The following is a 55473-nucleotide window of genomic DNA, read 5'->3' as shown; positions in this document are numbered from 1 at the left end:
CAAACCCCAAAAAAAACAAAGCGGTGAGCCCTGAGTCCGAGCGGGTGACCCCTTTGTCCGACCCCAGCCCTCGCCCAAACGCTCCCATAACGCCGCAAAAATACTTTTTACAGACATATGGCACCGTCTTCCACCCTATTGGCCCACCCAAACTCACTGTTTGGCATTTAAAGGGTTAAAAAATCAAAAACCGCCAGCATTTAAAGGGTTAATAACAAAATCCGCACTAAATTCCCGGTTCGGGCACACTTTTGGCTAAAGGAAAACCAAAGGGCTTGACTGCCATCTAGTGTGTCTGCTCCGTATTGCAGATCCGGCCCCGTGGCCCGCTTGACCCCCACCTGGCACTCTTTGAGAACTACCCGGATGGCAAAGCGGACCTTCCTGCCAACTCGGACGCCAGCGGGCAACTTGGCAAGAGAAAAAAAGGGACAAAAAGGACCTGATTTTCCTGGCCCCTAACCCTAACCCTAACCCCTAACCCTAACCTAACCCTAACCCTAACCCTAACCCTCAGCAGGGTTCTGGAGGGTGCATGGGAGTTTGCCCAACCAGTTTACATGTGTTTTGTGGATCTGGAGAAGGCATTCGACGGTGTCCAAAGGGGGGGTCCTGTGGGGGGTACTCTAGAAGTATGGAGTACTTGGCCCTTTAATAGGGGCTGTTAGGTCTCTGTGTGACCTGTGTCAGAGCCTGGTCCGCATTGCCGGCTGTAAGTCAGACTCATTTCCAGTGAGGGTTGGACTCCACCAATGTTGACCTTTGTCACCAATTCTGCGGCCAGGATGAGGATCAGTGCCTCCAAATCCAAGACCATGGTCCAAACCCGGAGAGTGCCTCCTTCGGTTTGGGGAGGATGTACTGCCCCTAGTGGAGGAGTTTAAGTATCTTGGGGTCTTGTTCACGAATGAGGGGAAGATGGAGCGGGAGATTGATAGGCAGATTGGTGCGGCATCTGCTCTGAAGCGTGCGCTGTACCGGTCTGTTGTGGTAAACAAAGAGCTGAGCCAAAAAGCAAAGCTCTCGATTTACCGGTTGATCTACGTTCCTACCCTCATCTATGGTCAGGAGCTTTGGGTCATGACTGAAAGAACGAGATCCTGCTTACAAGCGGCTGAAATGAGTTTTCTCCGTAGTGTGTCTGGGCTCTTCCTTAGAGATAGGGTGAGAAGCTCAGTCATCCGGGGAGGACTCAAAGTAGAGCAGCTGCTCCTCCACATCAAGAGGAGCTAGTTGAGGTGGCTCGGGCATCTGGTTAGGATGCCTCCTGGACATCTCCCCACTGCATGAAAAGTGGGATTTTCTTCAATATGCGGCACTGTAGATTGTCGTGGAACTTCAGGTTAGCGGCAGTTTACGACAATTTGCAGGCTTCGCCGAAAACTCCCGTAAATTGTCAGAAATTGACGTGGACTCTCTTAGGCAGTGTTCCCCCCATGCCTCCCCCCATGGAATTCTAGGGGAGGCTTTAACATGTAAATGAACATGCTGTGAGCTATACAAATGCAAATCAGGGTTGCAGGGGGAGTTTTACACCAAGTGACATTTTTCTGAAACGTAAGAATACAAAGAGATCAGGCTCAGTATAGCCTCTTACATTTTAGCTTGAATTGATTTATTTAATTAAAGTATAGAGACCAAAACAGATCTTTAGCTGACAGAGCAATACATTTAGAGCAGTAATTATTTTTAAAAAAATTTGCATTTAAGATAAAAAATAAAATGTTGTCTGTCAATATGCTCAATTCACAATTACTTAAGTGGAAAAGTTTCAAGAAATGAGTCTGAGATGATTCACTTTATAACATGGCGCATTATGCTGTTGGAAGTAGCCATGAGAAGATTGGTACACTGTGGTCATAAGGTCCGGCCAGGTCAAGATCCGCAATTGCAATCGCACCAAACAGGAAAAAGAACATCGACAAATTCTGATTCGTCAAATTAAAATATAGCAGCAACAGATCGGTGACTAGAAATTATAGCACAATTCTTATATATATATATAAAAAAAAAAAAAACTAACACCGTTTATTTCAATGATTGGATCCAAACTATTGGTTATTCACCAACGAGGAAGCAGATTTCTCATCTCCATCAAAATATTTATTTTATACCGAGGGACTTAAACTTTAATCAAATCCATTCAAAAGAAACTTCTTATTACAGGAATGAAAAGAGATGCGGAGTTTGGAAGTAGTGAACAAGTTCATTCAAAAAAAAAAGCAGTTTTGAATTATCCTTATCCCCGTAACAAAAATCTACAAAAATATATATATATATTTGGGCAGAAACTGAACATGTGCTGGATGATGGTGGGATTTTTTTAATATGTCATATTAAATTAAGCGCTCACAGGGTTCATACAGGAATGAGTGACTCTAATTTAATGCTATTTTAATGCTATTTGAAATGATTTTAATGCCATCAACAAGAACCATGTACACAAGTTATTAGTGTACATGAAATATGAAGGAGCTGTAAGCAGAGTTCCATGACTCCTGTATGTATGTAAACACACACACACACACACATATACGTATATATATATCCTCTAGCTTTTTCTCCGCCTGGAGCGATATAATATATCTGACGAAATTGTTTTTATAAGCATTTTTTCTTAAAGAATTATAAATACTTCGATAAACATATTTAAATAATTTTAGTGCCAATTAAGGCCTTGATTTAAAAAAAAAAAAAGAATGATTATTTAATTATTTTTATTGATCCGCGGAAACTCTGGTTCATCTCGCGCATGCTCTCTACGATCTCGAAGAAACTCAGAGCGGCGGGGCTGGATCCACAGTGGAGGATGGATGCTTTGCTTTGTGCAGGCGGTCTGGAGCGGAGAATCGGGGATTTCGGGGTAAAACTCTTGGACGCGATGGCGACTCTGCATCGAACAAGACGAACTCAAAGAAGAGATGCTAGCGGTAAATATATGTTCGATTACTGCCTGATAAGCTAAAAGCAGCCTAGCCTAAGCTACGGCTAATAGCGGCTAATAGTAGCCTTGCAAGAACAAGCTTTATTAAAGTGTATTTTTTGTGATTCACAGGAAGCAGCACGCCGTCTTAACAACTCGGAGACTAATTGCAGGCGCTATGAACCGGAGCAAGGGTAAGATTTAAAGAATATGCTTTCATTCTGCGGTAAAAGGCAATGGATATGGATGGATACCGATCATAGCTTTACATTTTGTTTTCACAGACCTCCTATTTGCTCGGAGCCATACAGCAAGTCCAGATTTGCACGATGTTGATAAAGACGACATTGTGTGTAAGTGACTTGTTTTAATGTTTTCTCCTTCCTTGTTACTGTGACTTGCGTTTGATTTTTTATTCATACCACTCTCATTTAATTGTTTTCCAGCTGCCTGTAAGACGTATTTTCAGACGGTACGCAGGAGCTTCAGATATACGCAGCCAGCCAACACGCTGCGTGCGGAGGCCATCTGCTCTGAGTCGGGCCAGAAGAAAGAGGGTAAGACTTTATTTGGTGACTATTTTTCAGGTGCATTAATAGATGTGTTGTGTCCATACGCAGTGCGCTGATTCATTGTTTTGTTTTTTTCAGCTGCTGAAAGCGAGGCAGAGTGTGCTAGCAGATGAGGAAGTGGAACTCTGGAAGTCCGCCTTCCTCGGCGGTGTCTCTGGATGGATTGTACGGTCGGCGCCATTTCGTAGGCCGGATCTCACTGAACTCTGTGTTAAGCTGCAGTCCCGGTTAGAAGCGATGCCGAAGTACAGGGCCGCGCACAGTAGGCGTCTGCACATCGGACCTGCCTCGGACGGAATGCTGCCAGTTACCTCCAACCCCGAGGAAGCAAACGGACCGTTCACGGACTTTTGATTTTTAGAAAAGCATGTGTTTGGATACGCGTTGTATGTAGTTGTGTGTGTTTTAATAAAGCTCTTTCTTTGCATAAACAGCTTCCTGGCAAATGTTCATTACCTGTATAAATTCATTCATGTCCTTGATGGTAGCATAATAATTGTGTAGTTGTGTAGGATAACATAAATACACACCATATGAATGAATAAATATATGAATGAATAAATATATGAATGAATAAATATATATATATATATGAATAAATATATATATGTAAATTTATATGTAAATATATATATATATATGCCAACCAATCATGAGCGACTTTACTTGTTTAAAAAGAAGTGGTTCCGTCCAATACTCAGTAAGAAAATTAAAGCCTGGCGTGGCCACGTGTGGTTTTGCTGCCAATCACGAGCGATTTCATTTGTTTGAGAATAGTGGTTTCAGCCAATACTGAGTAGGTTATTCAAGCCAGACCTGGCCAGCCGCGCGGGTTTGCTGCATTCATATGCTAATTAGGGCCATTAGTACAGCTGATCGCTCTCCACATACGTCATGGTACGTTTCCGACAATTTGTGGCACGACAAACGCGGACAAACACGGGTTGCAAATTGTCGGAAACTGACGAAAATCAGGCAGATCTGCGGGAGTTTACGGGGACGAAAATCTCACTTTTCATGCAGTGCCCATGTGAGGTGTTCCAGGCATGTCCCACCAGGAAGAGACCCCAGGGGAGACCCAGGACACGATGGAGGGACCCTGACTGACTGACTGACTGACTGACTGACTGACTGACTGACTGACTGACTGACAGACAGACAGACAGACAAGTGTCAGGGTTCCTGTGTGTGAGTGAGTGGAAGTTATGCATCTCTTCCACAAAGGATCTTTGTGGAGAACCTGGGTAGTCTACACAGGTGAAGATAATCTTTCTCATCAGAGTGCTGGACTTAAAAGAGCAGCAGAGCCTTCACTCAGTGCTGGTTTCTTGTGTTGTTGATGTTGATTTTTGCCTCTGTTCCCCTTAGACTTTCATTAAATCACCAAAAACCCATCTGTGCTTACTCCTCCCTGCATTTGGGTCCTAAAAGCCTCCACACAACCAGACAAAAAGCCTTGTTTTGGAGGAGATTCTGATCTATGCCTCAACAATGACCCTGAGAACTCCCCTTTCAGGGGCATAGACCAGTATTGAGTATTGCAGGCTAACAAAATCCTCAATGACTCCCCATTACTAAGGGGCGGATCTGTTCTTCCTTTTTTAACTTCTCTGGAATCATTTGGATGACTGAGAATCTCCTCCAGCACTTTTAGATTAGATTTATTATTAATTCAATTCAATTCAGTTTATTTATATAGCGCCAAATTCACAACACATGTCATCTCAAGGCACTTTACAGTTCAACCAGATCATACAGTGAAATTGATACAAAGTTTTCTATCTAAGGAAAACCAGTTGATTGCATTGACTCATCGATGCAATCAACTTATCACTTATTATTTCAGCTACATAATAAGAAATGTTTAATTAAATTTTTCTGGATTCCTGCTCATATAGATATAGAAGGACATGAAGTAGACATACACAGATTTGTCATTTTGTGTAAAACAAAAATAAATTTTGTTTGGAAACAGCTCACTGGACAATTTCACCTTTTTAAAAGTGCAACCTTGGGAAAAAAAAGTAAAGGAAATATATAAAAACAGTAATATAAACATATGACTGTAAGTTTACAGTTATAGCATTTTTTTGTTCTGTAATCATATAATATATTAAATACTATAAAATAGAATACAACAACCCGTTTTACAAAACATTCAGCAGTCTAATGGCAGTGGGAAAGAAAGTGTTGTGGAATCTGCTGGACCTGCATTCAATGCTTCCAAGCCTCTTCCCCAAGGGCAGCGGCAGCAGATAATCATGACACTGGTAGAGATTTATATAAAATTCAAAGGACTGTTGGAGGTAACAGTAGTATCAATGGAAGGTGGAAAGAAGAAATAGTCATATCTCCATTTAGATTTGGTCATACTAGATTGAAAAGTTATCTTTTTAGAATAGGGAAACATGGAACAGGGACCTGTATTCACTGTAATCAGATGAAAACAGTGGAACATGTGTTATTAGAATGTCAGTACTTAAAGTCAAGACTAAATAGAGAGAAAACAGGATTTTCTATGATAAATCTTTTAGGAAATGTATCAAATTCTGTTAGAAATAAATTAAGATCTGTGTTTCCTGTAGAGGTTCCAACCTTAGATGCCCTAGCCACAGCTACTCAGATCCGTTGTTTTTAAATAAATGCTTCTGACGTTATCCAGCTTTCTGTCTTGCCTGAATTCTGGGTCCAAGGTTCTGGTTTTTGACAGCAGTTAGTACCACATACCTGAAATACGTTAACATCTACTTCCATCCGCCACCAACAGTAGGGGGAACCCCGATTTACTGAATTTTCTTTGTCATCCTTTTCAATACACTGACACTAGTGGAGATTCATAATTATTTTCATTTATTTATTTATTTAACAGGGACAGTGCATATTAAAACACATTCCTGCAAATGCACCGGAATTAGCCAAAAGGCTATTTTTCATCTGTTGTCCCTGGAAAGATCTTAAAATTGTCTTCCTAAAAAAACACAACAGTAAGCATGCTACAATGTAAAATACAAATATAAAAATAAATAAAAACAGCTATAACTCCTCAGAACTGATTTAAAAATACAGAATAAGTTTTTGCTGGACTACAGAGATTCATAAAATAGAATAAAACTTTTAAACTATGTACATATAAATATATATACATACATACATACATATACATACATACATACATACATACATACATACATACATACATACATACATACACAAAGCAGAGACACAAGTGGCAGCATGGGTTGTTATTGATAGACATTCAACTAATGCTGACATGACTGATGTGTTATGAGCCAATTTTTTAGATGCTTTTTGAAAATAGTGTATGTTGTAAGTTCTCTGATGTTCTGAGGGACAGAGTTCCATTCCTGAGATGCTTTAACTGCAAAGGCTCTTTGACTAAAAGCACTTTTACGCAGAGGAACAACACAGTCGCCTCTAGCCGACCCACGTGTTACTGTTGGTGTGTTCCTGAGTTTTACAAACTGACTGAGTGGAGGAGATGACAGACCATGGATTATTTTGTAAAACAGACAGAGGTTTGCATACTTGAGGAAGTTTTCCCAGCTTAGAAGCTTATGTTTTAGTAAAATGTCACAATGGTGATATTTTGATGGTTTTTTATCCAAAATTTGTATTGTCTGTTTGTAAAGAGATTCTAAAGGTTTTAGTGAGGTTTTATTTGCCTGAGACCAGGTTGTAAGACAGTAGGTGATGTGCGACAGAACCATACTGTACATGAACATTTTAGCTGCCTGGAGTGACAAGTTTGACTTTATGAAACGGAAATTTGTAATATTGAATTTGACTCTATTGCACCTTTTTGACCTGGGATTTAAACGTTAGTTAAGGGTCTATTTGGATGCCTAGGTATTTGAATTTTGACACAATTTTTATTTTTTCCCCTGTCACATAAATATCTTCGACATGATTTGCATTGTTGGATTTAGAAAAATACAATGAAACAGTTTTATTTACATTAAGTTTTAAGCAAGATTGATTCAGCCATTCAGAGACTTGGACCATAGACTGTGTTAGTTTTTCAGCAACTTGTTTTGTGTTTTTACTATGAGTATAAATGACAGTATCATCTGCATACATCTGGATACAGACATCTGAGCAAACTGAGGGGAGGTCATTTATATAAAGTGAAAATAGCAGAGGGCCCAAGATAGAACCTTGAGGTACCCCTGTGGACATGACGAGAGGCACTGAGAGATAATCACTGATCCTGACTGACTGTGAGCGATTCGAATGATATGACTCTATCCATGTTAGTAGTTTCTAACACTACCCGTTTCAGTGTGTATATCCGCCATGTTGGCTAGCCAATGTCCCAGAGTGATGTCACACAGCAATTGGCAAAAGACTGTTTTTTGTTTTTGTTTTTTATATAAGAATGCTTTATATTTGATCTTTGGTATCTGAATGAGACTCTGATATTGACAGTAATTAATGACAGAAGAGCACTTCCAATAAAACGTTTCACCCGATCTTTAAAGATAATCTTCAAAATTAGATTATTTAACTCCACTGGAGGAATGAGAGTAATTATCACTGGAGCTCATCCTGCAGTTGCTGGATCACTCCTGCACAGCCTCAAAGATTAAATAAGAAAATAGTTGGGATCCAGACAAACTACTGAATTTATTTATAATTCAGAAAACTTTAATTTTTTTCTTAAAAAACAGTAAATGTTAAAGGACTGCTCTGTTTGCTAAAATATCCTATCAAGAAGGAAAATGAAGACCCCTAATCTTCTCTGCCTGCCATCTGACCGCAGCCTTTGTCATATAAGACTGCAGTTGAGACTTATTTAGAAACCACAAAACTGGACATCCTGGCCACTAAGCTGTGAAGAACTGGACATCCTGGCCACTAAGCTGTGAAGAAATAACAGTATTTCCTCACAACCCTGTCCTCTCTGACCACTTTCTAATAACCTTCAGGATTACTTTAACAGAGTTCTCCTCCCCCAAAAGAAGGTTCAATTTTAGTAGATCTTTATCAGATAGTGCAGTTATAAATTTTAAAGAATCTGCTTCACTTTCTCTCTCCTCTGTGTCACTGAGCAGTGCTGCAGAGTGCAAAAGCTTAGCTTATTCCCCTTCACAGGTTGATGATTTTGTTGATGGGGTTACTAGTTCTCTGCGTATTGCCTTAGACAACGCAGCTCCTTTGAAAATGAAAACCGTTAAAAATAGAAAGCTTGCTCCTTGGTTTAATGCAGAGCTGCGTACTTTGAAGCAAAATGCTAGGAAACTGGAGAGAAAATATCGCTCCACAGGCCTGCGGGAGTCCTTCCAAGTCTGGAAAAATGGTTTACTGCTGTATAAGAGGACCCTTTGTAAAGCAAGAGCAGCATACCTCTCCTCATTAATAGAGGAGAATAAGAATAATCCTAGATTTCTTTTTAATACAGTTGCCAAACTCACCCAGAGCCATAGCTCTGTTGAACCGTCCATTCCACCTGCTCTTAGCAGCAATGATTTTGGTTTAGACTGCTTTGATCCAGTTGAACTCTCTGAATTAGCAAAATTATTGTCTTCATCTAAGCCTTCAACTTGTATGTTAGATCCAGTTCCAACCAGGTTATTTAAGGAGGTATCGGTCTGTGACAGTGTACGTCACTTCCGCAAAAGCGCAATTCATTTTGGGTAGTTAGCGCCATTTCTGTGGTGAAGAGACAGCAGCAACGAAGAAAAGAAAACTAACAGAGAGCAGACGTGTTCTAGTTGCTTCTTTGGAAATAACGGGACACTGGTGCTGCGTCAAAGGATGCAATAGTAATTCTAAACAGAAAACAGCAGACGGGGCCTTACGGTTTTTCGTATTCCCCACTTGGAAAAAAAATACAGACCGCAGACAGAGGACTTAACAAAGAGGCGTCGGGCTCCGTGGGTCGCTGCTGTAAGAAGGAAAGACATCACGTTTCATAAAATATCTCCTCATGTTCGTGTTTGCTCTCGGCATTTTCACAAAGGTAAGTCCTTATAAATATACACTAATAGAAATCAACACGCTGAAATGGTTTGCTTATAAAGTTGCAGGAGTTCATGTAAACCTACTAAAACATGCTGTGGAAGAGAAGCGGAAAGTGATGTTTGTTTTATTTCTTTTTTAGACCGCTAAAATTTAATAAATAATGCATTATCTGTATATAATCATTTACACAATCTGCAATACAAATATATTTTTTATGAATAAATATATATAAATACAGTGTACATATAAAAACACTGTACATATAAAAACACTGTACATACCCACTCATCAGCCAACTCACTGCATTTATTCATCCTGTGCAATCTACTTAAGTTTATTTATTATAATCCTTTGTTCGTCCTGTAAGCTTTTCAGTTTATTTATTTACCTCTGGCCTTACTAGTCCGATGTACTTGTGCTGTTTCGGTATAGCAAATTTCCCCACTGTGGGAAACATAAGCATATCATATTTTATAACTCATCTAATCTAATGGGCTCTGTTATTAAGGTGCTTTATATAGTGTTTTGGATAGATGTGTAAAACACTCAACCTTTCATCTACTTTGCAGGTCAACCCGCATATGAGATGATGGAGACTGACCCAGACTGGGCTCCATCCCTGCATCTGGGCCACACTGACATCAGACCAGCAGACACAGAACGCTCTTTAAGACGTGGTTATCGGGAACAGCTGAAAAAGAATGCCCTGCAAGCAACTGAAACGGGGCTCCATCAGGCTGATGAAAGGACAGGAAGGACAGACAGAATGTAACCTGTGTGTGCTCAGGTGTGCAGAGATGAACCGTCTTTTGGAAGAAAACGGAGAGCTGCGGCGTGAACTTGATGAGCTACAGATCTCTGATTGCTTCTTTGGAGACAGTAATGAAAAAGTCAAGTACTATACGGGTCTACCAAACTTGGCAACCTTTATGGCCTCTCATGTCTGCTCAAAATAAAATTCTCAGTCCATTTCAAATGCTTCTGTTAACCTTCATGCGTCTGAGATTGGATCTGCCCTCACAACACCTTGCTTATCTCTTCTGTGTTTCACCAAAGACAGTGTACAGAACATTCAATGAAATGCTGTCATTTTTATATGCAAATCTAAAGCGTGCAATTGTGTGGCCAGATAGAGACACCTTGCACAAAATTATGCCTCATCAGTTTGTGGAGGCCTTTGGACATAGAGTCACAGTGATTATTGACTGTTTTGAAATTTTCACAGAGAAACCAGCTAATAAATGAATGCAAGATCAAGTACTGTTTCAACTTTATTCTTCTTTTTTTATTCTTCTTTTCACACAAATAGAATTTTGCTTTTTTTAAAGTTACTTTTGAAAAATAACAGCAAAACAAATATAAGTTTCACCATCACTTCAAATATTAACAATGTTTCTGAGGTTGTAAAAATGTGTGTACAATAAAGAGTGGATTTGAAATTTGAAACAAGTGTTATTATTATCTTTTCAATCAAGCAGAGAATTTATGAAAATGCAATACAAAATCTCAAATACATAAATAATGCAGAACAGTGCAAAGCTTCAAATGTTTTACTTTTTCTTCTTCCCTCGTATATAGCAGATTGCTCTTTAGATTAAATTAGAAGATTTTCATTTTCCCAGGACTTGTTTTCACTGTGGTCTGTGGTCTTCCGTAGAGATATTACCTAACAGGTGATATCTGTAAAGAAGACTGCAGATCCCAGTGAAAACAGGCCTGGATAAAGTGAACAGCAAATACAGTGTGCAACTTATCAATGTGCAAAAATTATGACAAGTTTTTTCGTTCAGCCTGATGAGCAGCACAAACTGCTCTAGTAACTGCAGCTATCTGTGCAACTGCCCACAACATCTGCCTTGTCACTATAATAATAATATATTATATCGTTCCCTAGCAGCTTTAGAAAGTTTGTCTGGGTATGGTATCCGTTCAGTTTTCTTGTTCTTTTCCATTTAACTGATAATCCTCACTGCTGGCAGCGCTCTCCTCTTGTTTTCTGCTGTTTTGTTTTTCTTCCGCTCACCACAAAAATGGCGCTTGGGGGCGTGTCAGTCACGTGTCTGACAAAGACCGATTCCCTTTGATCTCCTCCTCCATTTTAGATGTGATTAATCTATCTCTGTTACAGGGATATGTACCTAAAGCTTTTAAGGTTGCTGTAATTAAACCTCTGCTTAAGAAACCGTCTCTTGACCCAGATGACTTGGTCAATTATAGACCTATATCCAATCTTCCTTTCTTATCCAAAATTCTTGAGAAAGTAGTTGCCAAACAAGTTTGCGATCACTTCCACCATAATGAACTTTTTGAAGAGTTTCAGTCTGGCTTTAGAGCTCATCATAGCACTGAAACAGCTCTGGTGAAAGTCACTAATGATATTCTCATGGCCTCAGATAATGGACTTGTATCTGTGCTCGTCCTGTTGGATCTCAGTGCTGCATTTGATACAGTTGACCATAATATTCTTTTAGAAAGACTTGAATATTTTGTTGGAATTAAAGGAACAGCACTAGACTGGTTTAAATCTTATCTATCTGATCGAATTCAGTTTGTTCATGTTAATGATAGATCTTCAACACGCTCAAAGGTTACCTGTGGAGTACCACAGGGATCAGTGCTAGGACCAATTCTCTTTACTTTATACATGCTCCCAATTGGTAGAATTATTAGACAGCATGGGATTAATTTCCACTGTTATGCTGATGATACCCATTTATCTGTCTATAAATCCAGATGAAGCTAACCCATTATATGTTTTTATAATTATAATTTTTATTTTTTCTGACACTTTTTATGTTTTGTACGGTGACCTTGAGTGTCCAGAAAGGCGCCTTTTTAAATAAAATGTATTATTATTATTATTATTATATAGATTACAGGCATGTCTTGGAGACATAAAAACCTGGATGACTCTTAACTTTCTGCTTCTGAATGCAGACAAAACAGAAGTTATAGTCTTTGGACCAGAGTCTCTGAAAAAGAAACTGATTAGCCAGTCACTTCATTTGGATGGGATTAAACTGATTTCAGATAATAAAGTAAAAAATCTTGGTGTTATTTTTGATCAGGACCTGTCATTTAAATCCCATATCAAAGAGGTTTCTAGAATTTCCTTCTTTCATCTGAGGAACATTGCAAAAATTAGAAATATCCTGTCCAGGGGTGATGCTGAGAAACTAGTCCATGCATTTGTTACTTTAAGGCTGGACTATTGTAATTCTTTACTATCAGGAAGTCCACAAACTGTAGTTAAAAGCCTTCAGCTGATCCAAAATGCTGCAGCCAGAGTTCTAATGAAAATTAAAAAGAGAGATCATATCTCGCCCATCCTGGCTTCTCTTCATTGGCTTCCTGTTAAATCAAGAATAGAATTTAAAATCCTCCTTCTCACATATAAAGCCTTAAATGGCCAAGCTCCATCTGATATCAGAGATCTGATTGTTCCTTATGTTCCTAACAGAGCACTTCGCTCTCAATCTGCAGGTTTACTAGTGGTTCCTAGAATTTCTAAAAGTAGAATGGGAGGCAGATCTTTTAGTTCTCAGGCTCCTCTCCTGTGGAACCAACTACCAGTTTTAGTCCGTGAGGCAGACACCCTGTCTACTTTTAAGGCTAGGCTTAAAACTTTCCTTTTTGATAAAGCTTATAGTTAGGGTGGCTCAGGTTATCCTGAGCTATCTCTATAGTTATGCTGCTATAGGCTTAGACTTTTGGAGGACATAGGGACCCCCATTTCATCATTCTGCTTCATTCTCTCTCTGTTCTCCTATTCTGCAGAATCTGTTAGTTCAATCTCTAACCTTCTGCTCTCTCTGCTTTTCCTCAGAGTAGCTTTGCCTCGTCTGTTCCTGTTTGGCTGTGACGTCATCCTGGAAAGAAACATCAGCTGTGCTGCTTCTATCAACACCCTTGTTAATAGATGTTGGAGATCGGCCTGTTTTCCAGTGTGGTCCTGTTTCTCTGACCGTGACTGAGTGGATGTGCTCTCTTCGTCCTCTGGCATGCGAGCTGTCTTGGAGCTCGTCTGCCTGGCTGTGTGTTTCCTGGACGGGGCCGCCTTTTACAGCTGCTTTTTGTATCTCTGCTTCTGTCTCCTTGAACCCCAGTCAGCCTCGGCAGATGGCCGCTCACACTGAGCCTGGTTCTGCTGGAGGTTTCTTCCTTTTAAAAGGGAGTTTTTCCTCTCCACTGTTGCTACAAGCATGCTTAGTGTGGGGGATTGTATTTGAGTCAATGAGTCAATGCAATCAACTGGTTTTCCTTAGATAGAAAACTTTGTATCAATTTGACTGTATGATCTGGTTGAACTGTAAAGTGCCTTGAGATGACATGTGTTGTGAATTTGGCGCTATATAAATAAACTGAATTGAATTGAATTGAATTAAGCTAACTCTGCTAAGTGACATCTGCAAACAAGCCTTTTAAAAACGACTTGCCTCCACCCAGTGTCTGGCCCCCTGGTGGCCTGAATTAATAATGTTTTGTCACCTTATAACAAAGCCCAGTCAGACAATGATGCGGTATTAATTGGTATTTTCTTAGATTTGTCTTTTTCTCTATTAAATAATACGATTATCAGGATCAATTTTGTCAAAGCTGCTCATGTTCAGACTTTATAGGCCTGCGCTTCCTGCTGTCACAGTTGCTAGGGAACCAAAGTTACCCTGAGGTCAGACGGTGTCATGATTTTTATCTAAAGTCTGACCCCAAGATGCAGAAGACCAAACCGAGAGACCAGGGAAAAGTTAAACAGCTTTATTTAGGAAAAAAGTGATGAAACCAGTGCTGCTCAGAGTAGAAGGGAATGAGTCCAGTGTTGCTCTGAACACTGCTCAACGGGAACTGGAAGGTGAGGGGAAGACACTGCGGTTAGTTCAGGCTCAGTGGGAAATTTGAATCTTAGGTTTAGAATTGGAGGAAAAGGTTGCAGACTCACTTCTCCAGGGAAAGGTGTCCTTTATAAGGTCACAGCCCCACCGTCCCCCCTTGCCCTCACAGACAGCCCTGCTCCCATCTCCAACGTGGAGTCCTTCCGCTTCCTGGGCACCACCATCACCCAGGACCTCAAATGGGAGTCGACCATTAGCTCCCTCATCAAGAAGGCCCAGCAGAGGATGTTCTTTCTGCGGCAGCTAAGGAAACTCAAGCTGCCAAACTGGATGTTGGTGCAGTTTTACACCTCCATCATTGAGTCCATCCTTACCTCCTCCATCACCTTGTGGTACGCTGGCGCCACCACCAGGGACAGATACCAACTGCAGCACATTGTGCGCTCTGCTGAGAAGGTGATCGGCTGTAAGCTGCCATCTCTCCAGGACCTGTATGTCTCCAGGACCATGAGGCGTGCAGGTCGCATCACAGCCGACCCTTCTCACCCTGGACACAGTCTGTTTGAACCTCTCCCCTCAGGGAGGAGGCTACGGTCCATACGGACCAGAACCTCCCGCCATAAAAACAGCTTCTTCCCCTCTGCCGTAAGACTCATGAACACATGTCAGACTCCATAACCTGCCCATGCCATTTACACTGCTCTATATGCACACTGCTCTATTTGCACTACCTTGTAAGATGCTATTTTACTTTTTACTTTTTATATTTTTTATCCATATTTTTATCTTAAGTGTATATATTAGTCTATTTTATTGCATGCCTTATACCCACAGTGTTTTAGATATTTTTATAATTTTATTTACCTATTCCATATTATATGTTTCATGTTGCACGATTGTAACATAAAAAAATTCCTAGTTTGTGAACTCCTTCACTAACAATGGCAATAAACCTGTTTCTGATTCTTATGGAATCCAGACTGTGAGGATTGTACCAGAGGTTGTCTTGTTTGGTGATGGGTGGACTGGGTTACTATGACTGTGGTTGTTCCTAAGTGAATGGAGAAGCTGACTGCCACTCAGATTTCCTGCAGTACTTGAACGGGCTGCAGTGCAGAAGAAACCTTTGCTTGGTGTGAAGCTCAAACGACCTCTTGGGGAAAGTGGGTCCAAACTTCCTGTTTGGAACCCCAGCTCAGTTGAACCTTCCAGAGAGAGAAGGACCGAACAAATCCAGTTTGCAGGATTACTTCCTGCCGAGAGGCAAAGACAAAAACAAAGTTAAGACTCAGGTTGACAAAAACTCAGTTTGACTCAGTTTGACTCAGCTTAGCTAGATAATCCAAAACTGGCAAACAAAAACTCAGATTAGACTCCGCTAAACTAAGCATGGCTAGAGTACCCTGTATTGGCAAACACTCTGGCGTCGAGGTAGTGGGAGTCAGCAGCTTAAGAACACTCCACAAGTAATAAGGCAATGAACTGCAGGTGTGCAGGGAGACCCAATGAGGATGGGGGACCACCTAGTGGAGGAGGCGAGGAACCACAAAAACAGACCACACAAATTGGATTCCTGACAGACGGGACAGACGGGCTGCTGAAGGCTAGACTCACTCAATTCACAGCTGATCACTTCTGGCCGTCATCATCCTCTTTGATATGGGATTTAAATGACAGGTCCTGATCAAAAACACCAAGATTTTTTACTTTATTATCTGAAATTTAATCCCATCCAAATGAAGTGACTGACTTTTTCAAAGACTGGCTTTTTCAAGACTCTTAAAGAGCAGTTAACCGTTAACCCAGACAATGTAGATTTCCTGTAGGCCTGTAGAGCCCCATTTTCTCTCTAGTTTCACAGTATTTTGCTTCAGAGTGCACAGCTCTGCATTAAACCAGGGAGCCAGCTTTCTATTTTTAAAGTTTTTCATTCTCAAAGGGTCTGCGTTGTCTAAGGCAGTATGCAGAGAACTAGCAACCCCATCAACAAATTCATCAACCTGTGAAGGGGAATAAACTACACTTTTGCCCTCTACTTATTGTTCAGTGATGCCGAGGAGTTAAAATTATGGTTGGGTTTCATAACCAAGTTTGTCTAATTCGGTTCTGAGGCAACAGGGTTTACTGTCAGTCTGCCTGGTCCAGGACAGGCCCCGCTGTTCCAGGTGGGAAATTGTGATGTCATGACTGAACCATAGAAGCTGTCTACCACTTCATGCTAACTCTTTGGCTCAAGGACTTCTAAGGTTGAATCTTGACCTGTTTCATCATCCTCCCTGTTCATTCCTATTGATGGGATCTGTGGTTTAATTTGTGTTCAGCAAAATATTTAATTAATGGTAAAATCTCAAACAGCTGGCGTTATAGCAGTCCTGTTAAATAAACTCCTGAATACAAAGCTGCCCCTTCTCTGCCTGTAGGAACAGGAACAGGTGGAACTACTTTTCTTTGTGGAGAAGGGGCAGAAGAACACAGGCTTGTTTACCGTCTGTTCATCTCCCAGTTAATCAGACCCAAACCTATTCAGGGCACAGAAGGTGTGGGAAGAAGATATTGCACAACTGAAGCTAATGAGGAGAATAAAAGGTTGGCCAACAGTAATGGTCCCTGGAGGCCTGACATGATTGGGGCACATGAAGCAGTTCAAACACAAAATATCTTTTGTTCATTTCCTACAGAGTGAAGGTTCACAGGGAAGCATTATTATGCAGACCCGGGCCTATGACAAGAGAGCTCCCCACCCTTTGTGCTGCAGGTCAGAAAGATGTGGAGGAGGGGCACAGCAGGAGGAGGTGTTTCCAGCTCATTGATGTGAATTGACTGCTGGCCCAAACTGGACCAGAGTGGCTGTGCTCTGCTTGATTTCTACAGAAAGCTCTTAGGAGACCTGTGTCAGCTCTGAAGCTGCCAACTTATCCTAAAAATAGTGATGCTGGAAAGAATATGAAGAAGTTTAACACCTGTCAAATAAGAAGCTATCATAAATAGGATTGGGAATTGATAAGATTTCCATGATTCTAAATCTCTTATCGATTCTGTGAAACCTGGGACATTCTATTTCTGCCTGCTTTGGCGAAAGCAGAAGGCAGTGAAGGGGAGCTGCCAGGCTACCCATCTCCTCACAGTCATCTAAATCTAAAGAAGAATGCATCTGTTTAATGAAAAAAAGCATTACTGTACAATTTCTGGAACTAAACTCATCTCTCTCTGATTTAAATAAACGAGCGTCACCTTTCTCTCGCTCTATGAACTGCAGAGCAACTTGGTAGCATGTTTAATAACCCCAAAGAGAAGAAGGAAATGGGTTTATTTCCAGAAATGGCATCTGATTTACTAGGAAAAACATTAAGCTCAGCCAGTGATATAAAATTAGCTACTTCCCACCAGAGTTTCCTTCATGCTCGTTGTAACTTTAGCCCGGTTCCTGAGGAAGCAGAAGAGGATCCAGTCCATGTGAAACACGAACTGTAAGGCCTTCGCCGGGCTGAATAGAACATCGGAGGAGGCAAAGGTTTTCGGTCATATGGGACATCACAGAGCTGGAAAAATATGACTGAAACTTTCAAGGTTCATTTGGAGCACAGGTGATATCAAACACGACTCACTTTAACCATGTCACAAGTTAAAGGGACTGTTTCTCCATCACTTATGGACACAACACTAACACTTACAACTGTTAGTGCCGATAACCAGGAACTGAAAACATTTAGCTAAACGGATTATGAAAGTCAGGACATGAAAGACAATGTAGATCAAGATATTATCTTCTATGACATTGTTGATAACTGCTGCTACAACACAACTGATCAATTCAACAGCACAGTTCAAATAGATAATACGTTTTCTATCATACATTTCAATAGCAGAAGTTTCTATGTAAACTTAACAACATCAAAGACTGACCTAGTTTAAAAAGCCAATCAGCATCATAGCATCTCTGAAACCTGGATCACTCAGGAGAAAGGAGCTGATTCTGAGCTGCGGGTTATGAGTTCAATTACATCATTAGAGAAGGGAAACTGGGGGAGGATTAGCCGTGTATGTTGACAATAACTTAAAGTAGAAAATAGTAGAAAACACGACCAGAGTGACTAAAGATGCATTTGAGTGTTTAACTGTTAAAATATTTATGGAAAAGTCAAAAATGGGATTGTTAGTTGTATTTACAGAGCTTCTGTTTCCAATTGTGAAGTAGTTTGGTCGAGGGTCAAAAAGGTGAACCAAAAAACAGCTTCAGCCAATGGTATGGACTTGTTTTGATTCCACTAATTCCCAAATGTTTATAAACTTCCTTCAGTAGCTTAGAAGTGAAGTTTGATCCCTGATCTGTAAGTATTTCTTTGGGAATACCCACCCTTGAAAACATCTGAATCAAACAATTAGCTATTTGGCGGGCTTTAATTCTTCTCAAAGGGAAAGCTTCAGGGTACCTGGTTGCATAGTTGCACACAACTAGCATGTATCTATATCCCAAGCCATTTCTCTCCAATGGCCCAACAATATCCATTGCAATACGAGAGAAGGGAGTGTCTATTACAGGCATATGAATAAGTGGAGCTCTGTCACCTTTCTTACACAGAGCTGTCAACTGACACTCAGGACATGATTTGCAGTATCGAACAGTATCTGAAAACTGTTAAGGCCAAAAAAAACGATAAGACATTCTGGAGAATGTTTTTACATATCGTAAATGGCCCACCTAAGGAACTGAATGGGCCAACTGTAAAACTATTGGCCTTAAGCTAGTGGGAACTACTAGCTGGTCACCCACTTTGCTACGACGATACAGGCGTTCATTCTGCACAATGAAAACCTCCCGAACTCCCTCTGTAATGAGTGTTGAGTCTTGGGAACACTTAGCAAAAAGAGGTGCTAAAGAGGGGTCCTGCCTTTGCAGTTGTACAATATTGCTTGGAACAACCCATAGCTCATCAATCTCTGGTTCAGAAAGCAACTCAGGAAGTTTTGTTCCCCTTACTTTATCTCGTCTCCTCTGATTTCTGCTTTTTCTTGAAAGGTGCCCTCTTAAATTTTCCTCACCAGGAACTTCAGTGTTAGCAAAAGGCAACATATTCAAACCTTGCTCTGACTGAGACAACTTAGAGCTAGACCTAGTGACGGCAAGCAGAACTTCACCTGAAGATTCAAAATCTTTCTCACTCTTTGCTAACAAGTCCCCAAGGATTGGCATATCCCCACCCAGTACAACCTGGTATGGAAGTTTATCAATCACTCCTACTGTAAGCAAATGCTCCTGTTCATGAACTTGAAGTACAACATTGGCGAACAAACCAACCTTTAACTCTACCACAAAACGTGGTGTCTCTTTGGAGACAATCTGGCCTAATAAGAGTACGGCTACTACCTGAATCCAGTAGAGCAACACAAGGCTTTCTTCAATAAAAACACAGATGGTGTTCTCCTGAGAACTTGAAGGTACTACAAACTCAGGTTCTTCCTCTAACAAATCAAAACACTCTGGTGAAAAACACATGTAAGTCTTACTGTCTTGCTGATTTGGGCATTTAGCCTTAAAGTGACCAGTTTGACCACAAAAGTGACAAACCAACCTCTCTGTTTAAATTCCCTAAAACGGTTATTGCTACTGACTGGGGAATTTTCTTTGGAATACTTTGGTCTGTGTCCATTTGCCCCCCCCCTGACTTACCCACCATAAAAGGGGTGGAACTAGGTTTCAAAGTCATGTACACTTTTTGTGGGCGACGAGCTGCAAGGAAAGCCTCTGCCATCTCTGCAGCTTCTTTTGAAGTGGAGGGGTTGCGCTCTTTAACCCAGGTTCGAAGATCTGGGCTGAGAACTCTCAGAAACTGCTCCAGCACCACGACATCTCCTATTTGCTCTTGTGTCTTTTCCTTTCGAACCATCCACTTTTTATACAGGTGTTTAAGGCGTGTTCGCAGCTCCTTGGGTGTCTCATCTTCCTTCACCGTCGTGGACCGGAACCTCGATCTGTAGGTCTCAGTACTTATTTCGAACTTTTCCAATACAGCAGTTTTTACCTTGTCATAGTCCATTGTGTCATCAGTGTCCATAGCTACATAAGCAGCTCTTGCTTTACCGCTGAGTAGTGGTGCCAGATGCATGGCCCATTCAGTCCTTGGCCACTGACATACAATTGCAATTTTTTCAAACGTTGTTAAATAATGTTCGATACTTGTGGTCCCTCAGACGTGCTTGGAAGGCTTCCTCCCTGTTGTACTGACTGTGGCACTTTTGGTCTTACTGCAGGACCGGAAACCATTCCAAGATCAGCTGCTGCACCCTCCAGCTGCATCTGATGTTCTCGACATTCCATGTGGACCTCCTGCTGAAGTAGACTGAACTGGTGTTGCATTTTCCTCCACCGTTTATCTTGGCGTTGTCTGTCCTGCTCCCATTTAGCTTCCTGGTCAGCATGCTGCTGCATCAAGCCTTTCAATAAAGCTGAGAGTTCAGAGAAACTTTGTGCTTCAGATTGCTGCTCACCAGAAGCTTTTAGCAGGTTTTCATCATCTTGGGCCTCTTCTGTGGAACCCTCCACTGGTCCCTGATGCCTCTTTGACTTGGCTGATTTCTGCATTGTTGTCACATATTAGCCTGGAACCACCACTGCCACCATTTGTGAAGTAGTTTGGTCGAGGGTCAAAAAGGTGAACCAAAAAAACAGCTTCAGCCACCGGTTCCAGTTTCTCTGTTGTCTTTTATTCCTGTTCTCTTAGACAAAACATTTCTTCTCGAGCTTCCAAGAGCTCAGGGCTTATATAATCAAGTGGCACCACACCTGCACTTAATTGGACCAAGCCTCAATTAACAGGTAAAAAAAAGAACAGTCTAAACAGAGAAACAAGAATAAACTTAATCTAATTTACAAACTCATCTACATAAAGATAGTCTGCAAAATAAACAGTGTGAAACAAGATAACTCAAAAAGTTACTTTAAAGAAAAACAAACAAAGCATAACTCTAAAGGAAACCCTCTAAATGGCAAATTAATGGATGACATAATTTAGTCAATTTAGCAGGAAATACTTAAATAATGGTAAGTAAAAAGGAAAACAAAAACCATGAATATACTTTAAAACATAATAAACAATTTAATCCAATAATCCTGAAGTAACCTAAACATAAGTAGATGGAAACTGCAACAATGGGTTAGGATAGGGTTAGTGTTAATGCTAACACAAACAAACCCGGGATAGTAAGTGAAAGTCAAAGTTGCAAACTAATGTTTAAAGTTAAGCATTACAAATCAGAAGCAGGAATAAGGGACAAGTGGTAAACACAAACTAAACCACTTTGTCACACCAATATGGAAATATTTAGAGAATGGTTTCAGCAAACATGCACAGTTACATCTCATAAGGTCTTCTTTATCTGTGGGGACTTTAATATAGAGCTACTTCACTCAGATAACCATAAACCTACTGAAGCGTTCATTAATGCCATGTACAGTTTGAGGCTTTTTCCAAAAAATTAAGAAATTGGATGGCATCCAGGGAGTAGTGCTACTCTGGATGAAAAGTTATTTAAGCACCAGGCAACAATTGGTGCAAATGGGTGACTGCCAGTCATCATGCTTGGTCATTGTTTTTGGTGTCCCCCAGGGGTCGGCATTAGGGCCAAAATGATTTATCCTTCATATTAATGACATCTGCAAGGTTTCTAGAATACTTACATGTGTTTGGTTTGCAGACGATACTAACATCTTTTCTACAGGCGATGATCCGCTTATGGCTGATTATCAACTTTGAGTTATGTCGACTTAAGATATTGTTTGATATTAACAAACTATCATTAAATTTTGATCAAATCAAGTTTATGTTGTTTGGAAACTGCGAAAGTAAAACAAATGTAGGTATCCTGATAGATAATATGACCGAGGAGAGAGTTAAGGAAATGAAGTGGAGTAATGATAGACAGTAATATTTGCTGGAGACATAAAATACATTCAATCTGAATATCCGGAAGTGTTGCTACTCTCAGCAAAGCTAAACATTTCCTAAATTATGCTGCACTTCATATTCTGTATTCCGCACTTATATGACCTTACTTGAGTTACTGTGTAGAAATGTGGGGATACACCTATAAAACCTTGCTGCAACTGTTATGCATGTTTCAAAAAAGGGCCATCAGAATGGTTAGGATGGTCAATCAATACTCTTAGTGCAGATGGGTGTTAAAGTGGATTTTGGCCTGATGTGTTTGTGTAGGTATGTATATGTGTTTTTTTTACAGCCCTAGTGGCTCTTTTTTATGGACAGTAGACTGATAAGAAAGGTGAAATGAGAAGGGGAGAGACATTCAGGTAACCACAGGCCGGATTCAAACCTGGGTTGCCCACGTCAAGGACTAAGGCCTCCATACATGGGTTGTGTGTGCTAACCACTATGCCACCAAACCATGCCCGCATGATTATTTAAATCTATGTATATACAGTATGTATATTAGAGTGAGAGAGGATATGCAAGTTTTACTTCTTCATATCCCTTTTTATTTCCATTAATGGATGTCATTTCTCAGCCGTCTTGTGTTGGAGTTCATCCCGGTAGACGAGAGGGTCGCATCCCTTCGCCTTTAGGTTAAAGGGAGGACTCTGACAGTTGTTTCGGCCTATGGACCGAACGGCAGTATAGAGTACCAGGCCTTCTTAGCATCCTTGGGGAGGGTGTTAGAAAGCGCCATCCCGGGGATTCCATCATTCTACTGGGAGACTTCAACGCCCACGTGGGAAACGACAGTGACACCTGGAGGGGCGTGATCGGGAGGATCGGGCCCCCAACTCTGAACCTGAGTGGTGTCTCATTATTGGACTTCTGTGCAAGTCACGGATTGTCCATAATGAACACCACGTTCAGGCATAAGGATGTCCATCGGTGCACTTGGCACCAGGACACCCTAGGCCGAAGGTCGATGATCGACTTTGTTGTCATATCTTCTGATCTTCGGCCGCATGTCTTGAACACTCGGGTGAAGAGAGGGGCAGAGCTGTCCAACAACCACCACCTGGTGGTGAGGTGGATATGCTGGAAGAGGGGGAAAGACTATCAGTTGGCATCAAAGCGATTCTGGCAAACCGTCCGGCGCCTCCAGAGGGGAAAGCAATGCTTCGCTAACACTGTTTTCAGTGGGAGTAGTGGGGAGCTGCTGACCTTGAAGGAGGATATTGTCGGGCGGTGGAAGGAATACTTTGAGGATCTCCTCAACCCGACAGACACGCCTTCCGTGGGGGAAGAAGAGACGGGGTGCTTGGGGCTGGATTCGTTGATCACCCAGGCTGAAGTCACCGAGGTGGTCAAAAAACTCCACGGTGGCAAGGCTTCGGGTGTGGACGAGATCCGTCCTGAGTATCTTAAAGCTCTGGATGTTGTCGGGCTGTCATGGTTTACACGTCTCTTCAACAAGCGTGGAGGTCGGGGACAGTCCCCCTGGATTGGCAGACTGGGGTGGTGGTTCGCCTTCATAAAAAGGGGGACCGGAGGGTGTGTTCCAACTATTGGGGAATCACACTTTTCAGCCCCCCCTGGAAACGCCTATGCCAGGGTGCTGGAGAGGACAGTCTGGCTGATTGTCGAACCTCAGCTGCAGGAGGAGCAGTGTGGTTTTCGTCCTGGCCATGGAACAGTGGACCAGCTCTACACCCTCTGCAGGGTGCTTGAGGGTTCTTGGGAGTTTGCCCAACCAGTCCACATGTGTTTTGTGGACTTGGAGAAGGCATTCAACCGTGTCCCTCGTGCTGCCTTGTGGGGGGGGCTCCAGGAGTATGGGGTTGGGGGCCCTTTATTAGGGGCCATCCGTTCTCTGTACAAGCGCAGCAGGAGTCTGGTTTGCATTGCCGGCATTAAGTGGGACCTGTTCCCAGTGCATGTTGGACTTCGACAGGGCTGCCCTCTTTCACCGGTCCTGTTCATAACTTTTATGGACAGGATTTCTAGGTGCAGCGAAGGACCGGAGGGGGTCTGGTTTGGGGACCAGCGGATCTCGTCCCTGCTTTTTGCAGATGACGTAGTTCTGCTGGCTCCCTCCTGCCAAGACCTACAGCGTGCGCTGGGGCGGTTCGCAGCCGAGTGTGAAGCGGCCGTATGAGAATCAGCTACAAGGCCATGGTTCTCGAACGGAAAAAGGTGGCTTGTCCCCTTCAGGTTGGAGGAGAGTCCCTGCCTCAAGTGGAGGAGTTTAAGTATCTTGGGGTCCTGTTCATGAGTGAGGGAAGAATGGAGCGGGAGATCGATAGACGGATCGGTGCGGCTGCTGCAATAATGCGGACGCTGCACCGGTCTGTCTTGGTGAAGAGAGAGCTGAGCAAAAAGGCAAAGCTCTCAATTTACCGGTCGGTCTACGTTCCTACCCTCACCTATGGTCATGAAATCTGGATCATGACCAAAAGAATGAGATCCCGGATACAAGCGGCTGAAATGAGCTTTCTCCGCAGGGTGGCTGGGCTCTCCCTTAAAGATAGAGTGAGGAGCTCGGACATTCAGGAGAGGCTCAGTGTAGAGCCGGTTCTCCTCCACATCAAGAGGAGTCAGTTGAAGTGGCTCGAACATCTTCTTCGGATGCCCCCTGGACGCCTCCCTCGGGAGGTGTTCCAGGCACGTCCCACTGGGAGGAGGCCCAGGGGATAACCCAGGACATGCTGGAGAGACTATGTCCCTCGGCTGGCCTGGGAGCACCTAGGGCTTCCCCCAACATAGCTGGAGGAGGTGTCTGCAGAGAGGGAAGTCTGGGAGTTTTGGCTTAATCTGCTGCCCCCGTGACCCGGTTCCGGATAAAGCGGGAGACAATGAGTACAAGTACGAGGATGTTATTTCTCTGACTGCATATACCGTTAAGTTGTTTGGCTTGGTTGATGTTAACTAGTCTCTTTTGTGTGTAATTGGTTGATTTATTTGTTGTTGTTTGTCTTGTTGTCTGTCTGAAATTGCCTGAAATAAATTCCTAGTCATTCATTCATTCATCCCTAGTACTGTCACAACTACTTGTTTCCATTAACAAATAATAGAGAAGGTGTATCCAATCAAATTGCCATTGGATTCTTTCTGCATGACGAAAAGGTGGTGAGAACTGATGAAAATGTAACGCGAACTGAAGGTTGGACCCAATATTCAGCAAACAAACAGAAAGTTTCAAAACAGGTTTATTTAAAAAAATAACTGAAAGAGGGCGATGGAAACTCCTCAGAGCGGGTTCTCTGATTCTCTGCTGAGACAGGAAACTCAGGTCAGTGACAAGAATGAAGAGTGGAGAAGACAACTAAAAGTCACTGACCTGGTTGAGAGTTCAGTCTGAAACTCAGAGAGGATAAACCCGGGGGGGAGACAGTCCACCGCTTGTGGTCGTTACCACTTCAGAGAACAGAGTGTGGGGGAGCCAGCGCCAGCTGACGCAGAGCGAGCTACAGTGTCTGTGAGGGATTATGCGAAGCCGAAAACCAGTCCAGTGCAGTGTCAGAAACTAGGAGATCCGAGAGCCGAAGAGGTATCCAGGGAGAATCCAAGCCGAGGTCAGAAAAACAGTCTGTTGGGATCATCAGGCTTGCCCACCAGAGGGCGCCGAGGATCCTCTTCTGCTCTCTTTGTTTTTTCCCTTAGGTTTGGAGTTACTGTGGGGATCTGGAGATTACCCTCTGTCTCCAGCAGGATGCGCTGTGGGTCTTCTGGTGCTGGAACTTTCCTGCACACCTGTTCCTAATCCTCTCATTAGAAGACCTCTCCTTTATAAGCTCCTGCCTGACCTTGATCCCACGCCGCAGTGTTGAACTTAGTTGGTTAGCTTCCTGAACCTCTGTTACAGATGAATCTTAGTTATCTCAATTGTGAGATCAGATTCTAATTCGTCCTTGTCTCTGCCTCACAGGAATCCTGTCTCCTCGTGAAAGCTCTGGATGAGTTTAACCACCTGTCTCCTCGTGAAGGCTCTGGATGAGATTAACCACCTGTCTCCTCGTGAAAGCTCTGGATGAGCTTAACCTCCTGTTTCCCTGTGAAGCTCTGGAAGAACTGTCTCTCTGGCAACCTCTCTCTGGCCTGCAGCTCTGGGAGAGTTGCATCATAGGAAGCCAGTTCCAAGCCTGACGCTCTAGGAAAGCTAACCAGCTAATCTGCCCTGGTGAGCCAACCCAAGAATCCTACGTGGATGCTACCTGCTGTGGAGTTTTCCCCAAGAGGTTCCCATGAGGATTTCCCCTGTTGTCTCCCTGCTGTTAGCTGGAAGCTCAGCTACCAGCCATCTCCCTTTCCCTGCTCAGACCCCTGTGAACCCGCCCCTTGCCTGAACTGTTTTCCACTAATTACCCATGTGCTTGTGCATTTAATAAACTCTTTGGACTTTTACCCGAGTCTCCGTGTGTGTTCTGCATCTTGGGCTTACTCTCTGTGACACCCATCATGACACAGTCCAAGTTCGATAACAGGCAAAATCCAGGCAGTCAGGCCAAAAACCAAACTGAGAAGGGGTGACAGGGACAAAAGGCAAAAACCAAAAACATATGGGCAAAAAACTAAGAAGAATTCCACAGAACAGAACACTTACTTGGGTAACTCACAATGACACAGGTTGAATAATCCGACACTGATGGCAGGAAAGCAAACAGCCTAAATAGCTGCAGGGACCAGGTGAATCAGATTGGCAGTAATCAGCCACAGGGCCAATTAGGCAGGTGAGCAGGAGAAGAGGAAAAAACCCAACCATCAGCGCCAGGATTATGACAGAAAAATTCCTCAGAACGTATCTATCCTTAAGGAAGAGAAGCAGACTGTTGATAGGAGAGGAACCGGGAGGAACTCTGAATGGCCCTGCCATGTCAGTAAAATTAATCTATGAAGCTGAAAGAGGGAAAGATCAGTTACAATAATCAGAAAAGAGTCGATTAAAGTAGAAGAAAAAAAATGGAGGAACTTTTGGCAGTTTTACACAAGAAGCCTTCATTTTGATTTTTTAAGCCACCACTCCCAGCGCTTCATTACGGGCTTCCAGCTGGGAGGCCAGCTCAGCTTTTTAACTAAGAGAGAATGGCTATTTTTGATTCGCAGACAGACTTGTTCTATTATTCAGGGGTTTCTGGGGGATGAGAAGCATGTGCTTGCTGAGAAACCAGAGGAGCCTGATTACAGCTCTTTCAAACACGCGAAGCAATCTCTCCTTTAACAACAGCAGCTCCTGCTACATCAAAGACACACACATCTCTAAATTCATCCATCCATCTTCTGACAGGCTTAATCCCAAGTGGGGTCGCAAGGGGTGCTGGTGCTTATCTCCAGCTGTCTACCAGCGAGTGGCGGGGTACACCCAGGACAGGTCGCCAGTCCATCACAGCATTTCAATTCATGAGGATAGATTTCTTTGTGATACATAATGCAGTGAAGGCCATGCAAACTGATTTTTTTTCCATAGAGCTTCCCTCAAAGTCACCCAGCAAGTAAACTGAAGGGGAAAGTGAGATTTTACAACCCAGGCACAGTGATAGATCCTTACATACCTGTACCCAGAATCTCTGAACCGGCGTGCAGAACCATAACGCGTGAAAATAATTATCAAGATGATTGCCTGTGCACTGTGGACAGATGTTAGATTGCGCAAAACCCATCTTGAATAATCTTTGATTGGAGAACCCATCCATGATGAGCAAGCATGAAGCAACAGTGGAGAGGAAAAACTCACCGTTGGGAAGAAACCTCTGGAAGAACCAGGCTCAACATGGTGGTCTTCTGCCGGACCGGTTAAGATGAGACAGGGAGCACAGTAAAAGTCCAGGAGGAATGACGCTCTGATGAAGCTTTAGCTACGATGGTGGAGGAGGGGCTGGAGGGGGGTGGAAACGGTGTCATCTGAATGAAGTCATAGAGCATCCGCCGTCTGTGCACAGGAGCAGACAGGTGCTTATCGGAGGCCTTTTAAGATGAACTTTGGATGCTGATTGGCTTTGGTGGAGGTGTGGCTCAAAGCTGATTGGCAGTGTGGCAGGTGGATGTAGGAAAACAATGAATTTTTTCAGTTGAACTTCCACCTAGGCTCCATATTGTGTCTATATCTTCACAATTACACAATCACTATGCAAAATGTCAGGAGATATTACCAGCAACTGTAAAGAGATGCTCTCTATTGTCTGCAGTTCTGTTATTAAATAAGCTGCTGAAGCAAACCAGTAGGTTAACGTGACGTTTAGTGTTTCAGCTCTGAATCAGACTGAACCACTTTACCAGCATTTCTTACTCATAATTTTCGAGGCAAATTTTTTTATGATTACAATTCAATCAGAGACATGATCCCTTCCAGATATCACCAAACCCCCCACCCCATCACAGAGGAACGAGGGACCTACTCGCTCCAGCCGGTGAACAATACCTCCTTAACGACCGACTCTTAACAATCATAGACAGGTTTCAGGTATTACAGGAGACAATCCCCCCCTTAACGACCTACCTTCAGAATCAAAGACAGGTTCAGATATTACAGGCTAACGATGGAACCAAACGACCCATTCATCGGTTACCATTTGCATGTTTCCAAGCGATACAAGGCTTTGTCTATATAGAGACTCAAACTCACTGCGGATCCAGACATTTGAATTGAGAAAGCTTCCTGGAGAGGTGGAGAAACGTCTTCAAATCTTGGAAACCAAGTCCAGTGGATATTTTTTGAATTTTTACGGAATTTCTACCAAATTCAAAAGCCACAAATTTGCACAACAAGCTGCTTAGTGAGAGGATTAGTCAGACACACTTCACAATTGAAGCTCTCTTGCACAAAATAGGTCAGACAAGACAGAAGCTTTCCAACCTTCTCCCTAAAACCTTGTTTGAAGAAGTTGTCATGTTTGTTAATAAGGTTAAGCTTTCACAACATCCAAAAAACAAAAGAAAGATAAAGAGCTAAATTCAAAGAAATATAACAGAAAGCAGCGTTTAAACAAGAGAGCAACATGACTCAGGGGGAAGACTCCAACATTGAGGGCAAGTGAGTTAAAAACCTGTCTAGCAGACCACTGACAAAACCAGAGACGGATGTTCTGAGTAAAGGCCTGAATTTAGCCAATTCTCCACAAGAAGTACGCATTGTGGAACTGATCACTGGCATTGAATCGGCCATCAGGAACAACAACCTGGCTGAAACGGAGGCAGAGCAACTCAGAATGAAGGTAACAGCTACCCTGTCCAGCATCAACCTCACACCCCAGGAAATGAAAGCCATAACATCCCTGAGCCAGGACCAAAGCATCACCATATTACCAGCAGAAAAAGTAAGATGCAACGTGGTCCTCAACACCTCAGACTACCAGGACAAAATTATCATTCTACTGAACGACACTAATACCTATGAATCCTGGAAAAGAGATCCAACCAGCGGCTACAAAAAGAAAATAATAGACTATCTCAAACAACTTGAAAAAGAAAAGGTAATTAACAGCACAGCCTATTTCAGATTATATCCAGGGGAGGAAATTCCAGCTTATATGGACTCCCAAAAATTCCCAAGGAAGGGGCACCACTCAGGCCCATTGTCAGCAGCATTAACTCAGTAACAGACAACATTGCTAAACAGCTTACTAATATCTTAGCCCCCACATCACATAGAAAACTCCAAAGACTTTGCTAACGAAGTCAAACATTTAAGGACTACACCAGGAGAAACCCTGGTATCGTTTGATGTTACTTCACTTTTCACATGCATACCGATAACAGAGGCAGTGGAAACAGTCAGGACACGTCTTCAACAAGATAGTGACTTAAACAACAGGACTAGTTTCACTCCGGACCAGATCTGCACACTACTGGGCCTTTGTCTTTCCACAACCTATTCCACATTCAGAGGTAATTTTTACAGACAGAAGCATGGCTGCGCAATGGGATCTCCAGTGTCATCAATTGTAGCCAATCTTTACATGGAAGGAATGGAAAAGAGAGCTTTAGACACTTTCAATGGAACATCACCAAGCCACTGGTTTAGATTCGTGGATGACACTTTGGTCAAAATCCAGCTAAAGGAAGTGGAAGCTTTCACAAAACACATCAACTCTGTTGACAATAACATCAAATTCACCAGAGAGGATGCCGAGGACAACAAACTACCCTTTCTGGACTGTCTGGTGAGCATGAAGGAGATGGAAGCCTGACCATTGAAGTGTATAGGAAACCTACTCACACAGACCAGTATCTTCTTTCTGACTCACACCACCCACTGGAACACAAACTCTCAGTCATCAGAACCTTACAACACCGGGCAGAACATGTCCCTACTAGAACAGAAGCACAAAGATAATAATTTAATACAATCAATCATTTGCACAGAACTTTACTGCTGTCACTTTATACCAGTGTTGCCTTGTCTGTCTGTATATACTTAATGTATATATATATTTTTTTATATATTTTTAAATATTTTTATACTTTGTATTCTTCTTTTTCCTACTGTACTGTGATGCAACGCTGCAATTTCCCCACTGTGGGACAAATGAAGGATTATTTTTATTTTTTTATTTACGTGTTTATTTGAACAGGGACAGTGCACATTAATAAACATTTCTGTAAATGAGCCAGTGTTAGCTAAGTAGCTAATTTTCAACTGTAGTCCCTGGGCAAGGTTTAAAATGCCAACATAATAAAACAACAACATTAAAAATTAGTGCAAACAATAAAATACATAGTTAGTAATCTACATAAAAGTTGGACATTGATCTGTAAAAAACAAAGACATTATTACAAATATAAGATTTAAAAAGCATTGACAAAAGTGCATCAGACAGCCAGACAGAAGTTATTGATTATGATTACAGGTTTGATTCTCCTGTAACCATGCTTTTAACATGTTTTTGAAAGTTCTGTATATGTCTGCATTGCGTATATGAGTTGGAATGGTGTTCCAGGACTGAGCTGCTCGCACTGAGAAGGCTGACTGACCAAATGAGCTTTTTCTCAGTGGGACTGTAAGGTTATTAGAAGAGACAGATCTGGTGAGTCTGCTACCTTGTGTGAAAATAGCGGTAAGTGGTGGTGGAGCAAAGCCATGTAAAATTTTAAAGACCAGATTTGCATCATGAAATGTAACTAAATTTTCCCAGTTTAACAGGACATGTTTGTCCAGTATACTACAGTGATTAAAACGAAAGGGTTTCCTGTCCAAAACCTTTAGAGCCTGCTTGTAGACAGACTGGATTGGTTTTAATGTTGTTTTACAGCCCTGTGTCCAGCTGCTAAGACAGTATGTTAAATGAGGCATAATCATTTCGTTAAAAAACAATTTTGCTGCATCTGTGTTCAGATTATTTCTTATGTATCTGAAGTTTACAAGGTTGAGCAGTAAATCTACACCTTATCTTATCTTATCTTATCTTAAGAACAGAAACACAGCAGAGATGCTCTGCAAAACTGTGGATATCCAAACTGGGCTTTTATCAAATCAGCAAGGAAATCCAAAAGACACGCAACAGAAGACAGCGATGGGAAAATTAAACGCAAAAACATCACAATCCCTTATGTTGCTGGAGTCTCTGAAAATCTCAAAAGGATTTTTTCCAAACACAAAATCCCAGAACATTTCAAACCAAACCAAACCCTTAAACAGAGGCTAGTGCGTCCTAAAGATAAAACCCCCAGACCCAATATGAGCGGAGTGGTATATGCTGTTCAGTGCAGCGAGGAATGCTCTGATCTTTATATTGGAGAAACCAAACAACCTCTCCACAGACGCATGGCCCAATACAGAAGAGCGCCCTCCTCTGGACAAGACTCCGCAGTACATCTACACCTGATGGACAAAGGACATTCTTTGGAGGACCAGAATGTTCACATTTTGGACAAAGAAAATAGGTGGTTTGAGAGGAAGGAAGCATCTATGTTAAGAAAGAAAAAAACAACTTTAAACAGGGGGGGGACTCAGATTCCAGCTTCCAAAAAACTTACAATTCAGTTATTGAGTTAATTCCTTCCAGATATCATCACAACCATCCTCAGCCAGGTGACAATCCCCCCCTTTAATGATTGACCTTTCAGAATCATAGACAGGTTTCAGGTATTACAGGCTAACAATGGAACCAAACGACCCGCTCGTCAGGGTCCATTTCCATGTTTCCAAGCAATACCAGGCCTTGTTATTGGTCCACTAAATAAAGCCTTAAACTTAATGCGAATCCAGACATTTTGAATTGAGAAAGCTTCCTGGATGGGAAGAGAAACGTCTTCAAACCTTGAAACAAAGTCCTGTCAATTGTTTTTTAAACTTTTTCAGAATCAAAAGAAAGGAAAACAAAGTTCTGAATTTGTACAGAAGCAACTGATCTCAAGATTTTATCTCCCATGATTCTAGTGGTTGAAAGAAGCACTTCAGCAATCCTAACAGACATAAAAGTGGAAAAGTTTAGTCTAATGTCAGAATAGGACGCTTTGGACGCCATTAGTTTGTCTAGAAGTTTAATTACAGGCAGCATTAAAATGCTCATCTTTTTTCTTCTTAATTTCTTTTAAAATAGACATTTTAAACCTTTCCAAACTCTCCTGACTGCAGAGCCGTAAACTTCTAACAGTGACCAACCTGCACTTTGCATGTTTTCACCCTTGAAGATATTTTTTTTAGCTGGAGACCGAATGTTTGGTGAGAGAATGAGTGTGAAACGTCACAATAATGATTTTCAGTGTTAAAGAACAGACATATTTTATTGAACTGAGACAGAACATATACTTTGTTCTCCATACAGGTATTGATGCTCAATTCTTCTTAGGTATGATTTTTTCATGTTTGATTTTTCACATGATTATCTCAAACTGTGTCCCTGAAGTGACCAAAATGACAGAAAAACAATAACCAGACGTTTCAGAAGTCTGTGTCTGTGGATGGACTTATAGCTGTGCAGCAGTGGGAGTAGCTGGATGACCGCAGACGATGCAGAGGAGTCAGAGAGCTAAACTTTTCATTACTACTTCCTGTGGAGCAGCAGCATCTCCTTGGAGGAATGTGTCGCTGCAGCATTGTAGTCAGCTGACCTGTTGAAATATGACCCCTCTAGTTTCTCTTAGATTGTTGTACCCATCCAAATACTGATTAATTCCCTCCATCTATGATGTCCTCCATGTTTGTTCTGTCGTTACTGATTTTGTTCTGGGCCGTCAACACAGAGTCACATCATGGTAACACTAATTCATTCAGATTCCCAGAGATTCAAACTTTGGCTCAGGTCAGATTGGAAAAAGTCAGATTCTATGTCAATTCATGAAATCAGGAAAGAATCTCACCTCAGTTACCTCACGTGTAATTTAATTTTTTTCCTGCAGTTTAAAGTAGTCATAGGCTGGTTCTAAATAATGAAGGTTTACGTCCTTTGCTGTTTCATTGTCTAAAAAATATAATTTTCTGAAAGAGAAACAGAAATAAGCACTGATTGTAAATGTAATCATAACAGACTGATGATCTTTGACCTCACTTCCAGCCCTAGTTCCTCCCCATCTGCGGGTAAACATGGAGGAGGGGATGGAGGAGTGTTCCCCGTATGAATGTGGGAGGGGCAGGGGTCAAATTCCCATATTCCAGAGACAGCCTCAGACAGCTGGACCAGGACCAGCTGACCGGTTTCCATGGGAACACATTTCTTTGCTTTTATCCTAAGAACAATTACGCAGAGGGCCTCTAATCCACACATTGACCTCAGACTTGACAAACTGGTCTGCAGGAGTACCAGTCTCACTGGGGTCCAATTGGCTAAACCTGTTTCCTCCAGATTACATTAATAAATTCTATAGAACCGGAGCCAGTAATGTGTTTAGCTGAGGAGGAACCATTAAAGTTTAACAGAGTGAGGAAGACTTTCCTCCTTTGCTTCCTCTTTAAATGCTGGAGATCAGCTTGGAGGAACCTCATTTCCTCCATGGAAGCTCCTTCCTACTGTGAGCTGATATTGACTTCTGATGATTCCACGTGGAGGATGTTGCCATAGCAATACCAAAAAACTCTTGGAGTAGACACTATTTTAAAGGAGACTAAGAAAAAAAAGCAAATCTTTTCAAATATGGTCTTAAAGGTGAACGCCATTTTTTTTCCATTGGTCCTTGATTTTCCGTTATTCCATCCTGTTCTACTCACCCAGATGAGTTTAGTGTCATTTGGAGCCGTTCTGAAGATATTCCGTTAGGTTATATCCAGTAACGTCTTCCTATGGGCAACGACTTAAAGGCACAAACTAAACTGTTCATCATTTATTCTTTATGGTACGCCAGCATTCAGAACATGGAGGCCAATCACTGTCCCCCAGACATCCACAGGTATATGTCTCATATTTATATGTTTTTAAAAAAGCGGCGCACGCGGATGACATCATACACACGCAGGATGAATTTGGGTTCATGACGATACGGAGAATTTTTAACATTTAGTTTGCAACCACGAGTTTAGAGGCTGAAATATGGATTTTATCTCATTTACATCCGCCATTGGGTTATTGTTCTTAAGTTATCACATAGACAAATGTTTTCATGAGCCACTTTAGTTTACTCCTCATATCCATGAAATAGATTTATTCTAAATTAGCAGAATGCCAACATAGTTTTGCCACAATTTGTAGAAATGGAAATGCAGATACTAAAAATAACATATTGGTTTCTGATTGTTGGCTGGAGCAGCCCAGGTGACAATATAAATCACCATGGTAACTGATGCTTCAGTGCTTTGGTGAAGTTTTTAAAGTCGTACACTGGGCGATTTTCGGGGCGATTTTCCAGTCGTGCGAGAATTTTTGCATCGGGCCGAACTTCAGCCTGATCGTGGGTCATGAGTCGCGTGGTTACAGGGGGTAACGAGGGGCAATCAGCCTCCCACGTCCACCTCCCGTGGGCAAACAAGATTCTTCTTCTTCTTCCTCTCAGAGGAAAACCCAGCAGCATGGCGGGGGGGCAATGAGTGAAATGGAGTTCTTTCTGTCAAACTGTCAGACCGTAGTAGCCATGTTAGCTCAGCCATGTCTTTGTCCAAATACGTCGTCTCCTTTTCTTTTTAGGGCTTTCAGCACTAAATTGCCCAAATATCCAAGGCAGCGCGTTTCACTCTAGTGAGCTTCATGTTCCTCTTCTATATGTTTGGCTTCCGCATAGACGAGTCAGAGTAGCGCCATCTCACTGCGGAGCTGAGTCCGACGTGCTTTTTAGTCGTACAGTGTGAGCAGGTTGATCGTATCAGAGCGTCGTGCTGCACGTACATCGTGAGCTGTGAACTCACAATTGTGAGCAGTAGCTGCTTGCAGCGACTGAAAAAAATTGCACAGTGTACGCCCAGCTTAAGGCATGGATGTCCAGAACAGGGATCAGCTAATCCTCTGACTCCTGCCATCATAGAACCACCTGTGGCTGCAGCTGCTCTCTGCTGAGACAGAGAGAAGAACCACAGATCTTAGCTCCTGACCCTCTAAGACCTGTCAGAATTCATCTCCTTTAGGATCTTTAAGTATTTACATAATACATAAGTACTAACCCTCCTGTCGTTTAGCTTTAGCTTTAGTGCAGACACTCTAACCTTTGCAGTTTCAAGAGATTCTTTGTTTCAGGCCAGACGGAAAGTTAGAAGTTTAACCAATCATCATGTCTCAGGAACAAATAGCATGAATGAGTAACAGAGGTATTAACACCAACTAGTTTCCTTCCTAACATCAACTGTGACTTTAATTGTCGCTGAAATATCCTGGAATATAAACAAGGGGCCATTTTTGAAACATGGTTGTTGATATAAGCTCTTTATTTGGATAACAGCTGAGAGACGACTCTGTCACAGCGAGACCAAACAGAGACTGAGCTGTTTCCACATGTCGGCAGCTGACCACCGTGTCTCCTACATCCAACAGAAACGCAGCTTTTAAGCTCTTTGTTTCCACGCAGGAGCAAATCTGTTAGTCACACTGGAATAGATGCTGGACTGGAGGACATTTCTCCCACTCGTCTAACTGCTTTAGAAGCTCCTGGGAGCAAAGGGCTGCAAATAAACAGAGATAGATACAAGAGAGCTTTGAGGGTGGGGGGGTGAGTATTAATCTGCTAGAAAGTAGATGGAGTTCAATGGTTTGTTCCTTTTTCTTCTTCCATTGTTGAACTCAGCCCGTGTGTCTAGACCAAGCCTGTCCAAAGTCTGTCCTGGAAGGCTGCCGTCCTCCAGGGCCGCCGTCCTGAGAGAACAAAGACAGAATAAATTAGCATTGCTGCTGAACAATAGGCCTCATTAAACAGACTTTTCAAACCTGAATGGGAATATTTTACACTGACTGTTCAAAACAGGTTGTGGTTTGATCAATTCTCGATTTTTTTTATTGTTTTTTCAGCACTAGTGGCTCATTTTTATGAGACATGCTGGAAAGGAACACAGGCCGGGTTCGAACCCGGGTCACCCGCTTCCATACATGGGTGGTGTGCGCTAACCACTGCTCCACCTGCACACCCCTACTACCATTTTTGTAATAGAGATTTCTCATGAAAGATTCAGATGCAAATTATGAAACATTAACTCTGGTAGTTTGTTCTCATTATCAGTGATGGTTTCACTCTTTGCCTTTTTCAGAACCACAACGTGGCCTTTGGTTGAGGAAGGCCTGGTGCTTTTATGCTGAGATTTTAATTTGTTTTAAGATAAAGATAACCTCCCATTCTGAATAAAAGGCACATGTTTAATTTGTAGAATATAAAGAACCAGCATTGAAAAAAACATTTTCAATCAAATAACTTTTGTGATTCTACTTGTGTTTTCCAACCAGATGAAAGCTTTTTATTCCTTAGATATTAAGTTCAAAACAAGTCCTTTCATGTGGCTTTTAATAGATTTCAGCCCAGCTTGTTGATTAAAAGCACAACATGGCTCCTAATTAGACCAAATCCCAACATCAGATTGTTTCATTAAGTCTTTTACCAACTGCTGACATTTCCACCAAAGGACCCGGATAAATCCTAAAACTTTAAAGTCATGCTTGTAGAAAAGAAGGGTGTTGGGATGTTGGTATGTTTGCACTTTGACTCCTGATGCTGGACTCTCAGTCTGCTGAAACATTCAGCAGTTAATGTTCAACGCTGCTGCTGCAGCAGACAATGAAGCAGAAAAATGACAGGCAGTAAAAGTCAGAGTGTGTGTTTACTCTGCCAGATTGGGCCTCGCTGTGCTTTGACCTCTGACCCCCCCTTCCCCCATGGTAAGCAGACAGGAGTCCTTCAGTGAAATCATGTTCAGTCCTGCTGAAAGGTCCGAGTTTCTGAGTTGAACTCGTCTGTTTATAACCTTGAAAGCTCTTTTCTCCTGATTACCTTCAATCTTTTTAAAAATAACTTGATTCTCATTACAGCCACAGAATCTGTTATATTTAATAAAATTCTTGGATTTTACCAAATTTCTAAAAATGAGTGAAATGAAAACCGTATTAACGAAACAAGACTTGAACTTAAAAGGACTCTGCTGGTGTGAAGCCCTGGGTTCTGACATCATGATGCTGCACTTTATTTAGAAACAGGTTAACATGCAGAGGATTTCACACATTTTCATCCTGACCCAGATTAACTGATTTTATCAAAAGCTCAGACCCACATGCAGAAGACCAAACAGAGACCAGTTTAACAGGTTTTATTGAGAGTTGGTGATAAGAGTTCAGTGCTGCTCAGAACACTGTCGAACCGGGACTTAAAAATGCAGAGAAGGAAGATACTGCGGTTAGTTCAGGCTCAGTGGGAAATTCGTGTCATAGATTTGAAGGGAATTTAGGCTGCGGACTCACGTTTCTAGAAAAAGGTGTCTCTTGTTGAATCCAGTTGGAGTGGGTTGTTCCAGTGAATGTCTTGCTCGTTGGAGGACGGACAGGGTTTACCCAGATTGCGTTTTTTCCTTGAGAAATGGAGGACCTGACTGCCACTTAATTTTCCTGCGGTACTTGAACGGGTTATAGTGCAGATGAATGCCCTGCTCAGAGAGAAGTCCAAACAATCCTTGGGGAAAAGTAGATCCAAACCACAAACTTGAATCCTCAGCTCGGTTTGGTGCTCAGAGAATCCTTCCAGGGGGGAGAAGGTCCAAAACATCCAGTTTGCAGGATGACTTCCTGCCGAGAGGCAAAGACAAAAACAAGATTAAACTCAGGTTGACAAAAACTCAGTTTGACTCAGCAAAACTCAGCTTGGCTAGAGTAACCAAAACTGGCAAACACTCTGGCCCCCAGGTAGTGGCAGTCAGCTGCTTAAGAGTCCTCAGGTAATGAGGTAATGAGCTGCAGGTGTGCAGGGAGGCCCAATGAGGACAGGGCACCACCTGGTGGAGGAGAAAAGGAAACACAAAAACAACCCACAAAAAACTGGATTCCTGACAATCATTTCCACCCTGTCCCAGATTCACATTTCCACCAAAACCCAGATTCACATTTCCACCCTGACCCAGATCACATTTCCACCAAAACCCAGATTAACATTTTCACCCTGTCCCAGATTAACATTTTCACCCTGACCCAGATTAAGATTTCCACCTTGACCCAGATTAACATTTTCACCCTGACCCAGATTAAGATTTCCACCTTGACCCAGATTAACATTTTCACCCTGTCCCACATTAACATTTCCACCCTGTCCCAGATTAACATTTTCACCAAAACCCAGATTAACATTTCCACCCTGACCCAGATTAACATTTTCACCCTGACCCAGATTAAGATTTCCACCTTGACCCAGATTAACATTTTCACCCTGTCCCACATTAACATTTTCACCCTGTCCCACATTAACATTTCCACCCTGTCCCAGATTAACATTTTCACCAAAACCTAGATTAACATTTCGACGCTGACCCAGATTGACATTTCCACCCTAACCCAGATTAACATTTCCACCCTGACCCAGATTAACATTTTCACCCAAACCCAGATTAACATTTCCACGCTGACCCAGATTGACATTTCCACCATGACCCAGATTAACATTTTCACCCAAACCCAGATTAACATTTCCACGCTGACCCAGATTGACATTTCCACCATGACCCAGATTAACATTTTCACCCAAACCCAGATTAACATTTCCACGCTGACCCAGATTGACATTTCCACCATGACCCAGATTAACATTTTCACCAAAACCCAGATTAACATTTCCACGCTGACCCAGATTGACATTTCCACCCTGACCCAGATTAACATTTTCACCAAAACCAAGATTAACATTTTCACCCAAACCCATATTAACATTTTCACCAAAACCCAGATTAACATTTTCACCCAAACCCAGATTAACATTTTCACCAAAACTCAGATTAACATTTTCACCCAAACCCAGATTAACATTTTCACCAAAACCCAGATTAACATTTTCACCCAAACCCAGATTAACATTTTCCCCAAAACCCAGATTAACATTTTCACCCTAACCCAGATTGACATTTCCACCAAAACCCAGATTAACATTTTCACCCTGACCCAGTTTAATACTCTCACCCAAACCCAGATTAACGTCTTTTCCTGTTAGTATTATTGGTCACCATGGTTACTGAGCTCAATCCCATAAATTGTGGGACTGATAACTCTCTTCTTATCTGATCTCATTAAGAGTTCTGGTTTTCTGAGTTGAATAAACCAAACAAGCGATTTTATGGCCAGAGGACAGCAATGGTTTCACATTCCTGTCACTGGATGCTTTCAATTCAAACTGGTTTTGTAAACTTTTCTTTTACAGGTGATGTCATGATCTGGGTGCTGATTACAGGTTTAATTACTCATTTCATTCACCTGTCTGGGGTCAGGTGTATGGAGGACCAACTCTGCCATATTTAAAAATAAATACAGAAATAAATAAATGCTCAATAAATAAATAAGCATATAATTAACTGCCACAAAAAAACAATTAAAAAATAAATGTAAGTAGAAATTAAATTATACAGGGAGACATAAATGTATATAACTCTTTTAATTAGCTTCTTTATTTATTTGCCTTTGTAATATTTACCTTATTTATTTTTTTGTCCTTTATAATCTTCAACTTTATTTTTAATTACTTTTTTTATGTATTTATTTATGTGCATGTTATAATATTTTTGTCTGTTTTATTCTTCCTTTGTATTTTTTTACCTTAGTTATTTCTTCACCGCTATTTATTTCTGTCTGCCCTTTTTACATTTCTCTATGCGTTTTTGCCTCATTATGGAAATTAGGAGGGGGCGTGTCCTAGGGAGGCAACTTCTGCTCATTGGTTGACGGCCATCTTCTTAACTCACAGAGCTCAGAGTTCTAAGTTAAATGTTCTCTTTTCAGTTGCTGTTGTTCAATAAAAGTACATTTTAAGATAATTTGAGTCGAGAACATTATACTTTTAAGCATCACCATATGGCCCATTCCCAGATTTAATGCGTAATTTAAAAGAAAATGTTCCGAAGTTGAGAGGACCGCGGCAACCAGCAGAGCTCCGAAGCTAACGGCAGGCAGGGCTAACGGCAGTCCGTCTGCAGCGGCTCTCTCTCGGCATAGCCGTGTGTGAAGGACCGCTGGCTATGATGGTGATTTTTTGTTGTAGTTTGCAAAGTTTGGCAAAGTTTGTCCTCGCCAATTATGTTCTTGGCGAGGACAAACTTACGAGTCCCTACTCACGTTCTAATAACTTCAGACTCGACTTCAGACTCTCCTCCACTCCTGTAGATTCAACCGATGCAATAAAATGCTAACCAACCAATGAGCAGAAGTTGCCTCCCTAGGACACGCCCCCTCCTCATTTGCATACTGAGGCAGAAATGCAGAAAGAAATGTAAAAAGGGCAGGCAGAAATAAATAGTGGAAGAAATAACTGGGGTAAAAAAATACAAAGGAAGAATAAATCAGACAAAAATATTATAACATGCACATAACTAAATACTTAAAAATAAAAGTAATTAAAAAATAAAGTTGAAGATTATTAAGGAAAAATAAATAAGGTTAATATTACAAAGGGAAATAAATAAAGAAGCTAATTAAAAGAGTTATATACATTTATGTCTCCCTGTATAATTTAATTTCTTTCTTATATTTATTTGTTTATTTTTTTTTTGGTGGCAATTAATTGTATGCTTAATTATTTATTGAGCATTTATTTATTTCTGTATTTATTTTTAAATATGGCAGAGTTGGTCCTCCATACAGGTGGACTTTCCCCTAAATATGTGAAAGATCCTCTAATTTTCATTGAAAAACGATGACTTCTTTTTTTTTCATCCCCCGCTCTCCATGTGACACGGTTGCTTTAAACCTGCAGGCAAACAGACAGACAGCAGCAGCATTCCTCCCCCCACACCCCACCCCCACCCCAACACACACCACAAAGAAAAAAAAAACCTGCCTTGGCAGCTAAAACCTTTCTCACGCTTTGTCAAGCAGAGGTGGGCAATTAGCTTTACACGCTTTCTGATGTTGAGCCAACACCTGCAAAGGTTTAAGATCAAAGGCTTTTTAGGACAAAGCAACAAACCAGGTGTTTTCAAAAAAGCCCAGAAAACCATAAAACAGCCCAGTTTAAAAACAGGCTTTAATAAACGGCACCAGGCTCTAAAACGGCTCCACCCCATAACTTCACTGCCGTGTTATTTATTGCTGCCACATCATGTTGTGTTTTCTTTAAACTGTCTTTAAGCTGCAGAGATGACACTTTGATCCCATCGACAGCAGCTCTGGTGTCTGGTAGCCAGGTCCATGAAGATGCTCTGCTCTACTGCTGCAGGAAGGAAGAACGTGGACCACCAGACCTTCTACCCTTTCTTAAACTACCCTTCCCAAACTCAGTTAAAAACTGTACAAAATAAATAATCTGTCAGTAACTGAACAACACATAACTTGTTTTTATTCTTAGTTTTTAAAATCACATTATTTTCCCAGTTTCATAAAGGATGAACTAAGTTCTGAAGAGATGATCATGTCACTTCTAGCAACAGCCACCAGTTTGTGACTGAGTTTTTGGATGCATTGCATTAAAGTAATAAACTGAACTGCAGCAGAGTGCAAACATGAAGAAGGAGGTTCCTGGATTTTAATGTTTGACCAAATCATCTACCCACGGGAGTAGGTTTGCAGAGAGACCAAAAGGATCATAGAGACCATAGTCACCATAGAGACCATAGAGACCATAGATACCATAGGGACCATAGATACCATAGAGACCATAGGGACCATAGGGACCATAGATACCATAGAGACCATAGGGACCATAGAGACCATAGGGACCATAGATACCATAGAGACCATAGAGACCATAGAGACCATAGGGACCATAGTTACCATAGAGACCATAGGGACCATAGGGACCATAGAGACCATAGAGACCATAGGGACCATAGAGACCATAGGGACCATAGAGACCATAGGGACCATAGATACCATAGAGACCATAGAGACCATAGAGACCATAGGGACCATAGTTACCATAGAGACCATAGGGACCATAGGGACCATAGAGACCATAGGGACCATAGGGACCATAGATACCATAGGGACCATAGATGCCATAGAGACCATAGGGACCATAGAGACCATAGGGACCATAGAGACAATAGGGACCATAGATACCATAGAGACCATAGAGACCATAGAGACCATAGGGACCATAGTTACCATAGAGACCATAGGGACCATAGGGACCATAGAGACCATAGGGACCATAGATACCATAGAGACCATAGAGACCATAGGGACCATAGATACCATAAAGACCATAGGGACCATAGATACCATAGAGACCATAGAGACCATAGGGACCATAGAGACCATAGATACCATAGGGACCATAGATACCATAGAGACCATAGGGACCATAGATACCATAGAGACCATAGGGACCATAGAGACCATAGGGACCATAGAGACAATAGGGACCATAGAGACCATAGGGACCATAGATACCATAGAGACCATAGATAACATAGGGACCATAGAGACCATAGGGACCATAGATAACATAGGGACCATAGATACCATAGAGACCATAGATACCATAGGGACCATAGAGACCATAGGGACCATAGATACCATAGAGACCATAGGGACCATAGATACCATAGAGACCATAGGGACCATAGAGACCATAGGGACCATAGATACCATAGGGACCATAGAGACCATAGGGACCATAGGAATCAGAGGGACCATAAGGACAATAGAGACCATAGATACCATAGATACCATAGGCACCATAGAGACCATAGGGACTATAGATACCATAGGAACCATTGATACAATAGATACCATAGGGATCTTATTCTCCTCTATTCATGAGGAGAGATATGCTGCACTTGCTTTACAAAGGTTCCTCTTATACAGCAGCAAACTATTTTTCCGGACAAGGAAGGACTCTCGCAGGCCTGTGGAGCGATATTTTCTCTCCAGTTTCCTAGCATTTTGCTTCAAAGTGCACAGCTCTGCATTAAACCAAGGAGCCAGCTTTCTATTTTTAACGGTTTTCACGTTTTAACTTCATTTTCAAATGTCGTAGGATGAACAGTTTATTACTTTTTTAATCAATATCTGGGCGCAGAAGAGGAAAAATGAATTTTATAGAGATTTTAGACAAAGAAAACAGCAGCTTGTGGCAGTTGGACAGTTCTTCCCAACGAGAAGTTAAAAGTCTTGTAGCTTAATCTGGCTAACTAACAAAGCTAACAGAGGCTAACCTGTTAGCTGCTGAGCACAGCTAACCACAGTATTATCCAGCTCTGCCTTTTATACCATATACTTACAGTTACTTATTTCATTAAAAACAGATCTTTTCAGTTTTATCATCCATCAGGTAGAACTTCATCGAACAAGAGACTCACTGAGGCTGAATCCCAAACTGGTGCCTAACCACTAACCCTTCGCCATCAGGTGTCATTCGCTATAGAGTCCCAGTCCAGAGCCATGGGAGGAGCCTGGATTGTAAGTAGGGGTATAAATGTGAATGGGACGGCCTCATCCCTCCAACGGAAAGGGAAAGCCATCGTTCCTATGGCAACACAGTGATGCCGTGTTGCTGGTTAACATAATATCAAACATTTGCAATTTTCTTAAAGATAAATCTAACCGGTCAAATAAAAGCATTTCAAAGAGGATCTTCCATTTAGGGATTAATGACGTCTTTTTGAGAGGAGCTTAAAGTATGAAAAGCAACATTTTTATGGTGAAATAAAGCAGCTGAACACAAACCAGCCCTAAAAAGCCAAGAAAGTTCTGGTTCCTCAGAGAAAGCAAATAAAGCTGAGAGAAAATCAGTTTAAGTGAGTAAATATCCATGGAAACACTGCAGAGAAAATGGGCTGTTCTGATAACAGGAACATTTGTTTGTAAAATAGTGTTTTAATGGGAATTAGAACATCCAGTGTTTGTTTCCAGACATAGCAGGCAGTTTTCACAGGTAGACGTGTTTCTAAAACCAGAATAAAAGCAGAATCCTCCAGAAAGCTGCAGACTGACAGAAATAACAGGGAAGGAGGCAGTGAGAGGGGGAGTAGGAGGCAGCTTAACAACAACTGGGGCAAAACACAAAGCCAGTTCAATTTCCATCTGAAAGAGCTCCCCCCTGCAAGAAGGAAGGCTTTTCAGGGCATGTGGTGGGGGGCAGCCTGGCAGAGAGCCCCCGCTCTTCTGTCCGGCACACTCTGGCTTCCTGATAAACCTAAACTCTTTCTCATTCTCCATCTTCAAAGAGCAGCGATGATTAATTTATAGCTTGATACAAAACTAAAACCATTAAAACCATTCAGACTCTGGAGGAGCAGCAGGAATTATTCATGATGCCCCAACAAACACGTTATGAGTGATTAATAATCTAGAAGATATTCATCAGAGCAGGAGGAAGATCTTCAGCTCCAGCGGGATTGATGCTCTCTGATCTGTTAGATCACAGCTTAGAGCAGCTCTGCTGGTCCTTCCTGTTCCTCCTGCAGCTGAAGCAACATTCACTGAAATCTCTGTTCCTGGCTTTCATCCAGCCTGGGAAGAAAACTCCAACTTCTTAGGGCAACTAATTCTGGTTCATTTGTTATTCCTGCAGAAACGTGTTGATAAATTAATAAAACTTATCCTTGAGATGCTGCTGATGTTAAAGGATACTAAAAACGATGTAAAACAGGTAGAAAAGAAATAACTTCACATCCATAAACACCAAAGAGAGTTATTTTCTTTGGTGCTTCAAGGCTGCAGCTAAAGTTATTCAGACCGCACACTGCAGAGGCAGCAGAAGCAGCTGGTTTCCATGCAAAGCCAGTGGTTGATGCACACCAAGGTTCAGCTAAAGGTCCTGCAGCGTCTGAGCAGCAGGAGCAGAAGGAGCAGCGGCGCCTCATGAGCTTCTGAGCATCTGAGGCGCTTCAGAAGCAGCAGCTGCTGAAGTTGAATAAATGTAACTTTAGCTGCTGGACGCGCCGCATCAACCAGTGAGAGAAGCTGATCTGGGAGCTGGCAGGGAGTCAGACGCAGCACTGCTGATGCAGAGCGCTATGATCACTCCTCTGAAACAGTTCATTAACGCCTAAATTAACTTCAAATGTAGAAACCTGCCGGCAGAATATGTTGGCTTTTATTATCCTGCTGCCTGCAATTTGTAGCACAGACCTGAAAAACGCTAACATCTACTTCCAGCCGCCACCAACAGGAGGGGAAAACCCTGGAGAGGCGAGCGGGCCTGAGGCAGCTGCTGCTGGGGATTCCCAGTGACAGCGCAGCGCCGGTATGTGGGGGTCTGAGCGGCTCCCACAGAGAAATAATCTTTGAAGGCAGGATGGTAATCTGGATGAACTGACTGCACAGACCATGTTTTCAGGAGGACTTTCTCACTTCAACATAGATTCTAACTACTTTCTACCCGCTGATCACAGCTAATATAGCAAAGCTGCTCTCTGGCATCGAACACAGGAGCAGCAGAAGCATCTGGACTCACTTTACTGGACGGCTCAAACGTGGATCAAAGCATTAGAGATGAAGCAGCAGAAGATTCTCTGATGGCGTCCAGTATGAACGTAGCATTAGAACCTCCTCCACATGTTGCTGATGGGTTTGAATGACTTCAGACTAGCTTTGCACTGCATGAAAAGTGAGATTTTCGTCCCCGTAAACCCCCGTAAACTCCCGCAGATCTGCCTGATTTTCGTCAGTTTCCGACAATTTGCAACCCGTGCTTGTCCGCGTTTGTCGTGCCACAAATTGTCGGAAACGGACTCTGACGTATGTGGAGAGCGATCAGCTGTACTAATGGCCCTAATTAGCATATGAATGCAGCAAACCCGCGCGGCTGGCCAGGTCTGGCTTGAATAACCTTCTCAGTATTGGCTGAAACCACTATTCTCAAACAAATGAAATCGCTCGTGATTGGCAGCAAAACCACACGTGGCCACGCCAGGCTTTAATTTTCTTACTGAGTATTGGACGGAACCACTCCTTTTTAAACAAGTAAAGTCGCTCGTGATTGGTTGGCATATATATATATTTACATATATATATTTATTCATATATATATATATATATATATATATATATATATATATATATATTTATTCATTCATATATTTATTCATTCATATATTTATTCATTCATATGGTGTGTATTTATGTTATCCTACACTACTACACTAGAAAATGGCGGCGCCCCTGGCGGCAGCGGCTGGCATACAGCTCCGACCAACTTGCGGAGATTTTCATAAAAATATACCGCCAAACCCGCTGCAAACTGCTTATCTACCTAGCAGATCATCACTGGACCGCCAGCGCCTGCTGGAGTTACGATCATGCAGTGTATTTGGACTTGTAACCACCACTACGCTCGACTGTTTACGTGACTCCGGAGTGCTCCGGGATCAAGCCCCGGAGGCCTGCGATGCAGCGGACCCGTCGAGCGGCTCACGCTGGAGGAGAGCCAAGCGAAAGCGGTGCAGCCGGCCGAGGAAACGCGGCTGTCGCGGAGGTTTAGCAGCCAAGCTAAAGGCTAACCCCCACAGACCATCGCTTCCATCCATCCTGCTCTCCAACGTACGTTCACTGGATAACAAAACTGACCATCTTCAACTCGAGCTCTCAGCAAAGAGGGAGTTTAGGGACTGTTGCGCTCTCATTCTGACAGAGACGTGGCTCACATCATCAACCCCGGACAACGCCATTAGCCTGGAGGGGCTAGCTACTTTCCGCGCCGACAGAAACAAAGAACTCAGCGGTAAGAGCCGAGGAGGCGGACTCTGTGTTTACATCAATAACAACTGGTGTAAAAATGCTAGAATAGTCTCAAGTTTTTGCTCTCCGGACATAGAGCTTCTGACTGTTAGCTGCAGACCCTTTTACCTGCCCAGAGAGTTCACTGTTGTTACCATCACAGCGGTGTATGTCCCCCCCAGCGCTGATACAAAGGAGGCCATGAGTGTTCTCTATCGGACTGTCTCTGAGCTGCAATCTACACACACAGAGGGCGTTTTCATCATTGCTGGAGATTTTAATCAGGCGAATATGAAAACTGTTCTCCCTCATTTTTATCAACACGTGGATTTTGCTACTCGTGGAGAGAACACTCTGGACTTAGTTTATACAAACATAAAAGACGCATTCAGAGCAGCCCCCCGCCCCCACATCGGCTCCTCAGACCACCTTTCTGTGATGCTAATTCCTGCATACAGACCCCTGCTGATCAGAGCAAAACCTACAGTGAAGCAGGTGAGGGTCTGGACGGAGGGGGCCATGGATGCACTCCAGGACTGCTTTGAATGCTCTGAATGGGACATGTTCAAATCAGCAGCAACATATGACAACAAGATCAATGTTGATGAGTACGCCATGACTGTTTCAGCCTACATCAACCACTGCATCGAGGACGTCAGCACAACAAAGACCATCACCACCCGAGCCAACCAACGGCCCTGGATGACTGAGGAGGTCCGCCACGCGCTAAAAGCACGGAACTCAGCCTTCAAGTCTGGTGACAAGGAGGCACTGAGGACAGCTAGAGCCACCCTGAACCGTGCCATCAGGTTAGCAAAGCGGAACCATAACCAGAAAATCCAGCATCTGTTCCACGACGCCAACAACACCAGGAGCATGTGGCAAGGCATACGGGCGATCACAGACTACAACACGCCCCCTGCCCCGGTGGATGAAGTTGATGCTGACTTCCTAAACGGACTAAATAACTTCTTTGGGAGGTTTGAGGCACTAAATCGCACTCCAGCAGTGAAGGCTGTCCCACATCAGGAAGAGGAGGTTCTCTGCCTTGACACAGCCGACGTGTGGAAGACTCTGAGGAGGGTCAACCCGCGGAAGGCCCCAGGTCCCGACAACATACCTGGGCGGGTGCTCAAGGAGTGTGCAGGTCAGCTAGCTGGTGTCCTCACGGACATTTTTAACACCTCGCTGGAGCAAGCCACAGTGCCAGCATGCTTCAAGTCTGCCTCCATCATCCCAGTGCCAAAGAAACCTCAAGTCACCTGCTACAACGACTACCGGCCCGTCGCACTGACTCCCATCATGATGAAGTGCTTTGAAAGGCTGGTAAAGGAACACATCGTCTCCAGTCTCCCCCCAACACTCGACCCGTTCCAGTTTGCCTACCGGCGAAACCGCTCCACTGAGGACGCCATCTCCTCTGCTCTTCACCTGAGCCTGGCCCACCTGGAGGAGAAGAACACCCACGTGCGGATGCTGTTCCTGGACTTCAGTTCAGCGTTTAACACCATCATCCCACAGCACCTGGTGGGAAAGCTGGAACATCTGGGCTTCAACACACCCCTTCGAAACTGGCTGCTGGACTTCCTCACCAACAGACCTCAGTCAGTCCGGGTCGGTCAGAACACCTCTGATGTCATCACCCTCAGCACGGGCTCCCCTCAGGGCTGCGTCCTGAGCCCCCTGCTGTTCACCCTGATGACATATGACTGCGTCCCCAGGTTCACCACCAATCACATCGTGAAGTTTGCGGACGACACCACGGTGGTGGGCCTCATCAGGGACGACAACGACCGGGACTACAGAGAGGAGGTGGAGCAGCTGGTGGACTGGTGCAGTGAAAACAGTCTGATCCTGAACGTGGAGAAGACGAAGGAGATCATCGTCGACTTCAGGAAAAACCGCCCCCACCATGCTCCACTGCTCATCAACAGCTCAGCTGTGGAGGTGGTCAGCAGCACAAAGTTCCTGGGGGTGCACATCACGGACAACCTCACCTGGACTGTAAACACTTCATCTCTAGTGAAGAGGGCACAGAAGCGCTTGTACTTTCTGCGGAGGATGAGGAGAGCCCGCCTGCCCCCGCCCATCCTCACAACCTTCTACAGAAGCACCATAGAGAGCGTTCTGACCAGCTGTCTCTCTCTGTGGTGTGGAGGCTGCAGAGCTTCTGACTGGAAGAATGTGAGGAGGGTGGTGAGGACAGCGGAAGGAATCATTGGGGCTCCTCTTCCCTCCATTAAGGACATTTCATCACAGCGCTGTGTGTCCCGAGCCCGTACTATCATCAAAGACCCCTCACACCCCCACCATGGACTGTTCTCCCTGCTGCCCTCTGGAAAGAGGTTCCGCAGCATCCGCTGCAGATCCACCAGGTTGTGCAACAGCTTCTTCCCCACTGCCATCAGACTGTTGAACCTTTGATCCACAATCCGAACTCTGCACCTATTGCACATTATCGGGCATCAAATGCTGCTGAACTTTTAACTTTTAGCCCTTTAAATTGTTCATCTCATTGTATTTTTCAATAACGCATTTTTTGCACAAATGCCATTTTGCACTGAACCACTGCAACTTGCACACTGTCTCTTATCCTCTGCACTGTTCACACTTTGACCACTGCTGCACTTTTTGTATTTTTCTATAACTCGTGCCATTGTGAAATATCAATGCAACGTTCATAAGCTGTATGTAACGCAATTTCGTTCTGTATGCACCCTGTGCATACAAAATGACAAATAAAGAAGTCTAAGTCTACACAATTATTATGCTACCATCAAGGACATGAATGAATTTATACAGGAAATGAACATTTGCCAGGAAGCTGTTTATGCAAATAAAGAGCTTTATTGAAACACACAACTGTATACAACGCGTATCCAAACACATGCGTTTCTAAAAATTAAAAGTCCGTGAACGGTCCGTTTGCTTCATCGGGGTTGGAGGTAACTGGCAGCATTCCCTCCGAGGCAGGTCCGATGTGCAGACACCTACTGTGCGTGGCCCTGTACTTCGGCATCGCTTCTAACCGGGACTGCAGCTTAACACAGAGTTCAGTGAGATCCGGCCTACGAAATGGCGGCGACCGTACAATCCATCCAGAGACACCGCCAACGACGCCATCTTCTTCGTTGGACATGAGGTCGACGGTGGCGGACTTCCAGAGTTCCACTTCCTCATCTGCCAGCACACTCTGCCTCGCCTTCAGCAGATGAAAAAAAAAAACAATGAATCAGCGCACTGCATATGGACACAACACATCTATCAATGCACCTGAAAAATAGTCACCAAATAAAACTTACCCTCTTTCTTCTGGCCCGACTCAGAGCAGATTGCCTGGCAGCCTCCGCACGCAGCGTGCTGGCTAGCAGCGTGTATCTGAAGCTCCTGCATACCGTCTCATAATACGTCTTACAGGCAGCTGGAAAACAATTAAATGAGAGTGGTATGAATAAAAAAAAAATCAAACGCAAGTCACAGTAACAAGGAAGGAGAAAACATTAAAACAAGTCACTTACACACAATGTCGTCTTTATCAACATCGTGCAAATCTGGACTTGCCGAGATGGCTCCGAGCAAATAGGTCACCGCCTTATTGTGAGGCGACAGTAGTCTGTGAAAAAAAAAGTACAGCTATGGTCGGTATTTATCCGTATCCATGTCCTTTTACCGCAGAATGAAAGCATATTCTTTAAACCTTACCCCTGCTCCGGTTCATAGCGCCTGCAATTAGTCTCCGAGTTGTGAAGACGGCGTACTGCTTCCTGTGAATCACAAAAAATACACTTTAATAAAGCTTTAGGCTAGGCTGCTTTTAGCTTACCTAGCTAGGCTAGGTTGTCTTTAGCTTTCCTAGCTAAGCTAGGCTGCTTTTAGCATAGCTACCAGTAATCGAACATATATTTACCGCTAGCGTGGCGTTGTGCACCCGTCTTCTCTTCCTCGAGTTCGTATATCCCGCAAAGTTGCTCAACTGCAGAGCCGCCATCTTGTCCTCTATGGACTGCAACCTGGAGTGCATCGAATTCTCCAGCTGAGTGAGCCGCTCATTCATGTCGGCAGTATGTTGGGCAAGCTGACGAGACAGTCCGCTGATAGCAATCAGCAGTTTCTTCTCGTCAGTCTGCGGGCTGGCCGAAAGTTGTGGACTAAGAGCAGTTGGAGGCGAGTTGAACGCGAGACGTCGTGCAGCCATTGTTCACGTAACAACAAAATACAAACACGGTAAATGGAGATGAAGTTCTTCTGAGTATAGTAACACAAACATGTCTGCTAATATGCTGGTCTCGCGAGAAGTCGTAGTGCACAAAAGTTCACACGTGATTGGACGATGGGGCCGAAGGCTCATCAGGCTCCTCCAATCACATACGACGTCATTGTTATACGGAAGGACTCGCGAGAAGAGCTCGCGCCTATAAATTGTTTGCAATTGCAATTGTTTGTCTCCATAAGATTGAATTTGAGCAGGTGGACATTAGAGATAATAAATGCAACAACAAGTTTTTGAATCAATATTCTATAAATAATATGTACCGAGGAAGAACAAAAAGCACAGCTCTCTTACAAAATTTTAAAAAATCTATGATAGTCAAAATTAGGACAAATTATTTGAAATTCCCAATTCCTCCTAAATATAAAGAATTACAATTTAAAATAATAAATAACATATATCCTTCAAAAGAGTTTTTAAGAGAGAGATTTAAGTTTAATGTTGAGAATTGTGGCTTTTGTACAACTCAATTGGAAACAACTAAACATCTTTTTTATGAATGTAAAGAAGTATTAAACTTATGGGATCAACTTCGAACCTTTCTGTCTTCTAAAACAATAAATTTAGATTTTATTTCCTGGCAAAACATTCAATTCGGTTTATCCATTAAAGAAAAATTTTTTTGAATTTTTAATCAATATTCTAATAATTGTAACAAAGTATTATATCAATAAATGTCGCTATGCAAAATGCTCCCTCTCAATCTCTGCTCTCAAAAATGAACTTTCCCTTTTCAAAAGATGTCTGAGAAAGATGCAGAATTTAAATGCAATTAAATTGTTTGAGTTAATTGAAGAATTTCAGTTGGTAGTCCCCACTGATTAATTTACTTTAACTACTATATTTATTTTATTTATTTTTATTTATTTTATTTTATTTTATACTTTGTTCCAGCCTGTGCATTTAATTTTATTTTTCAAAAGCAGGAGTTGTGATATTTCTTCTTGTATTGAAATATTTGTTATTGACTTGTTATTTGAGATTGTTATTGTTTTCTTATATATTCAATAACAAAAAAAAAGTGGAAATCTAAAAAAAAATTGTTTGCCAACCGCCATTACAGCCAACTGATTCTGATTAAAACTCATTTTTGAAATAAATTATTTTGTGTATTTTTTTAAATAACATTTTCATACACAGTAATCTAGCGTACTTTAATTAAATAAATCAATTCAAGCTAAAATGTAAGAGTCTATAATTAGGCTATACTGAGCCTGATCTATTTCTACCATCTATTTGGGGGATATTTATTGCCACACTTTGGGCCACTTAAAACCAATTTAGCATGCTGACCTATGTCCTTATGACCACAGTGTACCAATCTTCTGATGGCTACTTCCAACAGGATAATGCGCCATGTTATAAAGTGAATCATCTCAGAATCATTTCTTGAAACTTTTCCACTTAAGGAATTGTGAATTGAGCATATTGACAGACAACATTTTATTTTTTATCTTAAATGCAAATTTTTTTAAAAATAATTACTGCTCTAAATGTATTGCTCTGTCAGCTAAAGATCTGTTTTGGTCTCTATACTTTAATTAAATAAATCAATTCAAGCTAAAATGTAAGAGGCTATACTGAGCCTGATCTTTTTGTATCAGAGATTTTCTTACCTTTTAGAAAGATGTCACTTGGGGTAAACCCCCCCCTGCAACCCTGATTTGCATTTGTATAGCTCACAGCATGTTCATTTACATGTTAAAGCCTCCCCTAGAATTCCATGGGGGGGAGGCATGGGGGGAACACTGCCTAAGAGAGTCCACGTCAATTTCTGACAATTTACGGGAGTTTTCGACGAAGCCTGCAAATTGCCGTAAACTGCCGCTAACCTGAAGTTCCACGACAATCTACAGTGCCGTATATTGACGAAAATCCCACTTTTCATGCAGTGTTGGTTCTGGCTGCCATCTTAGATTAAGTCTTAGTTTTCGTCTTCAGGATAAAAAATATTATTATTATATGATCTGTGATAGTTTTAGTCGGTTTTAGTCGACCAAAACTTAAAGAGGTTTTATTCAGGTTTATGTTGTAATAAAAAGTGAACCTTTATGATTTTTATACAAACCAGATTGTTTCCCAGACTGACAGCTCTATCCTAGATGCTACAGTAGCTGGGTATAGAATGCTGCTGTGCAGATCAGCATTTCTGTTGGGCAGAAAACTTTGATTAATAGAATTCAAATAAAGTTTTTTATGAATTAATGTCCTACTTTATAAAACAGCACATCCTATTGGCTAATATCGCAGACAGACAAGCTAATAAAATGTCAAATAAAGGAACGATTTTAGAGGTTTGCATCCAAAGCAAAAGCCTCCTGATCTACTAGGAATTCTGCATTAAACACAGATCTATAAAATCTATATTACTCCAAAAAAGCAAAGAACAAAAACATTCTTTTTTCTACTTTGGTCATTTTGGTTTTATTTCTGAGAATCCCCCCCCCCCCCCCCCCCCCCGGCGTTTGATAGAAACAAAATACAGAGAGAACCTACACAATTGCCTTGTATTTCCATGGCAACCCAGACCTACATTTCAATGTGTTAACGAGAACAATGAGAGAGAAATATTCAAAGACTATCTACCTTTTCATCTGGATTTTTATCCAGAAATATACAGAATGCAATGAAATACTTTCTTTTTATGTAATTTAGGGATTCCTTTTGGTAGAAATTAAAGAATGTTTAGTAGCGTAAAGCGCAGACTCTGAGCTAAGCCGCACAACGACGCATTTCTGCACAAGCAAAGCTGGAAGATCAGAGTTAGTCAGAGTTCAGCGCGCCGTACCGGATCATTCTGCTGCTGCCATGATCCATCTGAGCTGCTGCAGAATGAGCAGCGCTGCACGCCAGGTGGGCGTGGCCAAACAGGACGCAGCAGCATGATGCTGCTCAGCAGATTACAGCATAACCTTTTTTATTTAGTCTCTTCGAGGAAAACTCACAGCTGTTAGTCGTCATGTTTTCATCATCAAAGATTCAGCTCATCGGTTCTCGTTATCGTCAGGAAAAAAAAATGTATTTCCTCATCGTTGATGAAAACAGCACTGATCAGACTGGTCGTTAATGTAAATAAATCAACATTATATTCCTGCTATGATAATGTTCAAGGCTTTCTGGTCTATGATGAGACCTTATCTAGAGAAAGTCATGATTCGGCTGTTCTTCACTCAGTTGATGTTAACATTTATTCCTGGAGTGAAATTAATAAACTATAAGCTTCAGTCTATATGATTTGGATTCAACCAAGAAGTCGACAGTCTGAGTTTATATGATACATATAGAAATATTTGACCTGATACGCCTCTTATCTGCAGAAGTTCATAATCACTGCAGGACAGACCCTGAGGTCGAGTCCTAACTGGGAACCTGATGGAGTTCAACAGGTCCAGTTTGGTACGCGGTCATAAAGTTTCTGCAATTAAAAAGAATTTAAATGTAAAATAAATAATTTGTTCTTTGGTCTGAGCCTAAATTAAAAACAGAAATCAGTTAAACTAAATGATAAAGAAATAAGGTTTGGTGTAAAACTGTCTAATTATTATGATTATTTTTGAAATTACAAATAAACAATGAAAAAAAATCCTATTTTTGTTCGTTTATCCAGAGCTTGATCCGATTTTATGAAATTCTGTCGTTTTCCTGGATATCTGAGTCGGAACCATCGTCACTAATGGTGAACATCACCGTGACCAGGGGAGGATCTAGGATTGTGGGAGATCAGGGGCCTCGCCCTGAGGGTGAAGATGAGAGAGTAGACTTTCTGCTAAATCCTGTTCTAATGTGAAATA

The 55473-nt window shown here is 42.2% G+C and overlaps 1 long non-coding RNA gene and 1 pseudogene across 1 annotated transcript; both read left to right on the top strand.

The window, feature by feature from the left end:
* Positions 1-9130: 9130 nt before the first annotated feature.
* On the top strand, positions 9131-10734 carry LOC119779812. Its single transcript, XR_005280293.1, has 2 exons — positions 9131-9475; positions 10047-10734. It is a non-coding gene; the product is annotated as an uncharacterized LOC119779812 (long non-coding RNA).
* Positions 10735-25469: 14735 nt separating this feature from the next.
* On the top strand, positions 25470-32164 carry LOC119779813 (annotated as a pseudogene).
* The last annotated feature ends 23309 nt before the right edge of the window (positions 32165-55473 follow it).

The sequence above is a fragment of the Cyprinodon tularosa genome, unplaced genomic scaffold (assembly GCF_016077235.1).
Source record: "Cyprinodon tularosa strain WSP-4 unplaced genomic scaffold, ASM1607723v1 ctg1516, whole genome shotgun sequence".
NCBI classification, from domain to species: domain Eukaryota; kingdom Metazoa; phylum Chordata; class Actinopteri; order Cyprinodontiformes; family Cyprinodontidae; genus Cyprinodon; species Cyprinodon tularosa.
This window is presented reverse-complemented; position numbering and strand designations above follow the sequence as displayed.